The following is a 72,089-nucleotide window of genomic DNA, read 5'->3' as shown; positions in this document are numbered from 1 at the left end:
CAACAGCTGTGCACGCCTTCACTAAAAAAGAACACAGTTTATTTTGCATCATTAAAAAATAACTGAACACAGCGAGCGATTATTGTGGAGCCGCAGAAATAAACTGGGAGTTCAGAGAGAGGACTGCCAGTCTGACTGACAGCCACCTTTTCCTGAACGAGTCTAATCCGTAACACACAGCACAGTTTCTATAGCACAGAAATATTCCATGATTTCTGCTCATGATTTGGACTCCATGTAATTCAATTCAGTTTTATTTGTATAATGATTTCTACAGAGGCACAGTCACAAATATGCCTTACAATCCATCTATCCATCCATCACCTAACTCGCTTATTCCTGGTCAGGGTCGCGGGGGGTGCTGGAGCCTATCCCAGCATGCATCGGGTGAGAGGTGGGAATACACCCTGACAGGCTGCATATCCATCAAGCCTTAGAGTTGAGTTATCCTGACCTGCATTATATGACCATCATCCACACTGTATCATTTTATCCTAAAAAACTGATGATGTCCTTTGAACAAACAGGACAGAGGATCATGTGACGTTAGTCTGTGGTTATGCATGTGATCAGGCTGATAATGCGCCACTTCGAATACAGTTTGGTAGCGAATTCTCGGCTGCTGCATCAGAAAATTACCGGCCACTGGCTAAAGTGTGCTAGCACCAATTAGATTAACAGAAACCGCCCTCACAAGCTTTATATGTACTAGAGCTGGGGGAAAGACTACTATATTACCAAGCTAATTCAGCTCTTTGTCCACATAGGACCAGTAAAGGACAAGGAACTACAGTTTAATAGCCAATAATGCAATAAAGTGTCTTGCCATATAACAGAAGTCTGTATTCTATGGTACTTATAATTGAGGTCACACAATTTCAGAACAGGTATTGTAAAGACACTATCCCCATTTCCTTGAAAAAAAAAGCTAATTGTGGAAAGGAATATATTTTTTGGAGAGTTTCTTAAGTCCCAAAAGTGATTTGGTTTCCCTTTAATAGTCTGACATGTCCATTCTTGCCTCCTTGCCCACTCCAACGGACAAACAAGCTACGTTCCCATAACAACCAGGTAGAGAAACGAGCCCAGGCGGACATGAGGCGATGCGAGTGTACTCACACACAACGAATCACAACATTTACAAAATCTTTCATTTATGTTATCCTGTGTGTAAGGTATGACACATGTAAACGCACATACACACAAACACGCACGCAAGCACACACAGAATGAATACTGCAGTGGTACTCACATACCAAATTTGTCCGAACTCTAGAATTAGATAAGGTTCTCCTATGGAATCACAGGGTTCCTATGGGAACAATTTTTTTTTGAGAGTGTAGATACAGAGCAGAAATATTAATATTAATATCAATGCAACAGTTCAGGATTCTTAAAATGTAAGATCTGCACTTGGCTCAGTTCAGTTATTCATCACTATGATGTCACTTCCTGCTCCCATTTTGAAATGATGGGGGATGGGGTTTCTCATTGCTTGGAACCATTTCATTTGGACACAATTAATTAACAAATGATCGGTTAACCAAATTTTCCATTTTATGCAAATTATTTTAGCACAATTCATGATGCTAGAGCCAAAAAATAATTACCGGCCCTGAAAATAATTGCACTGTACACAGAGGTTTAAAGGCTATCGGCTCCTGGTAAGACCTGGACTGGCTCAGACTGTTATAGGACTGGAGATGCACGTTAGCCCTCGACCATATCCACCTGCACCGTCGCCCGTAGTTACAGCCCCGTTTGTAGGTCAATGCCTTGTCAGTCATTGCCATGGCGATCTCTGGCTCCAGTTGTGACAGCTCAATCTGAAAAGAGAGAGAAAAAAGAGCAGTTAGCACAGGTCACGACACCCGATTGGCTGACACACACAACTGAAAATTAATTGGCCTGGGAAGCACCAGGTTTTTTTGCAAGACCAAGTTGGAGGCTGTTGGCCAATGTGCATGACTGATATCAACAATACGGCTGAATCAGGCAAGATATCCAGGACAGCAGAGCCGCTCTGTGTGTATTTTGGCATAATACTGTAATGTTATTTGCAATTAAATGTAGACCAGCTTGATTTCCTCAACACCCCGACAAAGTGCGATTTGTTATTTCGTAGCCACCATGTCCAACTTCACCTCACTGCCTCTTTAGATACAATGACAATGTGTTAATATGTAAATATCTATACACCCAAAATATCCAAGTGTGATAAAAACACACTTGGAAGGGGACAACGTTTTTCCTACAAAAATTCTCCTATTTTTCAAATACAGTTATATCAAATTTCAAAGAACATGATGTAACCGCAGGTGATCACATATTAGGCAAGTGTGCAATACAGAAATGTACAGAACTACCTCCCAAGGTACTGCTAGATAAATGGCACTCATGAAACTGGCTAGCACACAGAAATGTCACAAGGCTGGCTTGCCTACTATATATAATACAGTAAAATGTTAATGTACACTGTTGGGGTCAGACCTACACAGCCAGGCATACAGGCATGGTGATGCATTAAAAAGTCATGAACCCAGTCCCATACACTATCCAATGTACAGTCTGCCTAGCCTCACATAGAGAAGGTAAAATCTCCACAACAGCAACATCAACCACTACAAAATGAATGCCATCTCAAAAAAAAAATTTTTGTTGCAAATAATACCACCATTACTGCAAATGATAACAACCAACAACACTGAACTTCGCTTGAAGTTTTTGTCTGAGCTGTACAGTGTTGGTCTGATATAAAATATATAAAAAGTCACTTCAGTAGTTCATATAGTATTCAAACCAAACATGACAACCCCACTCAGAATACTGCACTAAAAATGTAGATCGATTTGTCAACAAAAATGTGTTGCCCATTTCTGGTGCACCTCACCACCATGATTAGCCTTGTATTTTTATACATAGTTATATATAGATATTGTTGTTTTGTATTGTATTAGATATTGTATTGTTGTACTCGGGGTATTCTAGCTGGCAACCATTGTATGCTATTTTGTAAGTTGATGTATTCTTCAAGGGTTCCGATTGTATTTATATGGTTACACTAGGACTCGGAACCGTACTGTCCTCTCAGGTCCTCTTCACACTAGTTCCTGTGTTTGATCTGCACTTCATTGTACGTTGCTCTGGATAAGAGCGTCTGCTAAATGCTTTGCAATGTAATGTAATGTGCACAGAAAACTAGTGCACGATGAGAACCTTGGAGAAGTGTCTACACTTTAGCCGGCGACATTATCAAACACACCAGCCGCTAAGGCCAGTCATTTCCACCGTTCCAATACACCCCAATAAATGACACACAAAATGAAAGGCCTCCGAAGAGCTAAACTGTCAGAGTAGTGTTCCTGCTGACCCCGAATGATCTTCGCTCTGCTGGCGACGGGTACAAAACGGGCGAGCCGTCTTGTTTGTGGGCAAAAAAAATGTTTCAAACTAAAAGTTGTTGTGATTTGGCAGCGTAGCTCTTTCTCTCCCGCATACACACCAAACTGAAAATAAACCCAGTCTTACTGGTAAACTTCCAATTTCAAATTACATCTCCTAATATTTTAACCAGAAGCAGATGGCAATGGCTTCGGCGGCAGAATCTTAATCAGGAGTCCTGGGGAGTGTGAAACAGGGAGATGGGATTTGGGACAGAAATTGGGGAAGGGTGGGGGGTGGGGGGGAGGTCTGGGTGTGGTGTTGGGGGGAGGGGGGGTACAATTAATGCACCTTTTTCAGAGTTTTTTGTGTGCGTGCTGGAAACCCTCTCTGAAGTGCGGAGGGAGCAGAGAGTGAAAAGAAGCCCTGGTGCATGATGGGAGGTTGCGTGTTGCGCGATTCCTGGCAGCGCATATGTCTGTAGTTCTGTCGCCATATGGCCGTATGGGCTATTTACACTTGTAATTAAATCTTAAACATCTTTCATGCGCACTAAAAGGCATCGCTGGCTGTCTCTGCCGTTTCCATTGGCACGGCGAAGAGAGACAGAATTAGCAGGATGGAAGAGAGAAAAGGGGGAAGAGAGGAGGAGGGGGGAGGAGGTGGAGGCGTTGTGGAAATGAACAGAGAGGAGAAAAGACGAGTGAGAAAGTATGGGGGCTTTGAAAGGCTGACACCTTCCCGGGGAAAGGAAGGTGCAGCACAGCACAGGTAAGGCGGAAGATCAGAGTGAAACAAGGAATGTGTGTGTGTGTGTGTGTGTGTGGGATGGGGGGGCTGTGGGTGTGTGCGTGAGTGTGAGTATGTCAGTGGGGTGAGGGCGTGTGTGTGTGTTTGGGGGGGGGGGTGCGGTGTGTGTGAGTATATGTGTGTGTGTGTGTGTGGGGGGGGGGGTATGATGGGCGTCTTGGCCTTGAGGTGCAGGTTAATGTGGTTTTTCCCCAGGATGTTGTGATGTGGTGGTGTGGGGAGTGCTGATGTGTCCGGGGGTGCAAGGGGAGGGGGGTGGGGGGCTGTTGATGGCTGGGCGGGGGGCTGGATCACCTGACCCGGTCATTCCAGAAATGTAAACCAGGCCTGGGGCAACAACTGCAGGTGTGTATGTGACTGTGTGTGTATGTGTGAGTGTACACCTCTGTATGAGTGTTTGTGTGTGGGCGTGTGTGGGTGTGTGTGTGTGTTTGTGTGTTCCATCAGAATGGGAAAAAAATGTGATCTTGACAGTGGAATGATTGTTGGTGGCAGACAGGGTGGTTTGAGTATCTCAGAAACTGCAGATCTCCTGGGATTTTCATACAAACTAGTCTCTAGAGTTTGCAAAGAATAGTGCAAAAAAAAATAATCAAGTGTGCAGCAGTTCTGCAGACAGAAACGCCTTGTTAATGAGAGAGGTCAGAGGAGACTGGTCAAAGCTGACAGGAAGGTGACAGTAACACAAATAACTACACATTACAACCGTGGTATGCAGAAGAGGATCTCTGAACACACAACACATCATAACTCTAAGTGGATAGGCTACCGCAGTAGAAGCCTAAAAAATAATATGCACATATGATATATTCCGTACAATGCCTTGGTAATTATAAAGTATGATCACATTCAACATGACCTGTATTTGTGCTCATAATATGGGCTATGATCCCTCAAATAACACAGAAATGAAAATACTCGCTGGCTGTGGTGAAGCTGTGAAGGTTTAAACAGAGCGTTCCCTAATTAGCTTCGCCGTCTCCCGGTCCAGCTGCAGCGAACGGCAGGACGGAAATACGAGCGGAGACGCACACACACCTGCGTCTCCGCACACACACGCGTGTGTAGGCTGTTCCCCTGCGTGTGGCGGTGGAGGGGTGGGGTGTGAATGAGACCGGAACGCGGCTCCAAAGCGCAGCGCAGAGACAGAGACGGAGACTGTCTGCACCGCGCGGGGTTTTTCTGCGTCCCTCACCTCGGCCCTTTGCTCCTCTTGGCCTTGACTTACACGTTCTCGCAGGGGTCAGGGGGCGGGGGCTCCAACCTGAACCTGAAATGCTTCACTGACACCCTGAGAGTTCGCTTAATACAGCTTAAACCTGATGCATACACACACGCTGATACACACAGAGACAACAGCTCAGAGGCTTAAAGCAGTCTAAACCTGCCATATGCACAGGAATACACACACACACACACACACACACACACACACGTGACAGCTCAGACACAAAACAAGACAGATAAAAATAAAGAGTAAAGCAGTTAAAACAGGAAGTTTGGTCGCTGAAAGAGGCGTACCAGGCCGTACAGAACGACACGATCTTGGGGGTTTTGCAAACGCATTTCCGGTTGGTTTTTTCCGTGTGTAGGTAAATATACATGCGGGGGCCAGGGGAGCGGGAGGGGGGCTCATTCCAAACAGAATGTGCAGAGACATGTCTGTGAAAGGGGCTGGCGTGTCCGGGGGTGGGGGTGGGACAGCTGGCACAGCTGGGCCGGTCGGGGTGGGGGGATTGTGTCATCGTCACTGTGCCCTGGGAACTTAGAGGAGAGGCATCGTCCTTTCATAGGCCTCACACAGCGCAGAGAGATAGCAGGCTATCCGCCTGCACACAATAACAACCTCCACACCCATGCTCTCAACAGATCTCCAAGCAACAGGACAGCAAATCAGTAAGGGTGTGGATGGATGTCCGCACTGATGGCGTATTTGAATAAAACGTGACACAGACAATCACTTCAACAAGAGCAGGAATCCCAGCATTGTTCCTGGAGTGGTGGTATGTTTTGTGCCCCCTCACACACCAGACGTACATTCATGAAGGCTAACATTAGCTAACGTTCACCAAGAAACTCTTTCTGTTCGCCACGAATGTTAGCTAAAGTTAGCTAACAGTTAAATGGCTGCTAATGGGGAAAATGCTCAGAGCACAAAAGTTGTTTGGCTGTTATAATACACTTTAATCGATGTAATATTTGTTCTAACCTTTAAAAATGAATCACAGGTAAATCAGCTAGCTGGAATCGTTAGACCTAAGAAATCCATTTGTATTAAAAAGGCGTTTGTGGTGAGCTAAACGGAATGTTCATTTCAAATCGTTCAACAGTAACTGTTTGCTGCAAACATTCGCTGTCTTAAACGCACGTCAGGCTGTGCAGCAACAGCACCAACCTGGGTGAAAGTCTACCAGATAAACACACAGACACACACTTTAAGACATATAAACAAACACTTTAATACACACAAACATGCAGACACACAGTCTCACACATGCAACTGACAGGCATCAGCACATGGCATCACAAGCAAGGAAACCTCACTTACGTTACCAAGGCAACCTAGGAGTCAAACCCGTACAGCTACAGCGGTAAAAAGCATGTCACGTTTCTTACACTATTCTACACTATCCTATACTACACTAAACAATACAGATACAACAAACAACAGTATTCTATACACAATTATACAGTATACTGTACTGTAAACTATACGATTTTATTCTCCATTAGAATATAGTAACTATTTTATAGTGCACTAAAATATTCAACACAATTCTACACTTTAATATACTATACTACACTATAAGACACCAGACCTGGGTCAAATACGTAACCGTTTTGGATTCAAATACTTTTCTACACTTGAGCTGAGCTATACAACACAATTCTATACCAAACTGCACCATAGTAAACTATGCTATTCTACAGTACTGTGAAAACATACAAACTGCTCACAGTATGAGCTGCAGGGGTGAAAGTTTCAGGCTACTTCCCTCTGCTTCACAACGATCTGTTTTTAAACCGCACGGAAATATATATTTATTAAACTTTTTTCCGCACCTCGGTCCTCGGACATAATTAACATCCTGCTGGTCCTCCACCCTCCCCCGTCTGGTTTTTGAGCTAATCCCCTCTTCACGGAGCGGGCCTGCGACACTCAGTGGGACACCCCACGAGGCGAGGCGAGCCCGTCACCCCCCCCTAATGACGGGGAGCGCTGGCTTAATGACGAGCTCATTAACACGTGTGGCTGCAGACCCCTTAATTGGAAGAGGCACTGAAAGGCTGCAGTAATAATAATAATAACAGAGGAGACGTGTCAGAGAGGGCCGCTCGCAAAATGGCCGCCCGCGTTAGGAAGGCCATACGTTAGACGTGTTTCTTGCGGGTTACGACATTGGGAGTTCAGGTGACCTCTACACTTGCGAGGTCAGACAGTGAAAACCGATCAGATGATAGTACAGGCTGGGCAGCTTGTAGCCTCGTGGCCGAGTTGGACGGTTGGGGGTTTGAGCCCCAGTGTGGCAACAATAAGATCTGCACAGCTGTTGGGCCCTCGAGCAAGGCCCTTAACCCCACATTGCTCAAGGGCGGATTGTCCCCTGCTTAGTCTAATCAACTGTAAGTCACTTTGGATAAAAGCATCAGCGAATTAACAAATTATTATTATTACATGGGCTCCCGACCAGATCAGAAAAACATCATACCTCGAAGCACTTCAATGGAAACTGAAACACAGAATCAGCTTACAAGACCTCTCAGATTTGACTCATTCAAGCTGATCGTACCGGCTTTTTTTGACATATCAAACAGACACCTGCGAATGGCCTCCTGTCTAATGACCACTGTGTTATGGAGGCTCTGTGTAATGGCCACTCTGTTATTGAGGCTCTGTGTAATGGCCACTCTGTTATTGAGGCTCTGTGTAATGGCCACTCTGTTATGGAGGCTCTGTGTAATGGCCACTCTGTTATTGAGGCTCTGTGTAATGGCCACTCTGTTATGGAGGTTCTGTGTTATGGAGGCTCTGTGTAATGGAGGTTCTGTGTTATGGAGGCTCTGTGTAATGGAAGTTCTGTGTTATGGAGGCTCTGTGTAATGGCCACTCTGTTATTGAGGCTCTGTGTAATGGCCACTCTGTTATTGAGGCTCTGTGTAATGGCCACTCTGTTATGGAGGCTCTGTGTAATGGAGGCTATGTGTTATGGAGGTTCTGTGTAATGGAGGTTCTGTGTTATGGAGGCTCTGTGTAATGGAGGTTCTGTGTAATGGCCACTCTGTTATTGAGGCTCTGTGTAATGGCCACTCTGTTATTGAGGCTCTGTGTAATGGCCACTCTGTTATGGAGGCTCTGTGTAATGGAGGCTCTGTGTTATGGAGGCTCTGTGTAATGGAGGTTCTGTGTTATGGAGGCTCTGTGTAATGGAGGTTCTGTGTTATGGAGGTTCTGTGTTATGGAGGCTCTGTGTTATGGAGGCTCTGTGTAATGGAGGTTCTATGTTATGGAGGTTCTGTGTTATGGAGGCTCTGTGTAATGGAGGTTCTGTGTTATGGAGGTTCTGTGTTATGGAGGCTCTGTGTAATGGAGGCTCTGTGTAATGGAGGTTCTGTGTTATGGAGGTTCTGTGTAATGGAGGTTCTGTGTTATGGAGGCTCTGTGTTATGGAGGCTCTGTGTAATGGAGGTTCTGTGTTATGGAGGCTCTGTGTAATGGAGGTTCTGTGTTATGGAGGTCCTGTGTTATGGAGGTTCTGTGTTATGGAGGTTCTGTGTTATGGAGGTTCTGTGTTATGGAGGCTCTGTGTTATGGAGGTTCTGTGTTATGGTGGTTCTGTGTTATGGAGGTTCTGTGTTATGGAGGCTCTTTGTAATGGAGGTTCTGTGTTATGGAGGCTCTGTGTTATGGAGGCTCTGTGTAATGGAGGTTCTGTGTTATGGAGGCTCTGTGTAATGGAGGTTCTGTGTTATGGAGGCTCTGTGTTATGGAGGCTCTGTGTAATGGAGGTTCTGTGTTATGGAGGCTCTGTGTAATGGAGGTTCTGTGTTATGGAGGCTCTGTGTTATGGAGGCTCTGTGTAATGGAGGCTCTGAGCAATGGAGGCTCTCTACAATAGCCGTTCAGTGTAATGGCAGCTTTGTGTATTGGAGGCTCACGTAATCACGGCTCTGTGTAATGCGACCATATGTAATGGCAGCTGTGTGTAACAGCTGTTCTATGTAATGGCGGCCCTGTGTAATGGAGGCTCTGTGTAATGGCAGCTTTTTGTAATGGAGGCTGTGTGTAATGGCGTCTCTGTGTAATGGCCACTCTATGTAACAGTGGCTCTGTGTAATGGCCGCTGTGTGTAATGACGGCTCTGTAATAGCCGCTCTGTGTAATGGTGGCCTTGTGTAATGGTGGCACTGTGTAATGGTGGCTCCATGTAATGTGACTATATAATGGCGGCTCTGTGTAATGGCAGCTCTGTGAAATAGCATACGTTTCTGTGCTGTCAGTTAGTACTTGGCAACTCCTCCTTGGGCAACTATAACAGCTTGTAAACGCATTCTGTAGCCAGCAAAGAGTCTTTCAATTCTCGCTTTTAAAATTTTTCCCCATTCTTCCTGGCAGAAATATTTTTTTTTAGTTCAGAAATATTTTTCGGCCTCCTTGCATGTACGCCATGTTTGAGATCTCAATAATATTCAGTCTGGGGACTGTGGTGGCCATTCCAAAACCTTCATCCATCTTTCCTGGAGGTATGTCATGGTTGATTTTGAGGTATGCTTTGGATCATTGTCTTGCTGGAATACACAATATTTCTTCAAATTGAATGTCTGGACTGACCTGACTGAACATTAACCTCTAGAATTTCTTGATATTTGGTGGAATCCATTCTTCCTTCCACTCGCACAATATTTCCTGTGCCCCCAGCTGCCACACAACCCCAAAGCATAATAGATCCACGTCCATGCTTCACAGTTGGCAAGGTGTTCTTCTCTACAAAGGCTTCACACTTTTTTCTCTAAACATACCTTCTTTGGTGGTGCCGAAAAGTTTGGCAGTCCAAAGCACATTGTTCCAAAAGGCTTCAGACTTCTCAATGTTCACTTCTGCAAACTTAAGACGCTTAATTTTGTGTTGAGGGTATTCATTCTGGCAACTCTGCTATGTCTTTGTTGTTTAAAGCACGTTGTATTGCTGTCTTGCGAACAGCTAGACCTGTGTTTGCTACTCTTTTTTGCAGCTCTTTCGCAGTGATGTGTGAGTTCTTCTGAACATTTCTCACCAGGTCTCAGGCTATTCTATCTGAAATCTGTTGTGGTCTTCCAGACCTTGCTGTGACTTTAACTGTTCCATTTATCTTCCATTTTCTAATAATGTTTCTGAGAGTGGAAATATGTAGTTTGAAACATTGAACCATCTTCATTCTGAAATCCTTGGACAACTGTTTAGAGGAACCCATGTTTGTTAACACCAGACAGAACAGGCACTGTAGTTGGATACTTTAGGCATGGAGTTACTTCAGAACAAAACGTTCAGCCCTCAAATGACTCACAGAAGCCCTAATGAGTAAATCACCTGGGTCCCTGGGCCTTAGTAATTATCTTTCTAAAAAGTCACAAAGAATAATTCAAAAGGATTCCCAAACGTTTGCACAGGGCCCTTTTCCTTTTTATAAACAGTAAAATATTAAAATAGAAAGCAATCTTGCTTTAAAATTTGCAGAAAGGTCTCATGTTTAACTCAGTACCATTTAGAATTCAGGTTTGCTTTTGATCACATACAGATTCATTGTAACAGACATTTTCACAGGGTGGTAGAGAGAGAGAGCGTCCACTGCGGCAGCTCAAATGCACAGCAGTGGGGCCTGAAACAGCCGTCAGCAGAGTCTAATATATGCTAATGATCACACACAGCAACACTTACACAATCTATTATACATTTCATATTTCATATCTCAGCCCTCTCTCTCATACAGAATACCGCAGTGTACATCACACAGTGCCATTTCCACAGTGTAATATACATTCACCTCTTATATTTCAGCCCTTGGGTTAAAAACAGAGCTTGCAGTAACAGCTCTCACTAATTAACCTGTACACCTGTGCCGATGTTACAGAGCCATCAACAGTACAGGCACCAGTGTTTTAGCCTCATCTTGGCTAGATCTCTGCTTATTTTTCTCCTCTTTAGCCCTTACCCTGCTCCTGACCCAGAAATTGATTTGAGGTCCACCATCTTTAAGGACATTCCAACTCTTTAAATGTTCCTATAAGGAGCTAGAAGAAGTGGAAGTTAGGAACTCCCAATCTTTCCGGAGAGCAAGGAAACATGAGCGCATCCTTTGCGGAAGTGTGTCACGTATAAAGCGTGACGCATGAATGATTGACCGGCGGGTCCTCCAAGATGGGGTTCCACTATGCAGACTGGTCTTTTCTTTCTGGGTTAAGCTCGGAGGCAGCAACAGAACATCTTCTAAAACAAGGCTTCTTCCGTCTCACTGGTAGGGACACTACCCATGCTTAGGGCTCAAGAAGGTGAAATTGTGCTTCAGCATTTAAAACAACATTACAGAGGAGAGGAGCTCTAGCTTCCCCCAACACCACTCTCTGAAGATGGACGCTTGCACAGATGTTACAACTCCAACCAAACTGATATATGAATACCTACAAATAGTATTTGTTTTGGATTCAAATACTTTTACTGACTAAGCTTGCCTGATATAAAATACAAATTATAAGAAAAAACACTATATTTAATTCCAAGTCAATTGTAGGAGAGCAATACACATCAAAGAGAAAACACTGTTAAGGCAGTCCAAACACATCCACTAAAAGCCCATAACCAGTCACCAGCTAGAATAGGTGGTAGCCTAGAATAATTTAGCCATCATATTACTTGATGTTACAAGGGCATGAGACACAAATAGCAATGTTTTGTGTGATTGGCCTGAATATAGAAAAGTCAACTTAGCTAAGAATTGTGCGACCAAACAAAGACACAACTTTAGTTTTAAATGGTGAATGGTAAATGCTTCAAACTAACTAGTTACAACGTAATCTTTAGCGTGGACTTTACACCCTACACCCTACACCCTTTACACCGATCAAACTTATGTTATACTGCTGGTGTCCTCACTGAGCCCCCTACAGCCGAAATGGCGGATAACTGGCTCTGTCTTGGCAGCTGCTGCTACCGTTGACAGCTGCTTTGGGTCTGATCTTCAGGTGAAGCCTGAGAACGGAGTGGGCGGGGGCGACTTTTCGGTAGATGGGGGGGCTGTCATTGCCCATTTTCAGCTCAGCACTTTAATCCATCAAAAGGAGGGGTAATGCTATGACAAGTTTCCCCACCCTCTCCTGTCCCGCTCTATTGACAGCCGGTGAGAGGGAACGGAACTCTACCTGGCCCGGTAACCGCGGCAACCAGCATGCCTCACCTGAGCTGCCGGTCACATTCTCGGACCTCGGCCCTCTCGCTCTGGAGAACCTCCGAAACCCAGCGGCAGTGGCTGCCAAGCCTTATAAAAGCCACCAGCATTCCCTGCAAAACCACACTTACCGCCATGACACCCAGCGCAGCACCTCTGTATAAACACACACTTAATTACCTCACCGGCATATATCATCAGCCCCGGCTGGCACACGGGGGTGGGAGTCTGCCCAAACATGTCCGTCTTCTCTGGGGGGGGGGGGGGGTTACTGGCTGCCTGAAAACAGACAGACCTTTAAGAGCTAAAATAGTACTTTTCTTTTGGATTCAAATATTTTTCTGTGCTCTGTTGATCTTGCCTGGTGCATTTGAGCCTGCAAGGAAGAGCAGATGGGCAGGGCTTACACTTTTCAGATCATTTAATTTGTTCATATACTCCATGCAAGCTTAGTCGAATTCAAAAAGGTATTTCAATGCAAAACAAAAACTATTTGTACCCCAGCAGCCTGCTGCAGCAGTATAAGCTAAGTTTTATCACAAGTTAAGGTGTAAAGTTCACACAAAATGTTGCGTTGCAACTAGTTTGTGTGAAACTAAAGTTGTATCCAAAAATTGTTGCATACAATGACATTTCTATGTTCAGACCAATTACGCACGTTTAAAAACATCGTCTCATGCCCTTCTAATGTCAAGTGTCAGGTAATATGCTGGCTAAATTATTCTCTCTCAACGGCTGCCTACGGCCTGTAGGCTACCACCGGTAGGCTACCAGCACCACCTATTCTAGCTAGTGACTCGTTATGAGCTTTTAGTGGATGTACTTGGACTGCCTTAATGGTGTTTTTCTTTGAAATGTATTGCTCTCCAATTATTTAAATATTGTAAATATAAGTATAAGTATTTTTATTATAACCTCTTATAATTCACAGTGATTTATTCCTGCATTTTGTTTGCCAAAAACAAAAGCATAAGTGCATCTCATCATACAAATGAAAGGAACCATCTATCGCAGAGAATGCGCTGCTAGTTTATACCGCGCTGAATTTCTCCTCCCCAAGGGGTTCCCCAGTCTTTCAAATCAATGCGCTATGTCAACAGTCGTTTTAGGAATGACTAGTAGGAAGTAGGTGTAAATTTGAAGTTGTATCTGAACTCTAAATTGGAACTAAATCAGTTGGTGCAACCGGTTTCAATGAAGTTAATTTACGCTCAAACTAGCCTGTGTTGAACTTACGTTATACTGGGGCAACAGGCTGTAGTTCTGAAAACAGCACCTCTTCTTTTCCTGAGGAATGTTTTCAGGGCAGCATGACTGGAACCTGGAAGGTTGGTGGTTCAAGCCCTGGTGTAGTCAAAATAAGATTGGTGCAACTGTTGGGCCCTTGAGCGAGGCCCTTAGCACCACATTTCACCAGGGGAGATTGTCCCCTTCTTAGTATAATGAACTGTAAGTCGCTTTGGATAAAAGTGTCACCTAAAATAACTGTAATGTAATGTTTTCTGGCTGGAGAATGATAGACCTCTGTGTTTGGGGCTCACGGCTGTATCACACCCCCACATTTACAGAAACCTGCAAGGCACGCAATCTTATCCTGAGTGACTGACACCACCGTGCAAACAGCACAGACAGACAGACACACGCACAGACACACACAAAAAAACTGACATGAATGAAACAATGCCAGACCAGTTGGCAGTGACCAAGCTATACAAGCCATTCATGTGAATAATGTTCAAGCTGTTGAAGTGGTTGAGGCCCTCAAGACCACATGCATGGGTCAAATATTGTGACAGCCAGCTACATTATTCCATGTATTAGGGGACAGTCCAACCATCTCAGTCGCTTCTCCTTCAAGTACAATGGTAAACTCATCAACAGTCTGAAAGCATCAATTGACAAGTGGCTTACCATGTCTGAAGAAACCATATTATACCAAAAGGCCTCAGTATCATATTAGACCCACACTTCCAGTTAGTATGGTGTATTACCACTGAGAAGGCCGCACTCACCACCAAGTTCATCAACTTGCAGTCAAGTTCCCCAGCAAAGAAGACTAGATTGGACATGCCATTTTATTTTATGCAGCAGCTAAGCTCCTGTAAGCGACCAGGAGGGGATGCCACTGAAAGGGAGATTGAGGAACATCTCAAAACCCCACGTATGCACCCAACAGCTGATCCTCTGCAGTTCTGGAAAACCCACATTACTACACTTTCCCAGCTAGAAGCAGACTACATTCACGTCCCAGCATGCTCTAGAGCTGTAAAATGTGTGTTTAACATCGGTTGATGCATCTTAAGACCGGATCGTTAGTCACTTTCTGATGAAGTGTTTGATACTCGATCTAAATGTTTGATGTTTTTTTTACTAATGTTAGAAAGCACCCCCCAACTAAGTAGGGACCCCAGTGAAATATGTGTTTTGCCATTGGCGACCAGCATGTTGATCACCTCGGTCAGCTCAGTGTTTCCCATCATGATGACGTTACAGACGTTAGTACGTTAGCACTGGTTGCAGAGACTGTGGGCTAAAACTAGACTCATCCCAGATAAAGCCAGAACAAGACTAAGACAGAAAAATGCTGATCAATGATCAAGCCAAAATGAGACCAAGAACATAAACACTTCTCAGCAGAAAACTCAAAATGAGACAAAGAACATAAACACAAATCACTTATAAAGTCAAAATGACAAAAAGACATAAAACGCTAATCACTGATAATGTCAGAAGATGAGACCATAAATGTAATTGTCGATAAAGTTAAATTAGACCAAAATGTGAACACTAAAAAGCAAATGAGACTAATTGAAAAAGACAGCAGTATTGTGACTCAAGATCAAACCTGGGTACCGGCAAAGGCTTTTCAATTTTACAAAACATCGTTCAGCAAAAGGCATAAAACGCAGGCCTGGGGAGGAGGGTGAGTTCATTTGGTTCATAAATTGCTCATTATTTTTCCCTAGAAGGAACTGATAACCCATCCAATTAATTTCAATACAAGGAGGAACTGTTGCACAGAACAATTCAGGAATGAAACATTCACGGTTCACACTTTGGGAAATGACTCGAACTGACCGCTGTCAATCAAACGCACTCAAGGAAGCACAAGGAAGCACAAGGAAGGCGGAAAACAGGAAGTAAAGTTCAGCATTTCCTGTAATCCCAGAACTCTTGTGCCGGACTGAATCGATACCCCGACGTGATAATGCATTCACAAGCAATTAGTGACTTTCCTCTGCTGGAAATAATGGGGTCATAATTTGAGATAAGGACGTACTTAAAATTCTGATTGAACCTCAGCCCTGGCACTGATGGAACAATTACAAACAAATGAAGCTCCAGCAGAATCACCCGACGTCAAAACAAGGCACAGCTGAAGTGTACCCACCAACACCTCTGCTCCACGCCCGTCAATTAAGGTGCTTTAATTATGTTTCTAATATGCGGAAAAGAAAACACAAACACAAACGCACTAAATAAAGAAGAACATCCAAACAAACCGAGAAACAGGGTCTCGACATGGGAAAGCACTTTAGCGGTAATTACGCAGTTCGTTTGCAGAGTCTCTGACCCAAAGATGAGCCAATTACGTGGCGAACGCTAAGGGATGGCTGGAACCTGTTGATTTAATTACAGGAGGAGGCAAACAATTTAATTAGAGCCGCACAGCCAGCGGAGCAGGCCTGGGGGGCCATTACCGGCCCCCTGAGTATGGGGGTGGAGGGGGGGGATGCCACGCCCTGCTCTGCACATACACACCCCTACCATACACACCTTCTGGAAGAGGTACGCGGGACCCAAACAGAAAGGAGAATGTCAATATGGACGAGCACATGGCAACGCATAGAAACTCTCACACACACACATGCACGCACACACACACACACCTTGTTATAGACCCCCCTGTTGTGACTAACTGTACACTGCTTTCTCGGGCAGTTCTCTCTAGTAAACATGTTTTCATCGCAGTGAGAATTTACCAGTTTTTTTTTTACCTGGTTCCAAGGGACTGAGGGGGGACTGAGGGTCCTCCTAAAAAACTGGGCCCACACACTGCAAACTCTCAACCCGCCCCAGACAGTATTTGGGTAACTGCAGGCCCCCGAGACGAGAGGCACATTTGCAAAAAGAAGATAAAAAGTGAATCTTGGGTGAGAGGAGAAGTGTAAATGTGGATGGCAGAAGGAGGACATTATGGAGGAATTACGGCATTAATAAGCGCGGTGTATTTCCTCGCGCATCATTTAGCCCGCAAGTACGTCCGCACTGGCACGCCGTAAAGGTCACCGCGGCGACGGGCCGGCTAATAGGCGGCTCGGCTGCAGAACCCGCCGTGTCCAGGTTTAATTTGTGCCTTTGTGGGGGGGTCAGGGGAGGGGGGGCAGCTGTGAAAGCAGCCCACACTATATTGTCATGAGTCTTAATTTGCCCTCAGCCCTCCTGGGGGGGGGGGGGGGGGGCAGTAGGTGATCATGTCCCAATTAGACGCCTCGATTTTAAACAACTCCAAACATGACCCACCCCCCACCCCCAACACCTGCCTACAAGTCCTCAACCTCCCCCCCCCCTCTCATTACTTCTGTGGGCAGGGGGTGGTGGTTTAATTACCACCACCCGCCCCCGCCACCCCCCCACACGGCCCTCGGGCACTAGCCAATCTGCTGCCGTCAGCTTCCTGGTTTCCCGGACGACCCCAGTGGGGCAGCTAATTGGCTCTCGGGGAGAGCACTGTGATCGCACCCCCTGTGGGAGGGGCTCCCCGGAGACACGCCCCTAGGGGGAGGGGGAGGGGGGTAACTCAGGTCCCTATTTTTAGGGAGGTGCAGTGTGATCAGAGGTAGTAACCCCAATGCCTTGTGCAGTGAGTATCAATAAACTGCTTAGAGAGCATGATAACCTACTGGCTGGATTTATGAATGACTCTCTGCGCCACTTCACTCCAGAGCAGATATGAGACACCCTGCTTGTCACCTCAAATATAAAAATGAGTATTAACAAGAGGAATTATTATGAGTTCAAGGAACAGTAGACTACACTCAGCCAGCTTCAGTAAGCCACTGAAAACGCAACGCATTCTTTTCATTATGCGGCATTATTTTTGGTGTTGTCTGTGTACCAGTTTCTTTCTTCGTTGAACCTCCTGTTCATCAATATGTTCATTTGTACATTTTGTATTCTGGCACCAACAATCATGCCACAGTCTAAATCACAGAGATCACATTTTTTCCCCATTCTGAAGATGGATGTGAACATTAACTAAGGTCCTAACCCATATTTGCATGATTTTAAGCATTGCATGAAGTAGGTGTACAGGTTCAGGTTTCTAATAAAGTGCTCAATGATTGTATTTTAACCCCTTAAAGGTACAATGGGTAATTTCAGACTTCTAACGATCAAGAGAGGAATAGCAGCAACAAATACCCTCAAACCACAAGACCGTTTCCCCTCCCCCCCCCCCCCCCCCCCCCGAATTTGAACCAATTTTCAACCAATGAGCTTGAATTATTGTACAGCTATGTCGGTCTGTCAGCTGTGTATTTTGAAACCCAAAAATCATTCTGCATTGTTATTTCTAAGCTAGACATCTGGAGACTTCAAAAGGACACATGAAAGCTAAATTATATTACTGGTCTTATGACTTGTAAAATCCTGCATTTTGCTTTTCAAAGTACATAACACTTTTTATCCTGATTAGTGTTTGCTCTTCACCCCACCTGTCACCTTCCCCCTAACTCTCCCTCTGCTTGTGCTTTCCTCAGACAGTAACAGGCTGAGAAGATTGTAAGAAATACGTACAATAGTCACAACAATGACATATTGTATACTAGTATATCGATTGAGGTCCATTGATTGAAGTTTTTGTCCAAAAAGCAACCTCCATCAATAAGTCAAACATGCTCCACAACTGCACATGCTATTTATTGTTCAAAAGCAGGTTTGTTCCTTATTGATAAGCATACTCAGTAATAATACATTATTTTGGGAATATATTTAGCTGCTCACTGATATAAAATGGGGCCACGTCAATGAAAATGCCCTCTGTATTGGAGCCAAAGGCGTTTTTATGGTCTTCCTCAGAAATATTAATTCTTGTGAGGCTAGAGAGATCTCTGGAGTCCTCTATTGAAACGTAGGCTTCGCAAAATAAAATCTTTGTTGACAACAATGATAATTCCTCCACAGAAATTCAGAGTAAACAATGGACATTCTATGTTCTACATTTCTCCAAATTAACACGTTTTAAAGGTACAATAGGTACAACAGGTAGACTCCTGGCAGTCAAGAGAGGAATTGCAGCAAAAAAATACCCTCAAACAACAACATGCACTGTTTTGGGAAGTTGACGTGACAAGTGACAGAGCCTGCTGTCTTTTTGTAGTGTACTAGTAAGAAAATGTTTGCCAAACAGGTGACTTTATGAAATCTTGACTTTAGTGTGCTGCACAAAACTAGTTATGTTTTGTCTTTTTGAAGTTTTCACTTTAGCTAACCAACTAGCTTATGAGCAAGCAACTTATTTGGCTATAGAACTAGCTGGCTATATAACTAAGATATGATACCACAAATGATGCAACCGCAACTTACAGTTTGAGACAAGTGTGAAGAATACATATCTAGTTAAAAAACGATATCAGTTTGTTATCGGTAGCAACAGGCTATTAGTTTTTAGAATTTACAAATATCCACCTGAGACACATGTGCAACAATGCTCGCAACGCTCACTACTATGTTCGTATTGCCTCAGGTGGGTATTTGTACATTTGTCGATGTAACTATGGCTAATTTGCTTGTTGCTACCGATAGCAAACTGGTCTTGTTTTATAACTAGGTATGTAGTCTTCGTTTGGATAATAAGCAATAATATACAGAGTTTCAGTGATAGCTTGTCGAGTGCAATTTGGCCAGCTACATGCAAACAATGAGAATAAGCCACCACGCCAGTCGCTGTGGCAATTATAACCATTTTTCAAGCAATGAGCTTGAGCTATTATACAGCTGTGCAATGTTTTGGTACAGATTGATGGCTGTCAACTGTATATTTTGAAACCAGAATTTAAGGACTATAAACACAGGCAGAGGGTGAGTAAACATGTCAGTGAGCTTTTTTCAACGATAGGAAGGGATTTACAATGGTCTTGAACAATTTTTTAATACAAAAATCTTACCTACTGAAGGCGGGGTCCCCCCGTGCTTGTTTTGCCACCCACGTTACAAAATAAGGAACTGTTGTCACTAAAGCAATGGCATCTTAAAATAGTTTATACAGACAGACCGTGAGTTTTAACACTTTCAAATGGTATATCCTGTTTCCATAGTGATTACAAACTGAACCGTGAACCATTTGATTTTAGCTTGTCTTTGATAAATTATAACTGCACTGTTTCAAATTCAGCCGACATTAGGCGAGCAGAGACACACAGTCTGAGTGTCAGCTACAGGAAACAGCCCCGATGAGACAATCCCGATGTTACTCTACCTCTCAGGCTGAGGGTGTTTCTGGAAAACACACAGAGGCAATTATCAACAAATCACAACAACCACTTCACTTCCTGCTGGAGATTAATTCTTTCGGAGCTCACAAACCCATCATCGCAGCACCCCTGTTATTTCACAGAGAGCAGGTTGACCTTTTCCTTCGTTTGTGCGACAGCGTCTCTCGCGTTCAGAAATAGAAACCGCCTTCAAACTGCCGTGAGGCCTCAGTTGCTGAACTGAAGCTTCGCTCCATCTTATTAACGGCAGGCCGACAGGAAGGCCAGTAAAACACAGTGACACAACACCCACCAAACAACACACAGCCACAACACAACACACTTTCCTCACAACACACAGCCACCACACAAAACACAGCTTCCACACAACACACTTTCCACACAACACACACCCACCAAACAACACACAGCCACCACACAACACACTTTCCACACAACACACAGCCACCACACAAAACACAGCTTCCACACAACACACTCACCACACAACACTTTCCACACAACACACAGCCACCACACAACACACTTTCCACACAACACACAGCCACCACACAACACACTTTCCACACAACACACAGCCACCACACAACACACAGCTTCCACACAACACACTCACCACACAACACACAGCCACCACACAACACCTTCCACACAACACACAGCCACCACACAACACACAACTTCCACAACGCACACTCACCACACAACACACAGCCACCACACAACACACTTTCCACACAACACACAGCCACCACACAACACACTTTCCACACAACACACAGCCACCACACAACACACTTTCCACACAACACACAGCCACCACACAACACACAGCTTCCACACAACACACTCACCACACAACACACAGCCACCACACAACACACTTTCCACACAACACACACCCACCACACAACACACAACTTCCACAACACACACTCACCACACAACACACAGCCACCACACAACACTTTCCACACAACACACACCCACCACACAACACACAGCTTCCACACAACACACTCACCACAGAACACATACCATCCACACAACACACTTTCCACACAACACACACCTTCCACACTATACACACCTTCCACACAGCACATACTCACCACACAACACACTTTCCCCATAATACACACCTTCCACACAATACACACCTTCCACACAACACACACCTTCCACACAATACACACCTTCCACACAATACACACCTTCCACACAACACACACCTTCCATACAACACACACCTTCCACACAACACACACACCACACAACACCTTCCACACAACACACACCTTCCATACAACACACACCTTCCACACAACACACACACCACACAACACTTTCCACACAACACACACCCACCACACAACACACAGCTTCCACACAACACACTCACCACAGAACACATACCATCCACACAACACACTTTCCACGCAACACACTTTCCACACAATACACACCTTCCACACTACACACACCTTCCATACTACACAAACCTTCCACACAACACATACTTTCCACACAATACACACCTTCCACAGAACACACACACCACACAATACACACCTTCCACATATGCATACCACAGTTTTGCGGAGGGTCACAGGCTCAATCATTTTCAGAGATGGATTACAAAATCCCCTGCTTAATTCAAATCCATTCTTAGTCCAGTGAACCTCCTGTAACCATCTCAAACTGTCAAAACACATAGATGAACTTCAGTCCAGTCAGTGAAAAAAACATCACCATGAAGCAGCACTCAAATATCCCAGGAGGAAGCTGGGATTTGTTGAGTACACAAGTCAAATGTACAGTACTTTAAAAAATATATGTATTTGGAACCATACTTTTCAGGAACGATGATTTTATAAATATTGCAAGCCAGTTAATGCTAAAAACCAGACACTGACAATTTCTTTCACAACAATGCTACTTAAGTTATCTGCAAGCCAAATATGCTTTGTGGGTTATACTTACTTAAAACATGTAATTACATACATTTAAAGGGCATCGATAGAATGACAGACTTACTATTGGTTTTCCAAATGGGACATGACCTGGGAACAGAAAAAGGGAAACTTACTGAGAGGAGTGATAACCAGACTGCTATTTGAAAACATTTACAGCATCCTAAACCATGAAAAAACTGAAAAGAGCCTGTTTCGCAAAGCAGGATTAGTTTAATAATCAGGTTTTACTCAGTGCAGTTATCCAGCTAACTCAGTAATCATGCTTTGTGGGGTTTACTCAGTGCATTTATCCAGCTAACTCAGTAACCACTCTGGACAAACACAAGCTTATGTATATATTTCTGGCACAGTGTCCACAAAAATCGTCCATTTGGCAGGTATAAAGGGGATGACACATTCATCTGGAAGATGAGACTTTGCTGTAATTTATCTGTATCTCCTCTGTATGAATGATCATCCAAAAGGAATGTAAGATGCATTGTGGGCTGTCTGGAAATTAGTGTCCTTGTGTCTCAACAGCAGTGGCCCTGTGTATGTCCATCTCAAAGACTTATATTTATATGTAAAATCGTAATTCTATGAATTGTGAAGTGTACCTGGTGAACACTTTTTTATCCTGACTTTTTTCAGAAGACCTTATTTTAAAAGTATTTTAAACCTGGATTTGAGAAAGCAGGAAACCAAGTCATTAAAAAAAAGGTTTCCTAGCCTAGAAGATTAATGAGACTTAACCTCAAAATAACAGACCACTTCTGTCCCTCCAATCAGGTTTATCTTCCTGGGGGGCCAGATTCTTTATTAAAATGTATTATAATTTTATTATTTATTATAGAAACTTTCTCTTCTCAATGAGCAAAGCTCCGGGGGCTCATTTTTATCGCCTGTGTTTGGCCAGTAGAAACTACCTTCCTAGCAGAAGACGTTCATGGAAAAAAAAAGATTCTTCTTGTTATAACTCTTAACGAACTGGTTATACATGCTAGAGCCTGGGTATCCGTGACAGGGCACGGTGGGCTTCCAACGGCCTGTTTTGACACCGGGGAGGAAAATGTTGAGCCTTTGAACCCAACATCTCGTCTTCCCTGTGTCACAGGGCCTTAATCAGCCCCCAGCTGTGAAAGACCTTTCGTTCGGCGAGCTGTGAACCCCCCCCCCCCCCCCGCCCTGCTGGCTGCCCCTCACAGCGCACCTGACAGGCGAAAGGGTGCGAGGATCTTCTCGCCGGTGTCGGGGTGTGCGATGCCTGCGGAGAGACACGTAATGAGCGCAACAATGAGGGGTCGGTGTGTGTGTGTGTGTGTGTGGGGGGGGAAGAGGGAGGAAGAGGGGGTGGCGGGTTCACACCCCCCACCCTGGCAGGCACGAGAGGCCATCTCAGGAACAATATTATGAGCGCTGGGTAATTAGGCTCTGAGTAAAGTGGTAAAGTGCAAATCTTAAGGTGTGGAGATTTCAGCACACTCATGGCAGTACACACAGGTAATGGGGCTTGAGAGGAGTGTGTGTGTTCCAACTCGATAAGTGTGTGAGTGTGTGTGTGTGTGTGTGTGTGTGTGTGTTTGTGTGTCAGAGAGACACAGGTCTCAGGTCTAAACCCCAGAACAGCACAGGTCTAAACCCCAGTAGAGCTCAGGTCTAAAGCCCAGAACAGATCAGGCCTAATCCCCAGGAGAGCACAGATCTACACCCCAGGAGAGTTCAGGTCTAAGCCCCAGGAGAGCTCAGGTCTAAACCCCAGGAGAGCTCAGTTCTAAACCCCAGGAGAGTTCACGTCTCAACCCCAGAACAGCTCAGGTCTAAACCCTATTGAATCAAACATCTCATCTAAGTCTGGGTAACTCAGAAAAACAGAATATTTCCCAAAACGTTGGTAAAATATTCAGTTTTAAGACTTAAGGCTACTTGCGTTTCGATATAGGAATTGTTGAGTTTCCATAATTCTCTCTGCGTGAAAGACATTTGGTCTCAACCTTGTTTTACATTTCGGAAATACTTTATGTCTGGAGTGTCTACCTTTGGGTAAACTGCAGCCAACCCCAGTCTTCCTCCACCCAAATGTTATTGTTAGTGTGATCTCCATGGCAACACAACATGCACATCACTGTTGCTGAACTCTCCTCCTCTCTCCTGTGACCTCTGACCTGTCAGTCACCCGAGTTCTGCCTCCCTGAGCCTGGAATGCAGTCATCTGCCGCCCCTTTCTCTAACCAATCAGAACACTCAAATCAGCCTCAAACTAAAACACAACATGCACACCTATAGAAGACTGGATAAGTTGTGTGTGTGCGTGCATGTGTGTGTGTATGTAACTGTGTGTGTGAGGGTGTCCATACCTGTGCATTAGGCACTACAGGTGGACAGTTCCCGCAGTTTGACACACTGGTTCAGACGGCTCTACAGAGAGAAACATGAGCTTTAGAGGACAACCAAACACCCCAAACCACATACACCCCAAACCACACTGTCACCATTAGGGTGTTTTTATATTGTTTTGTGTTTGCAGTGACAGGGTAATAAATGGGTTATAAGTTTGTGAATTGGGGGACCTGCTTACAGGCATCAGACTGTGCATCAGACTGGGGTCCCGGGCGCACCCCCGGGGTGGGTTGGTTTTGGGGCGGCTTCAGGGCCCAGGAGGGAACAGGGTTTGGATCTGCACTGGTTCTGGTGGGTCCGTGGGGCTGTGGTTTGGTTTATTTGGGGGGGGGTTAATTGCCCGTCCCAGCAAGGGGGGATGCTATGAACACAGGGGGGTGAGGAGCGGGGCGTCCGGTGCTCATTAACACACAGGCCTGGGGGGCAAAATCACAAAACCAGCGCACCTCTCGTCCCCCCTCACCCCAGGAGTCTCTGCTGTAATTAACCACAGTGGAAGAATTATTGGGGGTTAAGATGGAGGAGGAACCCCAGAGCAGAAGGAAACAGGATGCTCTCTGGGATCACTGTGGATTTAATTTCTCCAGGAGTCTTTGCTCCACCTACTACTGATTCATGGGAAATTATGTTTTTGTGTTTACTCACCCTTTCATTCTATTTTCATTTTTGTTACTATGCTCCATGTCCTACTTTAGAGCCTGCCACACATTTTAGACACCAGCTGCCACACCATGCATCTGGATGTAGGGTCTGTCCCCTTAAACTGCAATATAACAGTTAAATAGTCCGCTCTCAACCAAACATTTCCTTGCAAGCAGCCCAAAACTGACGTACTTTCAAGATGGCTAGCTTTCGCCAACACATTAAAACTTTTTTCTGTTCGCCACGAACATTGCCTAACGTCAGCAAACAGGTAGTGCAGGGCTGTTAATGGGGAAAACGGCGTGAGAACAATAGTTCACAATTATTTGACTGTTACAATACACTTTAAAAGAGTAACATGGTGGTTGGTCACACTTTGGTTTTTATATGGATTTTGCAGAAGAGGGCACTGGAGAAACAAGATGAAAGTATTAAATATGTCCATTCTTTAGTTTTGGACAAGTAAGTGTTTTTATTTTCAACCAGTTGTGAACGTTTTCCTTGTAGTGTGTCACACGAGGATAACCACTCCCCTAATCCCTCCCCTGCCCCCCCGTGACCTATAGTTTGTGCTGCTGGCCTCCAGGCAAGACAATGTAAATATTTGACTAATGTTAGGTTCTCTTAAATTAGAGTGCCTTTTAGGGACTATATATATAATATATATTCACTAAATATATATTCACTAACTTTAGCTAGCTAGCTAGTTTGCTCTCATAAGGTGACGTTATCGATAACGTTAGCTAGCTAGTTTGTTTGTTTTCATAAGGACTTATTGTCATGCTCTGATCTTAACTTTTTTAGCTAGCTAGCAAAAATTCACTGGATAAGTCAGCGTCCTTACCTTAGCTTTTGAGAGTTGATATACTAAGTTAGCTAGCTTGTGAAAATTCTGTCTCCCAAGATGAGAGTGTAACATGGAGATAGCTATGGTAACAAACAACAATGTGTGGGGAAAGTGGGAGCATGATTGGTTAATCATAGCTAATTGACAGTTCCCATTACCATGCCCAGACAGTTTCGGTGAACATTTATAGGTTAGAAAAATAAGTCGCTCTGGATAAGAGCGTCTGCTAAATGCCATGCAATGTAAAAAATGTTTTTTATAAAATACATTTACATTACTGAATAAAAAAATTATGCACATTTGTTTTGTTGTTGCCTAAAGACAACTGGTAAGTGTCACATTCAACCGCCAGGTTACTCCTTTAATCAATGTAATATTTGTTCTTACATTTAACAATAAATCACAGGCAAGCAAGAAATAAGCCTACTGGCATTGTTAGACCCAGGTCGCATCAATTTGTATTAAAAAGGTATTGGAGGCTAACTAATGAACTGCTCATTTAAAATTGTTCAACAGTTTGCTGCAAACATTGTTCGCTGCAAACGTTTGGTGTCCCGCTCAAACTGGCAACCTCCAGACACACAGCAGCTGGAAGCCAGAAGCCGAAAATTGGGCTCGAAACTTCCTCTCGGACTTGCTTTCTCCGAACACGGGCGAGGGGGGCAGCAGCTGTTGTTCTAGCCAATTAGAATGCGGCGAGAGGCGGCAGGTGTTCTGCGATCCAGGTGGTGCCCCGTTCTTATTAACATCCGTTACCAAGTGCTTCTGCGTCATTTATTAGTCATGAAACTCCTATTAAAGCAATTAAGACAGAAGTGGGGAAGAGGAATATGTGCCGATTTGCTCCCTCAATTACACCTGTAATTGCACATAATTCACTGACTGCTGGAAGGGTGGTGGGGGATTTTATTTATTTCTTTCTTGGGTGGCAATGCCAGGAAGTCTTCAGCTGATTTTGACTTAATTTAAGCTGATGTTTCTGTGAGGGGGGCTATAAAATAGCAGAAGACAACAACTCTTCTATTAGTCAAGTTTAACAGCTGGCTGCCATAAGCAGGGGATAAAGGAAAGTGTAGCTTACTTTGAAATTAAATACTTTCAAAGTGCACAAGAAAGTTCAATAGCATTGATGCAAAAAGCTAGCATCTTTAAATTAAACCTTTGCCCTAGTTTGTGACTATGATAAAAGTATACGTATAATACATTCACTGAGCACTTTATTAGGAACACCTGGACACCTACTCATTTATGCGATTATCTTAATCAGATCCGTTTTTTCCGTTACACCGGAAAATCCAATCGTTTTTTCCGTTGCACCGGAAAAAATAAAATAAAATTTGTTCGGATCACTTGTAAGCTTACTTTTAATCCATTCTACTATATAATTCCTCACATTCCAGCTAACCAGTGACAAGTTTTAACTAAGTGTAAAGTCCAAACCATTGAGCTACGAGGCACTTTACAATAAAATCTGAAAATAAATGTTGTGGCACCATGATTACTTATATATCCTAACTGGTTATATCCTAACTCTTTTGGACGTAAAGTCTTCAAATTATATGGTCATGGTAGAGGAACGTGCTTAAAGTCACGAGATATGCCGCACACGCATGTTTGTAATGAAGGCTATTACCCGGTCGAATCGAGATTTCCCCATCTGAAACTGAGAATATGCTGTTGATTCCGCCATAACACTAGATTCCTGAGTGCTTTCCCTTGCCGTATTACGTTTACTAGTGAAATATGGCTAATTTCAAATGAACAAAGTACTCTTCAAACATAACGGACGGCACAACTACTTTACCAATTAATTGATGTGATATCGACGGGAGACATAGTTTGTTTTCACATGCATTACCTTGCCGCATGACTACACTTCCCTCCTAAACTTTAGTCTGGGAATGTAATGCATTGTGGGATATGTAGTATTATACCAGGCTTCTGCCCTTCTGCCACACGTTTTAGTTATGGTATGTACGAGTGCCGTGAGGATTATGTAATGTTGTTGTGATTTGTATTTTTCCCCTCCATGAGAAATCTGGAACCAACAGGAGTTATAAAAATCCACCTCTCTGTCACTCTCTGTGACTGTGCGGTGCAGCCATAAGTTAGTCATAGGATAATTATAGGCTAAATGAAATATCATTTTTCTGCCAAAGATAGGAATTTCAAATTAGATTAAATTCCATTCTCTTCCACTGTGTAGTTCTTTCAGAATGTAGGCCTATGCTTTTCAGAATTAAAACATATAATCACAATGACAACATTTAAGCCATGTTATATTTGTATTGTCTTTATTAGCAAAGTAGAAACACTTTCAAATTGCATACCTGAAGCAGTTGCACTAAAGATACAACCCAGGCACTATAATGCTTGTTGTGGCACCTGAGACTGAGGCAGAGAGGATGCATAAGGTTGTGCGCATATAGGCCTACGTGTTCGCTTCCCTGGCACAGATCTGCCCCAAAAACTATGTTTGGACTTCGGAGAGAAAGGGAAAAGACTGCCTTACGGAAGCATTAGCACTCTCCAGGAAAATACCCCGGCAGGCAGATGCACTTATATTCCAATGTTCCAAATTAAGAAGTTATGGGGGTGGGGAGGGGTAGATGGGGGGGGGGGGGGGGTGGAGATTCAGCTCACAGACAGAATCCAGCTGAGTGTGATCCTGGCTGATTGACCTCCCGCAGAAATGGGCACCATCTCAGATGAGGGGTGTGAACATCAACCAGTGTAATTCCACATATGGAAGAAGAATGTAAAAAAATATATAAAAAAATTACTTGGGGGTGGCAGGGCTGGGGTCTTAGCTTTGAAAATAGCAGACGAGACACAAAATATCAGTGGGAATACCTCACTTCCTAGGTCTGAAATTCACATAAACAAATGACAAACAGCCTTCCACACAAAGAGAAAAACAGGAAACAAAAAACAAACTAAAATAAAATAAGGGCAGTTGTGCTGAATTGTGCTGAGCACAAAAACGACAAAAGGGATTGCAACGCACTCGTTCACACCAGCATCCTAGTCGCATCACTGACTGAGGAGGGAAAAGCTAAAGGGGGTTGAAGATGCTGGTCTCCTCACCAGGGCATTTTCTCTTCACCATTCGCAGGGCATTTTCTGTGCTGCATATTTGTCTTAATGCAATCACTTTGAGGTTAACAGAGCCCTCTATTGGTCATTAACTATAATGCAGACGCCAAAAAAATTATACTGGCAGTTCTAAAGAGCTTTCCCGCTCTCTATCGATTTAGTAGCTGAACTATCCAAGAAATAAGAAATACATATTTTTGTAAATAAAATTTAAAAAATATGACTAAAAAGTATTTCCCCGCCTTAATGGCAGGTTTTCAAAGTATTTCCCCATGCAGAAAAGCATTTGCTCACTCATTTTAGAGGCATGCGGTCCAGTTGGGAAACAGTCCTTTATTTAACATGTCAGTGCCAAATGCAAACATCTCAGTGGGAAACAATGCATCATGCTGATATTGCCATACAAAAGCTTAAAATAATAACATTTGGCCTGAACGCACGGGATGGAAACAGAATAAAGGTAGGCTATAATATTGCGCCAGTACAGTGGATTTAATAACAGAAAAAAAAAACAATCCAACAGTTTTATGTGCAAACCAACCGAATATCAGATCATTCGAAATTTCCCACCAATACCAAATGTGTTCCCTGTCTGAAGTGATCTCGGTCGCTCCACAAATCCGTCATGTGTAGTTTCACTGCTCGAAACAGGTGGTACGAGAGGTCGTCTTCCGTGCTCAAATACAAAACAGACTTGGAGAACGACCGTGTCTTAAGTGGAAGACGATATCTAAACTATGCAGGAACGTGCGAAAGTGCCTTTCTATCCAAGTTAATGCGTTTGGGGCATTATGTTTTTCAAAATGATTCGACTTGGCCATTATCAATTCGAAGACATGACCACTGTTGTATTTGATTTAAAGGCTAGGGACATTTGTAAACTTTCTTGTGAAAAGAAACCAAAGTGCACGGCAAATCTGAAAAGCGGTGATATTACATTGCAGCGGCGTCTTAGGCCAATTACCTTGCGGAGCAGTTATGACATGTAGCTTCAATACCAGAAATAATCGTTTTCATCGCTTCTTGCATGTGAGAATAAATATACATTACCTCAAAGACCACTTGAGTTTAACAATGTCCCTTTAGACACGAGGCTACTTGCCTTCAAGTTGCAAATACTAGGCCTAATAATTTTAACAGAAATAATGGCACTCCAACCAAAATATTCTTACAGTAGGGCATATAAAATGCCTTTAAAATAAAAGATATGCCAAAAATTCAATCAAGACTTTAAACCCAGAAAATTCCTATGTGCATTACAATTAATTGTTTGAGCCTTTATTGCAAAATGACTAACATAATACATGGTCAATAGGCCTAAAGCATCAACAAAGATTAATAGCAAACATACAAATAAAGAACAAGAAAATAAATGTGTTATTAAATATATAAAACTGTAACAGAATCACATTAACAATTGTAAACGTTCCCCTCTTTCACAAACCCTATGCATATTCCCGGGGCCACAAAAGATAAATATACAAGATTCTAATAATAATAATAATAATAATAATAATAATAATAATAATAATGGGAAGAGGAAAATTAGGAGGAGGAGAATAATAAGAATGAGAAGATGATGATCAACAAGGTTCAGATCAGTTGTGGATGAAATTTAATCATATTACATTTCCTGTGGGAATCACATTCAGTTGAACACAAATTAAAGTCACTGTAAAACCAGAGAAAGACCGCAATGAAAAACGCAATACGACAGCATGTTCAAAAAAATGACTATAGGTGTGTACCAGTGCCAGAATTAAGAGCAGGCTTTAAAGTGCAGCCTACTGTGATATTGGCCTATGTCAGAGGATTTCAGAGAGGGTCCTGTAGGCTATCACAGCGACAACATGGTAACTTCTGTGTGTTTTAAGCAGTGGCATTATCTAATAACTTACATTTTTGCCCTGTTTTAGCCCATGAAGATTTCACAATGTGCGCAGAGATAGTCTCACTTTGTGGAAGTGTGAAAGGGAGGTAGACAATTCACAAAGGAAAGAAAACTTGACTACACAATTTATACTAATCCATTGAAGCTTCCAATGGAGTGCCCTCCTGAATTGTGAAGGAACTTTCACCAGAAATCACAAATCTACAATGTTCTTTTGTTGTCAGTGCAATAATACTAAACTGGGATTAGTAACTTGGCAACAGACTGCCCTGCCTGGTTGACATCGTTTTATAACCATCACCCTCTCATTCCCAGTTCATTCTTACATTTAAAATACTTTGTATACAATGCAAAATACTTTATAACGTAGCTTTCGTCACCATTAATTTAGTTTGAAAGCATGACTTCAATATAAGTCATAGTTTCAAAGAGAGGAAGTAAGGTGAACCAATACGCAAAAAAGGTGACCAGCGACCACGACAGAAATACAATAAGGCAGCATTCGGCATTTCTGGCATACAGCATATGGTGTGGATATATAGCCCCTTCCATTGCGCACACATGAAAGCGTTCAAGCGATGTGTGTAACTCAGCTGAAGCGGAAGAGGCGTGGAAGAACACATAGCCGGAGGGATAGAGTGCCAGTTCCTTCCTATGGGGCGCACGTGCTTTTTGCTATAAGCGGTGTTATTAGTGAACGCTAAATACCGCAACAGGCAAAGGCCTGTGTCTGGAAGAGCAGCGACTGTTGATACATTTTTCTGGGTTGATCGATATTCAGCTACAATGCCTGGATAAGCCACACGGATTTCACACTCTATTGCTTATAAATAGATTGTTAGGCTGCTGAACTATCAGACATTCAGGCATGCCTTAATAAAATGTAAAAAAAAAAATCCTTCAAAAGAACAAAAAAAAAGTAAGAGAGGGATGGGGGCATGGAGAAACCCGACTTGCCTTGTGATTGGCCAGAACCTAAGAACACTTTCTAGGATTTTTGCATTAGTTTGAGTGGATTCAGTTCTCAGATTTTTTACTGGTTCATTTGGCTTGCAGCTGGAGAGTTTGCAGCTGCGCTTGTTGTCCGTCCGCTTGCAAGATCTGGTGGCAGCAGTGAGTCTCATTGGTGAGGAGCGGGTGGCGCCTAATCAATCATCCCACCGAGAGGCTATAGAGGGGCGGGGCTATACTGCCTTGCCCATGTCCTATCATGTCCTACCTGGAGACACCTGAAGCCCCACCCCCAACTTCACCTTCACCTTCACCTCCACACCTACAAAACCCAACCCCCTTGACAAAGTTGTGTTTCAAGGCAGTAAGCATGCGAACTCAAAAACACCACCGTTTGCTGGCTGGCAATTTTTTTTCCAGTGCTGTAACTACATCGACGGAGCTGTGTAGCAGTGAGGAAACTACGAGGAGCTTGGAGGGGGGACGGGGACAGGGGGGGAGGCGGAGCTTTATTACAAAGCCCCCGCCCCGTTCCTGTTCCTCCCCTGTTCCGGCCAATCACTTGAGCTTGGAGCGCACTTGCAGCAGCGTGGGGGTCTGCTCCATGATGCGCACCAGCAGTGTGTCGATGTAGTCCTCCAGATCCCGCGTCTGATACTTCATCTTCTTCAGCTCCACCTCCCGTTTCTCCAGCAACGCCCCCTGCCTCTCAAACTCCGCCCCCTGCCTCTCCAGCTCCGCCTCCCGCTGCAGCAGCAGGGCCACTAGCTCGTTGTGGCTCAGGTGGTAATAGGGGGCGACGCCCTCTGACAAAGCCTGTTAGGGAGGGGGGGGGGGTAGATAAATTGTTAAAAATATGATCCCTTACTTTATTTTTTCTCAGCTTTTCTTTTTTTTTTCCTCTTTTATGGACTCCTAGCTCCACCCTTGCTCCTTCAAATGTCAGTTGGAAGCCACATCAGTTATAGATGTGGCAGATGGGGAGATCCACAGTCTGATCTATACATCAGGCTTTCCGGAAAAAATATTTTTTGCTGAAAGGAAAGATTGGAAGTTCCTTATTTCTACTACTAGCTCCTAGAAGGAACATTTAACAGGTTGGAACGGCCTTAAAGGTGGCGGACCTCGATGGAATTTCTCGGTCAAGACCGAGAGGTTTCACAAAAAGCAACAAAGTTGGAAAGAAATAAAAAGCCAGCCATTGTTTTTGCATTCGGCTGACATTTTTACTGGAGGTAGTTTGTCAGACTGTAGATTAACCATCTGATGTGGGTAGCTAAAGTATGGCCAAACACACTGTTTACTTTCAATATTTAAAGCAGTGATACTCAATCCTGCTCCACAGGGTCTGCTGGCTTCTGTTGTTACCCAGCACTTCAGCAGCACTAAAATTTGTATGTTAAAGCAGTTTACACAACTAACTCAGGTCACATGGTTTCTTGGGTCTGAGTCGATTGCTGATCTAAAGGTGAACACAAAAACCAGCAGACCCTGCGGCTCTCCGTGACCTGGGTTGAGGACCACTGATTTAAAGAATACATACAAAACTACGGCTGTACCCAATCATCTCACACAGTCACAGTACTCCACCTCTCCTACATGAAGTATGCTCCTTCCCCCATGAGCTTGTGTGCCCGATAACACCACACAGAACTCCAAAAATGAGGTTACTATGACAACACTGGATGGTAGAATATGTGGGGGGAGCGGGGTGGGGATTATCACTGAAATGCTGCTGAAAGAGGGCCTTCGAGTGTACCTTGTTCCTGTCAGCCTCAGGCTCGCCTTGCTGCGCTGCCCGCCCTGGGTGAATGGTGGACTTGAGTTTCTCCAGCCCGCTCACCAGGACAGAGCGGCCTTCCGACTTCTTCTCCTCCTGGGGGGCTGCGGAGGTCAGCGGCTTGACAGGATGTGGACTGTGGAAGGAGAAATATATGGGGGTAGGGGGGGTGAGAGGGGAGGCAGTCGCACACAAGTTTGGGAAAAAGTTATTACCATGGTCTTGAGAGTGTTCTAGAATACATTTTCCAAAATGTAATCCTTGGTTTGATTCACCGTCCTTGGAAAAACGCTACACCATCACACCACGTTTGGGTATGAGCGCTGGGACTAGAATGTTCGGGTCCTGTGGGCCCCCCGCTCCCTTTCATTTCAATTAGAAACTGTCAGACATATGGGGACACCACACAAGGCGATTGTCCAGATACAAGCCCAACTCAACCCAGAGGTAAACAGAAGGCAATTAATTCAAAATTCCACCAGGACATTATTTGAGGTGTCATCAATACCGTTATAATGGAACACTTCCAGGCATGGAGTTACCCAGACATAATGTAAATAGCAAATATAACTACAGCTTTTTTTGTCTATGATGACATAACAAGCACATCTTTTACATGTAGACAGAGAAAAGGGGCTGTAACTCTGTAATTCTATGGCATTAAAGTCTCAGGTGGGGGAGCCTGGCAGGAGAACCAGCCCTATCCTCACGGAATAGACGGAAGTGTTGACAGGCCCAACCCAGAATGGCGGGTCCTGCTGTGGGAGGGGGGGTTGGGGGGTAGTTAGGGAGGGTAGGAAAATAAGGACCCGTCAGCGCAGGGATCACTGCTGTTAATTGGACTGGGCTGCCCGCCGCCCTCTGGTTCCTCAGTCACACTAAACAAGCACGACAACGGCCTTCTGGGATACCCTGGGCCTGCTGGAGCCTGGGATGAGTGTGCGTGTGTGTGGGTAGGAAGAGGGGGGGGGGGGGGGGGGGGAAGGGGGAGGGACCTGGAATCAGGGACACCACAATTGCTTTAGTCATCGAAAACAAGATTGGAGGGGTTCACAAGCAAATTATTCTCTCAGTGTTTTCTGGTGTTACGCATTCTCTTCTGCACCACCTCTTATTAACACACTCTGAATGCAATAAACATTATTCTTAAATGGAACATGAGCATGTGTCAGATTCATAAATGAAATGAATAACTCATAACCACATCTTAAGACACTGAAAATCTACAGCTGTAAAAAAAACAGGCCCAGGGACTTTATCCCATCATCAATTGTAATCTGAAAGGAATAACTCTGATAAGTTGCAGTCTCTGCAGATGATTTCAGCGCATAGAAGACTTGAAAAGAGGGTATGGCCAATGTTACATCAGGGAGGGCAGGACACACCAAATAAAAGCTTTACAAACAGGAACAATGTCATGACCAAAGTTGTTATTTCAGTAAAACAATGGAATATGCAAATGTTAATATCATACAAAATTAAAATGGTGGACATTGCATGGAAAGCTTGAGAATAATCTATATACAGATCCTGTATACAAGAAAATACACTATTCAAATATAGCTTTTACAGGATAATTATATTAACATGACTGTGACTCACCTGTAAAACTCACCGAGCTCACAACAGAAAATTTCCCATGAGAAAATGTGATCAATTTTGGGGGGGGGGGATGCCAGTTTAAACTACAAATAGGCTTGGCAAAATGAATAAGGGGTATCCATTCATTTCAACTGCATCAACTGGCAGTTATTTGTGCATTTTAAGGCGGAGGGCAACTGTCACCTGAAATAAGACTTACTGGGAAGCCTTATTCAGGCCTTTGAGCCATGAATTAAATAATGACATGAAAGGTGGATTCTGGTCAAGAGTATTAAAATGTACTGTTTCATGATATGTACAAAGTACTTACCTGCACAGGTGTTACCCCTGCCCAATGAATTTGGAACCAAACTCATTATTTTCACTCATTGATAAAAAAAATGTACAGCATTCTTTCCTCTAATGACTAAAAATGGGCGTGGCAGCGTAGCATAATGGCAACGGAACTAGACCTGACTGACTAGAGGTAGCAGGTTCCAATGCGAGGCACAGTCAGCTGTGCCCATGACCAAAGGTACTTAACCTGAACCATTTGGACAACAGCCTATGATAAATACTTAGGTGTGATGTAATTAAAATGTAATGATGTCAGCTTACTTGGAGCCAGTTTAATCAAATACCAAACAGGAGAACAATTATTTGTCAAGAATGAATAGTTTAACCTGATTATTTGACTTCTGTATCACTCTCTCTCACCATCTATGATCAAAATATGAAATTGTCATCATTATGACATCAATGTGCAGTATATGAATCTATGCCAATTTCACTGCATAGAGGTGATTTCACTCCTCTCAGTGACTTACCCTACAAAACAAGCAGCATTTGAGTCAACTCAACCTTCTTCAAGTCTCATGTAGCTACAAAACAGATTCCCTAATACACAGAACAGAGCAAAACTTGGACAGCGACAGAATCTCAAGCAAAATATAGCTCAACAACTGTACATCTCTCACCAATGAAAGAACATATGGTTCTACACGGGGTGAACCACTAACATCTAACCAACAAAACCAAAAGAACCAAAACTACAATTCCAATCAGCACTTGGCAATGACTAAAACCCCATGGGCTGCCCCAAGAGGGAGAGTATGAACTTGCTACTCAGCCAGTGGCTCCCAAACGGAGTCCATTGTTGGATTGTGGGAAGGGTCAAGGTTGATCATGATGCTTGGGAATCTATTAACATATTGTAAATCACATTGGCATTTTGAACATATATAAATGAAGTAACTCCACCTGCCCATGCAGTTTTGACATACATTTTAATTTCAGATTTCAATATGCATCAGGCTACATTTTAAGAAGAAGTGGAACAAAATAAATACATTTACTTATTGAGTAGGTCATTGTTAGGCACAGTTTTGGAGCCTCTATGCTACGCTGCATGTTTCTGTATGGTCTCACCTGCTCTGTTGACCGGACGGGAGACCATCTGCTGACTGTGTCTCCTGGGGCAAAAGCATGAACGGTGTGTCAATCATTGCAGGAGGTTTGGAGGGAGGGGCGATGGAGGTGGTTCCTGTGGTCGGCCTCGAAGGCAGGAGGGGCAGGATTGGAGAGGGGAAGAAGGCTACCTGGGCGTTAGTCTCAGCCAACAGGGAGGGGGTGGAAGAGGCCTGGGGGTTACAATCATGCAGAAAGAGGCTGGACTTTGGGTTAACGCCGATGGAGGGGTGACTCCTCAGGGTAGAGGCCACCCCAGCGGGGAGCTCCTCCTTAGGCTCGATGGCAGACTCGATTCCCTTTGGGAGAGAGACAATGTCAAACCCGGAGAAAGGTTTGCTTGGCTGCAGAAGGTCCTCTGGCGCAAGGTCCCTGACAGAGTCCTGGGAAACCATGGAGCAGAGCTCACTTAAGGAAGGTAGACTTTGCCATGTGGGCTCAACACTTTCTGTCCATGTTTGCTGCTTGGTACCTTTAAGCAGGTCAAGGAAGCTCTCCCCAAGCTCTTCATTTAATTTCTGGGAAGGTGAACAGGACCCAGTTGAGGTGGTGGGTTGGGTTCCAGTATCCGGGAGTGGTTCCTTCTGAGTAGAGTCTTCCATCAAGATCGCTTTGTCCAGGAATGTGGAGTCAGTTAGTATGGCATTTTCCTCATCTGCAGACCATACTGCAAAGTGGGTTGTGTCCAGCTCCTTGAAAAAACTCTTACTGGTCACCCAGCTTTGGTCAGAATTCTCCTCAAGGTCAAAGGCAGAGAAGCTACTTTGAGGGACCTTCCGTGATGACAACTCATCCTCCATGAACGTGAAAGTTCTGTTTTGTTTTTCCCACTCAACCTTGGGGGCTGTTGAGAAGAGAGAATAATCAGAATGAAAAGGAGATGGGGAGGTCAGCTGCAGCTCAGGCCCAGAATTCACTTCTGGGGTTTGTAAAAGGTCAGATGGAGAGTCCTTGGGTGTACCAAGATGCAATTCAGCCTCATCTCCAGGATGAGGATATTCATTCATATGCTCCTCATTAAGAACTGAATCCTGGAAAAGCCTTGGAGGTTTGGGAGGAGGCAGCAGGCTCTCGTTGGAATTGCTGTGAGGCTCCTCCAGCTGAACAGACTCATGAGCAGCAGTCAATGAATCTGCTGTGACAAACAAAGATGGTGCAAATCCGCCTTCCTCAAGTAGAGATGTTTCACAAGCATCGTCTTTCAACTGAAGATGCTTAATTCCGGTTTTGGCTGAGAGGGCATCATGCGACTCCCAGCCGTTTCCTGGGTCTGGGTCTTCAGTCGCAGTTACAAAGTTAAGCGCTTCTGGAACAGGAGACACTGGAGGATCAGGCTCTCTGGCTTCTAGATAATCAGACAAAGTGCATCGATTAATTTCAGCAGAAGGGCTGTTTGAATCCTTCACATTCAAATCTGCATTTTCCTCACAGTTGTCTTGGTGGGCACTTTCAGAATCTGTACCCAAAGTGATCAAATCTGAATCACTGCCTTGGGTGTCGAGGGTAATGGTACCTGCTTCAAGAGTGCTATCAGATGTTGTATCTGCAAGCAAAACCATGTCAAGTTTCTGGGAAATTGTCTCTTGCGCTTTGGTTGATGCATGTGACTGCTCCTTCTCAATGGCCTCCTCTGCGCAAGTCTCCTCTCGGTCTGGTCCATCTTTCTCCAACTCGTCTTCCCGGTCTACCTGCACTGGAGATCCAGCAGGCGCTTCCACAAGTGCCATGGGAATAGACTCCACAGGGAGAAGTTCCGCAGCCTTTATGGACATGTCAGACTGAAACAGGAATCCTTCATTGGAAACAGACAAAGGGCCGTCAGCTTTGATAGGCAGATCCGCTACATCCGCAGGCGAGGAGTATTCCAGCTCCTTGGAGAACAGGCTGTCAGGTTTTTCTGAGTTCATTTCACTCATGATTACTTCAGGAACAAAAGGGGAGTGGCTAGTAGCCAGTTCGTTAGTGCTGTTATTGTTAATTTCAGTGTTATCAGCAATCGTAACCGAAAGAGAGCTAGCAGCATCAGTATTTGGGAGAAGTGAACTGGTAAAATCAAATATGTGTGCATCGGATTCATGAAGATTTTCATGTGCAGCATGAGTGGTAACTTCAGGTAAATCAACATTAGTGTTAGTGCTCATCTGTTCAGTGGCAGCATCATGCATTGGTTTAAGTGTATCAGTAGTAGTGCTCTCAGGACCCTCCAGTAGAATTTCAGAGAATTTGTGCAATGGCACAGTGGTGAAAAATGGATTTGTTTCTACAAGGGAGACTTCTGGTTCATAAGTCAAAATTTCAGACACTTCTGAAGCAACTTCCTCTGGAGATGAGGTAGTCTTATACATCGCTTCTTCTCCAAAAACAGGGGGGGCATTCCAGGTGACGTCGTTTTCTCCTCTGACCCCTTCAGGAGAACGGAAGAGTAAGGCTGAAGCAGGAGAACCGTTTTCCTGTTCGGCTGGAATTCCCACGCCGTCTCGACCTACATCACTCCCCAAGGTCTCTCCGTAGTCTTTGCTGAAAGGTGAGGTAATCGGCTGTCCTGCACTGGTACTTTGGGGGATCAGGGAGGACATATTCACAAACTGAGGGGAGGAAACTGAGTAATCCAGAGGTTTTTCTGGATCCCACTCTGAGAAAAGACTGATGCCTGTTTTGTCTTCCTGAGAATGTATAGGTGCATGTCCACTAAGTTCCTCCTTGCTATGCTCCCAAGACATCACGTCAATCTGAGGTGGAAACAGATCTGTGTTCAAGCCCGGCTCCTGTGTCCAGTCAAACCTTTGGCTTTGATGACCCTGGAAGACGGGGATCTTGGTTGGCCTTCGCAGAAGTGTCGGTGTGACCATTTCAGTCCCTATTTTGTCCGACCCCTCTGACAATTGCTCTTTGGTGAGTTCCAGAGGAAGGATCATTGTGTGGGCAGGCGGGGCTGACCCATTCTGCGAACCCAACCTGCTGGCAGCAAATGCCTCGAAAGACTCATCCCATTCGCTGGGATTTTCTGACACGGTGGACGTGAAGAAAGGGTTGGGGGACACCCTTGCCCCTGTGCCCAGCACTCCAAGTTGAGACCTCTCTCTTGCCACACCCACAGCAAGGCCAGGCTCTGCCTCCAGACAGTCTTGGGCAGGACTCGGATCGGACCAGGAGGAAGAAACTGTTGGAGGCCAAATAGGGGAACTGGAGAGACAGGGAGCAGGCGGGGCTGATTTTAGGGTATGATCGCCAAGGAGATCTACAAAGAAGGGGTTACACTGCAGTCGGGTGAAAAAGGGGTTTGAAGGAGAAATGGTTGGGGTGTCTGGAGGGGGCGTGAAAGGGTTAGCATGGTGTGCTAGGCCTGGTGAGCCCAGCCCTGTGGCAGAAGCAGGAGAAGTACAAGAGTGGTTATCTGGGAAGGGAGTTAAGGGGTGAGAGGGGACTGCATCTGAGCTGGTTTCTACCTTAGAAGATACTTCCAAGCTGTGAAGGAAAGGCACAAAGGGTCCTTGTGGTTAGTGGTGTGCCAAAAGAAACCAGCACCTCAGACAGGGATTCATTTTTTCAGCAGCTTTTAAACAAATAAAAGGGTAAATTTTGATTTTTGCTCCCAAAAATGGAGGCATCCTTACATCGATCACACAGCTCCATTTCAAATATTTGTATACTTTATGTGGAGTAATTCCATGGTAAAAATAATAAGCACATTGTTTGTTTAGCACCATATAATGAAAAAACACCCAAAATGCTTTACACAAACAGAGAACACCTAAAGTAAATATAAACTATTCTGTCACAGAAAAGTACTTTAGAAGTATCATTACTCAGAAGCCTACTGAGAATATCAGTAGGCTTCTGAGTAATGAGCTATCTTTAGCAACTGTGGTACAAGACGATGCTCAAAGCCTGAATAACCCCTCTGGTTCTGCTGAAAAAGTGTCCCCCTGGAAAACAGACACTGGTTCTACCACCATAAAAAAAACCTGCGTAAACACCCCTACTCTAAAGAGAAGCCTTCCATCATCTTAAGTTGTGTATTTACCTTCAGGGAGACAGAAATCCAGAATTAATACTGGTATATGTCTCCCTACAAGAAACAAACTTCCAGTCTTACAAAATATCTGGCTGCACAGTAAATACAAACTCAAAAAATGTTCTTGATGTGGGTAAAACAAACAATGTATGCAGTTATGAGACGAATGTCTGTATAGAGACATTTACATGTGAATGGTTTTTTTATGGACCTTGTGTGGTTGAAAACATTAACTGGCAGCACTTGGAAATGACATTTAAAGATTCACTGCCGCAAAATTAAGAACTTGAATCAAGGATACAATGCATTTCAACTAAAAACATTACTGCGGTTTATATTTTTATATGTATTCTGTGTACATTATGATGTATGATTATGTTAAGCATTTTGAATCTATGGAAAGACGTGCATGAATCTGAATCTTGTTTCTGCATTGTATATTTCCCCTTACTTTAACCTTGATATTGCCCCTTTCATCGTATACTGTATTTCCACTTAATTGTGTCTACTTCGCTGACACCTTTTCCTACATTTCAGAGAACGTTTTGAGCACCCTGTATGAAAAACACTATATTAATGTACTATTTATTTATTTATTTTTCTTTATTTATTATTTCAAATAAGCATATTGTTGTTACACTTCTCTGCGGGCAAGGGTTTAATATTCATGGAAAGGGGTGGGAGGGATCAGAAAATGGCTGGAGCTACTACAGCAGTGGAGTTTCCCCTGGGTTCCTACAGGGGACGCTGTAGCGATGTCTACAAGTGCACTATCAGAACACTATAGAGGGGGACTAAAGTCGATAGTTAAGAGCTGAATCAGGTAGAACTTCTGTGATCAATAAGACCACATTCGACACCCTGGCACCACAATAAAGAAAGAAAAGCCCAAACCCTGCGATTAACTTTCTCAGGCAGTGTGCGTTTCAGTTTTCCGTCAAACCATCCATCTCCGGTTCAGCGCTTTTATTAACAGCTGTAGGCGTGTAGACAGGAACAGATTAAAGCTGCTCTCGCACACTCCCGCGTTTAAAGATAAGGCAGTCAGTGTGAGAGAGCAGAGTGTTCTAATTATGTCAAAATCGGTTAAATTAATTCCAACGTGCGATAAACTTCGTCTGATTACTAAAACTGATAATCGTTTGCTTTCCTCGGGTGTGTCTGGTAAAACGGGTCTCTGAGGAAGCTCGGCGCTATTTCTGTAACTGAACGCGCAGTACTCGCTCGCCTTCGCGGAAAACGAAGTCCTGCCACGCCACCTCAGAGACCGTTTTAGTTTGACATTTTTTTCCAAAGTATTTTTTGGTAATACTGCGGGTGCTAATGTTGTTTTTTGTGACTTGTTGTAAGACTGCCTGAGAAAGTTGAGATGTGCCAACACCCAAGAAAGCCAAATAAAGCTAGCCATTGGTGTGTGATCAGAATGCACTCTATTTCCTTCTTTCGTGTCTTATCGCCCTGAGCACACCACAATAGCAGCTTCCCCTGTGCCTTAAGATAACAAGTATATTTGAGGAGGCTATACCGCTCAGTCGACGTCTTACTTTACATACCTAGAAAAGAGAAAATACAGAGACAAGATGCATTCACTTAATACTGTACAAAAAATAAGCGATTCATATGGACAACAGTGTCTCATTTTGAGCCAAAATTCAAATGGTTGATTCTGACGAATACAAAATATGTTTTTTTTTAAAAGAAAAAAAACTGCACCGTCATTCAAACTAAGTACTGCAGCCAAACAACACAAAATCCATTTGAGAGAAAATGTGTCACTCTCTCTGTTGAATGAGACCTGACGTTTGGACTTGGTAAACAGGGTAAACAGGGTATACTCCTCAGGTGAATTATAAAATGAAAGTACAGTGAGCACCATAAATCATTGGACAGTGACACATTTTTTGTTATTTTGGTTCTGTACTCTAGCACTGTGAGTTTGAAAGTATACAATGACAATGATGTTGAAGTGCAGACTGTCAACTTTAATTTGAGGGTATGATCATTTATATTAGATGAACAGTTCATATAACCTTTTTCACAAATGAAACAGATGTGTGAAGCCAATACAACAAATACTTGCAGCACCTTAAAATGGGGGGACCATGTACAGAGGGTGCTGTCTATATGGTTTCTATATGGTTCATCCATTATGGATGATAATACCCTCAAATTAAAGCTGACAGTCTGCACATCAGCATCATTGTATCTTTTCAAACGGCCATTGTATCTTGTCACCATCTAATGAATTACGGTGCTCACTATATATTTGCAGGTACATGACAAGAAGAATATTTTAAAAAGATGAATATTTACTGCTTTACATAGTTTACCCGTATGCCATATGGATGGCTAGTGAGAACCAAGAAAATCCACCAAACATGGTTAACAGAAAGTATGTAAGTATTGTATCAAAAACTAAAAACATGTTTGAATACACAATTGAACTTGAATGTAAGAAATGTAGAACAGGAGTAGCCTGGTTGGTGTGGCTTTAACATGCATTCTGCAGGGGTAGGACCCTATCTGCAATGCAGATGTTTGGCGTAACAGGACACAGATCAGTAATTGAGCCACGCAGGAATCATTCCAGATTCCCATCAACTGAAATATCAGACGCTGCCACTGCCGGCAAGTAGCCTTGAGTTTTTTCTCTCAGATTTATCATCTAGCTGGCTGCACCCATTACCCTGTTCTACAAATGCAGGGTTTATTTCACTGCGAAATTATCACAGTATAGTCAAGAGAGAGTTGTGAGCCTTGAATAGACTGTGTAAGGGTCAATTAATCACCAAGTACTTTCCCCAATTGGTTAAGTCAAGCCATCAAGCCACTCAACAGATTTTGACCAGCAGACTACTTTGACAAGTTCACTCTGGAAATGGGGTCAGATACCATCAGGATTCATAAAAACATTAATATTCAAATATGATTATTATTCTAATTAGCCACTCTCCCAAAAATGTATATGGAAAATCATCCAAGAGAAACTGACTGAATGACACGATAGTCTAACAGTAAGGCAGACATTGTTTACCTACAAAAGTAAACAAAGGCAAATCACTATTCCTAAGCTGACATTTGTTTACTAGCCAGCCAGTTAACAAGCAGCAATTATCTAGCTGTCACTAACTAGCATGCTAGTAAATGTTGGAATCTTAAAATTATGGGCAGCTGTCACAAGGGGTTGTCCATTCACAGGTATGGTGCATGGGTGACCACCCATGGCTTGACACCATTTGTTGATCATACTTTGCAGTTTCCTCAAAATGTCTGGTGTCAGGTAGCTATATTTCTGGACCATAGAAATCTAATTCACAAGGTCTAACAAATCCAACTACATAGAGGTTCACAGTCCACCTGTTTCTGCCCAAACGTACCTTCTCAGTAATGTACACTCAGTGATCACTTTATTAGATAGACCTGTACACCAGCTTGTTAATACAAATATTTAATTAAAATGCATAAAAGCATGCAGACATGGTCAAGATGTTCAGCTGTTTTTCAGACCAAATGTCAGAATGGAGAAGAAATTAGATTTAAGTGATTTTGACTGTGGAATGATTGCTGGTGCCAGACAGGGTGGTTTGACTATCTCAGAAACTGCTGATCTCCTGTGATTTTCACGCACAACTGTCTCTAGACTTTGCAGAGAATGGTGCAAAAAACTAAAAAACATCCAATGAACAGCAGTTCTGCTGGGCAAAAACGTGTTGTTAATCAGAGAGGTCAGAGGAGAAGGGCCTGACAGTTCAAAGCTGACAGGAAGGTGACAGTAACAGAAATAACCACGCATTACAACAGTGATATGCAGGACAGCATCTCTGAACACATGACACATCAAACCTCTAAATGGATAGGCTACAGCAGCAGAAGTCTAAAAAGGCTAATAAATACCTAATAAAGTGCTCCCTGAGTGTATATGATCACTGAATGCAATCATTGATGAGCAACATAAAAGCCTTAAAATAAAAGTACTGTAGATACCACCCAGAATGGCTAAGAAGGTCCTTTGAGTTCCTAAACTGGAGAAATTAGCTTGACTTAAAAAAGAAAGCATGCTTGTCAATACCTGTATCGGATGATTGAATGATCCCATTCTTTGACCACACTCGCATTACAGCCATAACTGCCCAACAAACAAAACACCAAAGTCCTTCATTTCAGGTCTTGGTGAACAGGAACTGAAATGTGAACTGGATCATCCCATTTCTATGCTTTGGGTTTTGATCCTTCCCATGTCGGCCATCTTACGTCACACTGAGCTACTTCTGCAGAGAGAACGAGCTCCCAGTACCATAGCATATCCCACAACCCCCTGTGAAAGAAAACTGGAGCTAACCAGGACAGAGACACCTTAGTTAAAGAGGCATTTCTGGCACGGCTGAGTAGTGAGCCGGCAGTTAAGGCCAGTTTGTAGTTGGGTGATGTATGATCAGCCGATGGATATCAGTACATTGTCACCAATGTTCCATTACTGTTTGACTTTGGTTTTGAACACTGTCACTCGCATTGCCGAAGCGGAGTCATTGCATGCTCAAGACATGGAAGCTAGTTGATGATACTTTGTTGAAGGTAAATATTGTTGAGAACGTTCTTTAATAAGGTTGTCATGACAATTGAGGTAGAGATGAGGTCAAAGTTCAATGCAATCTATGTCTCAGTGAAGGGGAACATCAATGATAGCAATGATATAAAATTGTCCATCGTAGTCGTAGTATAAATTAAAAGTCCTTGCAACCGACCATCAGATGTGATGGTCACCGGTGGCAATGATCATACAAAGGGCAAACTATGAACTGACAGGGTGAAAAAGTCGGTCGGAATGGGCCCAAACTCACCTCGGCTTGTTGTGGGAATCCTTGGAGCCAAACCAGCCTTTGTGTTTCTCCTCATTTGGGGGCAGGGCCTGGCTCTGCTCCGCCCCTTTCCCGACCGCGTCGCCACGCCCATGCGAGAACAGGTTCCTCTTCTGCTTCTTCCCCTCGACTAGGGCCGGTTCTGCCATCTCCGTGGTAATCACGGGCAGGTCGGCCAGTGCTGGCACAGGTTCCAAAATGGCCGCCCTCTCCTCCCTCCCGGCCTTGTCGAAGGACCAGCGGCGGCCCTCAGCCCCAGGGGGGGGCCTCACGGGGTCATCGGCCCGGCGGGGGAGGTTCTGGAGCGAGCGGGACAGGGGGGAGCACTTCTGCAGCAGCCCCAGGGTGTGGGTGTTGGCGGGGTTGGTGTAGACGTGGCTGCCATTGACGCAGAGGGAGGACTGGGACAGCACACCGCTCTGGGCCTTCAGAGACTGCACCGCACGCGGCTGAGCAGGGGGAGGAGCGTCGTCGCTGATGTGACCCACCTCGTCGCTGAACGCCCGCTTGTGCGTCGTGAGCTTGGGCGACGGGTGGGTGGTGTGGTCTGCAGCGAACAGAGGGAGAGAGAGAGAGTGAGTCTGTGTGTGTGTGCGTGTGTGTGTGTGTGTGTGCACATGTGCGTGCGAGTGGGTGTGCGAGCACGTGTGTGTGTGTGCACGCGTGTGTGCGCGTGTGTGTGAGTCTGAGCGCGAGTGTATGTGTGCGAGTGCGTCTGGGTGCGAGTGTGTGTGTGTGAGTCTGTTCTGTGTGTGTGAATGTGTATGTTTGAGCGCCTTTGAGTCTGTGTCAGTGTATTTGTGTATGTATGTGATCGCGCAATATAGGATTTTTGCTTTGATGTTTATAACCATAAAAATAGCAAAACCAAAGTCTAAATATAATAAAAGTATAAAATATATATATTTTTTAGCAATCAGCAGTAAAATAACAGCTCAAGGCTCCAAATCCCACCTAATCACGAAAACCTTAACATGTAGCCTCAGAACCTTAAAAAACACTTGAAAATGAAATTGTTTGCGAAAGAATATGTATGCGAACATAAAGTTAGCCAGCCTTTGCGGTAAGCTCCTAAATGTTCACACCCCCTGTGAAATTCTGAAACAAGGGCCTATCACGGCTGAAAGCAGGAGCCTATCACGGCTGACAGCAGGAGCCTACAAGGCTGAAAACAGGAGCCTACAAGGCCGAAAGCAGAAGCCTACAAGGCTTAAAACAGGAGCGTATCGCGGCAGAAAGCAGGAGCCTATCGCAGCCTCTCACCTGGGCTGTTGTCAGCGGTCAGGTTGCTGGTCTCGCTGGGCGAGTTGGAGAGGTCGGACACCACCACGCTGATGCCGGCGGTGGGGCTGAGGCTGCCCCCTCGGGAGGACGACTCGCTGCTCTCCGAGCCGAGCGACGTGCTGGAGCGCGTGTCCGACGACTTCCGCAGCTTCCCGCGCAGGAAGAAGTTCCGCATCTTACTGCGCCGCCCTTCGCCCCCCTCGTCGTCCTCATACTCCTCCTCCCCGCCCCCGTCGCTGGGCAACCGGGCCCTCCGCCGCGGCTGGGTCCCGAACGCGCTGGGAACGACGGCAGAGGCTGACTCCGCGTCCTCGCGCTTCCTGCCCTTCATGCGGTCCTTCAGACGGCCGAACGCGGAGATGGGCTTGTCCTTGGCAGAGAGGTCGTACATGCTGGCAGTCAGGTTGTTCCGTGTGAACTGCACAGTCACCTGCACCTCCCCACGCTCCTTCTCCTTCTTCCCTGACTTGGAGTTCAGCTTGTACCACCTGCAGCCGCAGAGAGGGGGCGACACAGAGCACAGTCACATTACAGTACAGTTATTACGGTATTTATTTATAGGTGGGTGCTACACATTGATGGTGGTCGAGGCAAGTTTCCCCTACATCACTGTAAACACTTTGAGTGTCAAGAAAAGTATTACATAGATAGATCATTATGTTTATCTATTTATCCATTTAACTATTTATTTTATCCAAAGCAACTTACAGTTGACTAAGCAGAAGCCAAGCTATATTCAGTATAAGTATAAAAAGAAAACAAGGAAAAAGAAAACATTATTTTTGTCCAGCTTGCACTGGGTCACAGCAACCGAACAGTGCGTGGCGTTTTCATTCTTCACCAGATTTAGTATGATATCAATGTCCTCAGAGGGGACTGCGCCATTTCAGGCACACATGTCATACTATAATAATAATAATAATAATAATAATAATAATAATAATAATAATAATGTATTATTTAGCTGACGCTTATATCCAAAGCGACTTATGGTTGATTAGATTTAGCAGGGGACAATTCCCCCTGGAGCAATGTGGGGTTAAGGGCCTTGCTCAAGGGCCCAACAGCCGCACTGATCTTATTGTGGTTACACTGGGGCTTGCACCACCAACCTTCCAGTCATGTACCTTAGCCACTAGGCTGCCCTGTCATACACACTGAAAAAGCACACTACTGTGTTAGAGCACATCCAAGGTCAAATACACAGATTAGGGCGAAACTGCTGCACTACAAGCCAGTTTGTTTGAACAGTCTATTCCACCCGCAGGAAATGAACTTTCCCACAAAAATCTCATGAACCTTAAGAAGCACTTTCTGCAGGCTAGCCAAACTGTGGGGCTGATAGATGAGGCGGTTTCCTCAGGTAATATGTTTGTAGGGTGTGGCTGACCCCACCACCCAAATGTTTGGCAATCTGATCTTCGATTTTACACCTGCTACTCGCTGGGGCTCCAGGCGGAAAAGCATGTTTTTCTACATTCCAAACTCATCATATTCCTGAATAGGCGCTTGTGCCTCGCTGGAAATGAAATAACGTAAAACAACCATGGTGTTCCAGGGAAATGCGAGGAATGCCTCTGTTTGTCTGCGAGTTATGGACACGCCTTCATGGACTAAAAATAGAGAAGATTGGCACACGGCTACAGGCCAGAGAAACTCTGCAGGGCAGGACCCAGAGTAGCAAGTTTTTCTTGTTGTTCTCCTGGAAGCAAAACTGACGTTGTGTTGTCATATTTTTACTGCATTTGTGGTCATATTCTTACTGCAATGGTAAACGTTTTTACATAAAAAAAAAAAACCCTGGACTTCTCTAATCCGAATGGTAGTTCTTACAGTGATGTTTCTGATCAAGTCCCGCTAAAATTCTGCCAGGAGGCAAGATCCAAGATGATGGAAATCTATATTGTTTCCTGTGCTGCAGGAAATGGCCAGATTGCATCAACAATTCAAACTTCAAAGCAAAAATGCAGAACATCTTCAAGGCTCAAGATTAAAGTTAAGAGTACACAGTAAAATGTTCAGTGCTAAACTTATATTATGTAGGATTTTCACCTTGAAAATATTATAAAACAAACATGCTCAGTCATTACTATGACACACTGGCAACCCGTGTCTGTGTTCACTTCTGCCCGAATACCTTGCTTGACTACTTGTATTTGTTATTCTAAAAACTGCTCAGGCCTCTTCTGGGCATGGGCCTTGTTCTTACTCCCTTGGAGACTGATCTTGGAGGTGTAGGCGGCAGAATTGGAGCATAGATTAAATTTTTTTTTGCAAACACAGGAGCGAAGCAAGGAAAGAAATCCTACAGTCTGCTTTATATGAACTCTTACAACCTACATATGGTGCCAATTGGACTCACATGTACCCTGTTAGAGCTGTATTAACACTGGAGATTTCACTGTTCAGTGTGTGAAAGATACTCAATTTGATTTAGTACCTTTCAGCACATTCAGAAATAAAAGCACATGATCAGTTATTGGTTTTAGTTTTAAGACAATGGCCCTTCTTCCTAGATCGGGCGTTTAATGTATTGTATCATTATAATATTATTCTTATAAAGTTTATTTTCATAAAACTATAGGATTTAATTGTGAAACTCCTCATTGTTCACATTTGGTCTCTTGGTCGAGATTGGTCTGGTAAGGAAATTTGCTAGGAAGTTGTAATTGAAAGTTATGATTAACAGTTCATTAGTTCATCAGTTTCACTTTAACATCACTGTAACCTTTGTAACCAGATGGGTAGCATCAGCGTTACAGGACAGCGTGCCCTACTTTCATCCCCGTCTTAAGCTCCGCCCTCTACTTGTGACAAACACCTTGCCGAAACCACAGACTGCAAACACCCACTAGACACAAAGCTCTAGTTTTTCTCTAAATCTAATCTATTGTCACTTCTTTTTCACCGGTCTCTATCTTTAGCCCCTTGTAACTTAATCCAGGACTTCTGAATTTGTATTTGTCTTGGTACTGTAGTTCCTGAAGTTGTAGATGGAACGATATGGTAGTTACAGACTTGGCCTATCTACCTTGTGTACTGAACTTATGTTCATGGCTTTACAACCAATCCCATATGAATTGCACTTTATCTGACCTGTTTGATTATTTGTTCTATGACTTTGATATGCATGGTTTTGTATGTCGCTTTGGATAAAAGCATCTGCTAAATAAAATGTGATGTATGTACAAAGCAGAACTAATTTGCTAAATGCTCCCCCCCATCAATTTGGAACTGAATTCATGATTCAGCACATTGCATTATTGTCATTTAGCTGAGGCTTTTACCCAAAGAAATGTACAGTTGATTAGACTAAGCAGGGGCCAATCCCAACTGGATGTGCGATTAAGGGCCTTGCTCAAGTTGCACTGATCTTATAGTGGCTACAACGGGGCATGAACCATCAACCTTCTGGGTCCCAGTCATGTACCTTAACCACAAGACTATAGGCTGCCCCATTGCATGCAGAGATGGGGGGCAACTTAGCCAATGATGAAATTTCCACAAGAGTCTCATAAGAGAGAAGCAGCACATAACACCAGTAACATGTTGCTACTTTAATTAAAACCTCATAAGTGGTAACACTTCCCTCAGTAATTCAGCCACCAGTCAGGCTATATAAATCTATTATTTGACAATAGATAATTACTACATCCCATGGGACAACGCAGCCGAATAAAATGAGTGGTATTCACCCTGGTGATTAAGTGCACCTAACTATGACGGAAATGACGTGTAGTTCTGAACTGAAATGATTGATGAGCAACATCCCAGTGGAAAGAGTTATGTAAGGAAATCACAGGCCTGGAATTGAGAAAGTAAGACATTTCCACTTCAGTTCAATAAAAAAAATGTTGTTATGCAAAGCACTACCCCAATATAGGACATGCCTTTTAGCCCTGTCTTTTCACAATGCAAAACAACACACACAACAGCCATGCAGAAGTCAAATATTTAACTCGTGGAAAGTCATAAGCAAGAACCCACAAAAGCCAGCTGCTGGTTTCACAGGCCTATAGTGCTATAATGCTCCAGTTTCTCATGTGATTAGAGTGTTCTCAGCTGAACATTGTAATGCTGATGTAACAATCACTGCTGAGTTCTAGAACACGGACTTAGAGAGAGGAGAAAAAAAACAAAAACTACTTTTCAAAGGGTTAAATAGATTGCGTTTTCAGGTCATTTTAACATTGTAACCCAGGTCCTTTCACACTGCCATTTTGACCTACAGGTCTGGATTTGCATGCAAGCACCGTTTCCTGTACATAGTCGTAGGACAGGAAGGCCATCCAGTGCCCACAGACAACCCACAGTGTGTTTAATGTTCTGAAGTAACGCCAAATACTGTACATTCCTTTACTCTGCGTCTGCCTGCCATCCATGGGACCAAACGCTGAAAAAACAGGGCCACCAAGAGGCCCCTGTCTGCCTGTATCTTTACATGGCCTGTAAAAACAAGTAAGGGGCCACTTTTCAGGATTTAATTTGTTAAAGCAGGACTCTGGTTCTGGAGGGCTAAACTGCATGCTGGTTTTTGTTCTAACCAGTTACCATAGTTTTAGTTTTCTGACAGCACTATAAAAAGAAAAAAGAAAAACGGTAGGAGTTGAGGATGCATACGCTGTTTGTCGAGAGAGGGAGAAAGAGAGAAAGGGTGAGAGGGAGAGGGAAGGAGAGAGGGTGAGAGGGAATGAGGAAAAGAGGGTGAGAGGGTAAGAAGGAAGGAAAGAGGTTGAGAGGGAGAGAGAGAGAGGGAGAAAACAACAACTGTAACTGTGAACACAAACCAATCAGAAGCGATGGGTGTGGGCAGTGAAAAGTGGTAGTCACACCCACTCCCTGTTCTCACCAATGAGAAGCGAGCTTCACCCTATAGACCAACTGCAATTTGGCAGCACTGTAAATCCTAGAGTGTAGGGTATGTAAAATGTAAATGAATGCTTAATTACATTGGCAAGTTTCTCTTTTCAACATGTGGGCCAACTTAAAAATCACGACTGAAAAGAAAGTCACAACATACATCTTCAAAGTGATTTACATAAATGTGCTTGCCAATTAGGCAGCTGAAAAAGTCTTTGGGTGACACTGCTAAAAGCACCATCTGTGAACAGTCTGATAATATTTCACCCGGGGCAAAATCTCTGGTCATGACAGCTTTTCTATCAATATGTTGGCAGTTTTTGAAAAAGCAACTGAGAGTTTAACTCAACGTAGGTCAATCTCCTTCCAACATGACATATTTATCTTTCACTTTTCATGCATAGGACTGCAATGGTTATTCTAGGAATTAAAATTAAGTGATTGGAAGCCTACCAATTAAACTGATAAGGAAATTTAAATAGCAGTGAGATGTGCATCTTTGAAAAGACTTTTGAAAACACATACACAAAACTAATATAAAAAAAGCTAAAGGAGAATTTTTTCACCATAATTGCATTTTGTATAGTGTTATTCTTCATCCTAATTGTCAAAAGAATCCAACACCAAATACCAATTATTTTTCAGATTAATATTGATAAAAATAGAAAGATAATCACATACTCGGTTATGCTCCCAAGTAATTCATTAAATTATAATAATGGAGTGTGTGACCATCTTTCTCCTTTTACGATTGCTCTCCATTAGTCAGTATCTAGCTACATTTTGGGGTATGTCAAATTGAGATTTTTGAGTAAGCGTACTCTCTAAATATCTAAAAAAAAAAAAAAAACAACTTTCATGTGTAAATTGACAACGAGACACTGGCAAGTGTGTTGACAGTTTTACAGAGAACTGCATGATTCTATAAACCTGTGTGCATGCTGCTAGTGTCTCTCTGAGAGGAGGAATTTTATCCTGAATGACATGGCAAAAAAAGCACACACACACACACACACACACACACACACACACACACACACACACACACACACACACACAGACAGACAGACAGAGCCGCACAGTCTGAATTTCTATCTCCCTCGCCCTCTCCCTCAATGCAGTACAGATTTTACCAAGCATGCCTTGCGAGCATAGCTCCATTCCAGCTCGATTGATGGAGGCAGCCAAAACAGTCTCAGCAAGATCACGATGCAGGGATTTGAGCGCTTTGTTATCTAGCTCACTTCTACGTTTGCCGTTCGGAGGAAGAATAAATAACGTGCACTGCAGTCAATTCCCTACAGCGCAAAGACCTGCACAGCAGAAGCTAATCGTGTTCATCGATAACGATCCAAATTCAAACAGCCGAAGATCCCAACCCAAGAAAATGCTGGCGTGTCTAATCCGTACAGATCATGTAAACTGTACTTAGTGTACCAAACAGCACACAGACAATCATCTGCAGAGAAACAAGCAAAGAGCAAGTTTCTACACTGAGGTCTGTACGTCTTACTGCACTGACCATTCACTTTTCACTAACTATCATTTATAATTGCAAAATGCACAAAAACCGTAAGACATGCACGTTAAAGCATGTTCTGCTCAGTACAACTAGGTCAGTTACATTCATACATTAAAATGAATATGTTTACTAAAATGATTCACATAGTACACTATATATTCTTATATAGAATATGCATAACTAAGCATCTGATAAGAAAGTGGTAATGAACACATTTGTAGACAATGTAAAAATACCCCTGGATACACAGTCTAAAATGTCACACCCTAACATCACCCATTGCTTATTGCATAGGGCCCCTTGCTAAAGAGCCTGTGCTGATTTCCACAGTTTGCGTAAGCGTTCATCATTACGATCTTGTGACAGTTTCGTAATGATGTGGGGAGGCCGGCTGTTTCCAGGACACTGACTCGAGCGGAAATTTTCACGCACCCACTCTTCCTCCCAGCTATGGGTGCCACCCAAATCAGCCTGGATCACCTCATCTTAGAGCAGCCTGTCGCCAACGCCTCAGACATGTGTTCAGTCAACTTCGGCGTCAGACCCTCCCTCACTGTTCAACAGCCAGCACAAAGCCGCAAAAGACTGCTTTAATGTGTGACTGAGGTAATGTGTGTGTGTGTGTGTGTGTGTGTGTGTGTATTGGTTTGACATTCTAAACTCAGACATCTTACTCAACACCACTTTCACAGTGACTGGGCTGTGAAAGTTTTATTGTTTTATTTATTCATTATTGCCTTCTAAGGCAATGAAATGCATCCTCTGCATTTGACCCATCCTCGTAACTTTGGAGCAGTGGGCAGCCATAGTGCGGTGCCCGCGGGCCAACTCCAGTTCTGAGGCCAGTGCCTTGGTCAACGGCAATGGTAGGAGGGTACCTAGGGGCAATGTAGACTCTCCGATTAACCTAAGCATGCAAACAGTTCTCTGAACAGACACAAGGAAACGTGGGGTCCATGAGTCCAACCAGCACCGCACTCTTTCAAGAACTGAGCTGTGCAAAGCGTGAAGATTCACATCGATTCACCTGCATCTCTGTACACGTTCTGTGAAGAAGTGTACACAGTTCTGTACAAAGTTCCCTTTCCTCTGGGGATTTTATGATTTTAACCTTGCCGTTTGTTCAGGGGTTTAGTCTTTCCCAGTTTCTTGATGTCCTGTTTTCCCTGTAGAGTGATTTTGTGACATGGTCCCTGAAATTGTGCTGTACAAACTGAGCTGCCTTGAATTGAATGGACTTGAACATAACTGAATCATGCAAATAAACACCTAAAATAAAACATCAAAACTGCAGGCAACTTGTGTGTCAGATTCAGCAAGTAGAATGTATAGACCAGGACAGCATCAACACAAAATTACATTACAGTTATTTAGCTGACAGTTTTATCCAAAGTGACTTACAGTTCATTAGACTAAGCAGGGGGCGATCCTCCCTGGAACAATCTGGGGTTAAGGTCCTTGTTCACAGGGCCAAACAGCTGTGCTGATCTTATCATGGCTACACTGGGGCTTGAACCACCAGAACATCCAGGTCCCAGTCAAGCAACTTACAGGCTATAGCACCTTCGCCACTAGGCTACAGGCTGCCCTACTTTGCTCAAACAATCTGTTAATCTCAGAAGAACGACTCATTTTGACTGTGGAAACGGATTGTGGAAACTTCTGATGCATTTCCAGGGCATTCATCTGCTAATGTTTCCACTTCCACCTTGAGTAGATCTGAACGGTTCTCTTAGTAAGGTATCAAAGACCAGGACAGTGAACAGGGGAGAACGGGAACCTCGTTTGAGGTTTGAAACGTCAGCGTGAAAAACACCCGACAGAAAGCCATCAGGTGGGAAATCCCCATTTATTTCTGAAAATCAGAGGGTGGGAAGATGAAAGACGTTTGATGAGTAAGCAGACAAAGCTGATTCATTCATCTCTCTCTCTCTCTCTCTCTCTCTCTCTCTCTCTCGCAGGTAAGCAGGTCATCCCAGTCTTCTAATTTTCCAATTTCTCTCAATACTTTTACATTTTCTTCTGAGGGGTTGCGAAATGCACTTAAAATGAGATTTTCGTTTCTAGCACAGCAATTTGGCTGCAGCAGAGTCTCCCGTTATTAACCGTAGACCTCCTTGAATAAGACAAATGTCATATGTGTAAAATTTGTGATTTGCAAAAGCATTTTTTAAAATAGTATTCAGGATTCCTTGGAAAATAACAAGGGGATTGAGGGATAACCTTATTCTCTGTACTCTGGGGAACTGCCTATTGGATGCAGTGTTACATAATCAGGTCGAGTGTCTACCGACTGCTGCAGAGATGAGGCAGAAGGCTGGGTTCAGCACTGTATGCTTTTACAGTTCCTGCATTAGCACAATGCTACCAGGACCTGCATTAGCACAATGCTACCAGGACCTGCATTAGCACAATGCTACCAGGTCCTGCATTAGCACAACGCTACCAAGTCCTGCATTAGCGCAATGCTAACAGTTCCAGCCTTAGCACAATAACAACAGTCCCTGCCTTAGCACAATGCTAACAGTTCATGCATGAACAGAAGGCTAACATTAGGCTAACAGAAGGCATGCATTAGTACAAAGCAAACAGTTCCAGCATTAACATAATGGTAACATTTCCGGTATTAGCACAAAGCTAACGGTTCCTAGCACAAGCCTAACAGTTCCTGCTTTAGCACAAAGAGAAAAGTTCCTGCAATAACACAATACTAACAGTTCCTCCATTTGCACAAGGCCAAGCCCTCTGCACAAAGATAAAAACACTAGTTTGCACCATAACAGGTCAGATAGAAAGTATTTTTATAAGAAAAATAAGAACATCTTCCAACTTTCAATACATTTTAATGTATTAAATCCTATACTTTAAGGTACAATGGGTAAGATTTTTGTGTTAAAATATTGTTACAAGACCATAGTAAGTTCCTTCCTATCATTGAAAAAGGCTCACTGACATGTTGACTCATCCTATGCCTGTGTTTATAGTCCTTAAATTCGGGTTTCAAAATATACAGTTGACAACGGCCCGACACTATGTACCAAAACATTGTATAACAGTACAATAATTCAAGTTAATTGAAAATTGGTTTTAATTGCCACAGCCAATGGCGTTTCAATGTCAGCGTGTTTACAGAGAAGGAAGAGGGATAAACAGTGTTGTAGTTTGAAGGTGTTTGTTGCTGCTATTCCTCTCTTGACCGTTAGAAGTCCGAAATGACCTATTGTACCTTTCAAATTTCAACATTACAGAGATACAACCGCATTTTTAAAATCCTCTGCAGAGCAGACATCCCTCGATGCTAACACAATAATATAATAAAATAAAATTAATACAGCAAGTTCACAGCTGGTTGTGTGTGAGGTTTCAGCCCAAAGAATCAGCTGATTCCTCAGAGAGTAGGTGGTTTTGAGCAGCAAAAACTGAAAACAAACCCAAAGTTGCAGTTTTTTACAGCACAGATTGTTTATGAAGTGCAAGACAGTGATGACTGTGACTGTGACCAGACAGCCCATCCAAAGACCTCCATGGAAACTACCCTGACCCTCTAGGACCAAGCCTGAGAAAGAATATATGAATATATAAGATATACTGTACTTATCGAACCCACTGGGGTAAGTTGTCCTTTGCATTTGACCCATCCAAGTTACTTAGGAGCAGAGGGCAGCCACCGTGCAGCGTTCAGGGAGCTATGTGGGGTTAAGGGCACAACAGCTGTGCCGGTCTTATTGTAGCTACACCAGGCCTTGAACCACCAACCTTCCAAGTCCCAGTCATGTGCCTTAGCCTTAGCCAGTATGCTATAGGCCGCCCCTTAGGAACTGTTGGCTACTGGACTCTAGGATTCGACAGCAGACTGTAGACTGTAGTGTCCAGACCGGCGCAGCGCCATAACAGGACAAGTTACTGGATAAGGCCACATTTTGTGGTTAAAAAACCCCATAAAAAACTGCTCATTAAGAAGGCAATGGGCTGAATATTGTTTTGGAAATCCTGCTCTGAAACTGAGCATATGGTAGAGATTGGGGATCATGGAGAATTTCGGCCAAACTCATCTGCAAGGACCAGGCATTCCAGAGCTGTTGGAATCTGCTCATTGGCCGATGCAGAATGCCAGATGCCCTGTCCAATGGGAGCCTGTTATCTGTCTGTGATGCAGGTCTGATTAAGCAGGCAGGATATTATAGACCTTCCAGGACTCAACCAAACATTGCAGGACACACTAGAAGAGAAGAAGGGGAGAGAGGGACAGTAAAAGAGAAGAAATGAGAAATAGAAAGGATGAGAGAAAGACAGGAGACAGAATGAGAGGCAGAGAGAGATTGCTTCAAAGGTATTTGGAGTTTGCATCAAGAGTTTTTGAATTGATGAATACATATGCCAAATGATGCAAATGAAAGAAAAAAGAGAACAGAAAGGAGTTTGAGTAAACCAACAGGATTTACACTCCTTATAATCTCAGTTGAGACCACCAAACAGAAGAACAGGTCACACTGACAAAATGGCTGAAAACAGGACCAGCATTCCAATCAGCCACGTATTCACAGCACTACACACTGGAAATGGATCGAAAGGTTACAAGGGTAATCTCAACCTAAAGTCCTGCAGTGCTGAAGGACCAGCAGACATATGCACACGCACACACGCACAGCCACACCGAAAAATCAGGAATTAGCATCAGTGTACCAGGAGGTACAGTTTTCTCCTGCGACACCTCCTATTCAGATTTCGACAGAGTGGGTGGAGCTAGGAGAATGAGTGGTAGATGCCAGCTAGAAGCACTATTCTGCCACTGAGAATGCTCCATCCAAATATGGTATAAATTCTCTACCTCTCCTGCTTGAAGCTCATTGGCTACAGCAACCTGAATACAAATGAGCTCCCTGTACACATTTTACACTGGCAAAACTCACCCTGTTTTAATGTGCTTGACTGCGGAAGATCAACACAAATTAACACAAACGACATCACTATCAGCCTGCTCTGTGGCCAGGTTTAGCACATTAACCAAATTCACACAGAACAGTGGGAAACTGAACAGCAAAAAAAAATAAAAATCACACCAACCAAACTCATTCTCACCTCTAAAACAAAAAATAAATGAATAAACTTAGCTTAAAAACAAAAAGGTTTGGCTAAAAATGTGATTGCTCTCGAGTGATATCAAAAGCCACAATGGAAGATCACAACTAAACCTTTACTAAAAGAACAATTCAGCATTACATATGCCATGGTGGTCCATGGATTTTAACAATAACTTCATTCAACTCTTCCTCTTAAAAACAGGTGACAGGTTCAAAGGTACAGAAGCCCATGAACCAGGATTCAGACAGAAGACAGTGCTCACAATCAATAATTTTTTGGCCTGCACTAAGATCTGCAGATCCCAGCCCTGGAGAGCTTCAGGATTTCTTTAGGGTTTTTGCTCCATCTGAACTCCGAACTATACACCTGGAAAAATGATTTGGCTTAATGAAGGCAGGTGAGCAGGTGCTGGAGGTGTAACCAATCATACCACTCTCATACCAAAATTTTCATTCAAATACTTTTCTATGCTTTTCTGAGCTTGTCTGGTGTATTGGAACCTATAAAACACTCTCAAAAAGTGCTAACCCTGCCTCCTAGTTCTCTTGGTTGGCTCAATAGCACCAGGCAAGGTAAATGGAGTACAGAAAAGTATTTGAATCCAAATAGCCTGCTTATAACTGATAGACAGCGAGGTATTTAAAACCATGTTAAGGTTTCAGAGACACTCCTGAATGCTCTGAGCTGGTGTCCTGGTTTAGCGCTGAGCGTAAATTAGCATTATAAACTGATGAGTCAGCTAGTACATTCCCAGCATATTTAACGCATTAATTTCCATCATAATTTTAAGGTTACCTGCATTTGTGCTGTTGTGTTATTTACTTATTTATTGATTTTAAGATTCAGACTTGGCCATTACTTGACTCTTGATGGACAAAAAACAACTAAAAATAAAAATGAACAAATACCCTCTACCATGGAAATTCTATAAGAACAAAGACCACAAATGTTCACCACAGTGGAATATGGTTTAAAAGTTAGTAAATAATCTTGAAATGATTTGGGGTATGGGCGGCACGGATGGTGCAGTGGGAAGCACTGCCACCTCACAGCAAGGAGGTCCTGGGTTCGAATTCCGGTCAGCCAGGGCCTCTGTGTGGAGTTTGCAAGTTCTCCCCGTGTTCGCGTGGGTTTCCTCTGGGTACTCCGGTTTCCTTCCACAGTCCAAAGACATACAGGTTAGGCTGATTGGAGAGTCTAAATTGCCCGTGGGTATGAGTGAGTGAATGGTGTGTGTGCCCTGCGATGGACTGGCGACCTGTCCAGGGTGTATTCCTGCCTTTCACCCAATGTATGCTGGGGATAGGCTCCAGCCCCCTGCAAACCAGTTCAGGATAAGCGGGTTAAGATAATGGATGGATGGATGATTGGGGGTGTGTGCGGAGTTGGGGTGAAGTTAGCGTGTGTGTGTGTGTGTGTGTGTGTGTGTGTGTATGTGTGCACATGGGGGGGAGGGTTGTGCTGTAATGCAGGAGCAGGTATCTGTTCAGCCCCCAGGCTATGAAATCCTTTAGCGCTCAGCAGATTCAATCAGATCAATAGGCTTCCTCCCACAATGCTCTGCCTGTAACCTGAACCCCCATCCCCCCTGACCCTGACCCAGGAATCACACTGGGCAGGAACTGGAGAATAGAAGCGTCTCGGAACCCATCTTGCCAATATCTGCTTCAGGGGAAGGGGTTTACTGAGGGGGAGTTTTTAAAGAAGTAACATGGTGGTTGGTCACACTTTCTATGTTTTTATATGCAATAGGGCATTGAAGAAACACAATATTACTAATACTAATATACTAATATATTTTTTTGAGAAGTAAGGTTGTTTTAAATTCATCGCCCTGTTTTCAAACGGTTGAGAATGTGCTCTTGTTAGTGCGTCATACAAGGATAACCACTCCCCTATCCACGCAGGTTTTGCGCCGCTGGCTGACAGGCAAGACAATGCAAATATTTGACTAATGTCAGCTTCACTTTACATTGTAGTTGTGCTTATGCACATTTGTTTTATTGTTGCCTAAAGACAACTGGCAAGTGTCACATTCAACTAACCATGTTACTCCTTTAAGTCATCTCCTGGTGACAGGCTAAGATGGCAGCTGAAAACTCTCACATACTGGTAAACAGGAAGTGACATCACACAAAAGTACTTCAATGTGATGCCCCCCGTAATTATTAGAATAGGATTCACAGGGGCAGCCTCTAGCCTAGTGGTGAAGGTACCTGACTGGGACCTGGAAGGTTGGTAGTTCAAGCCCCAGCGTGGCCACAATAAGATCAGTGCAACTGTTGGGCCCTTGAGCAAGGCCTTTAACCTTGCATTGCTCCAGGGAGATTGTCAGCTGCATAGTCTAATAAACTGTAAGTACCCTTGGAAAAAGGTGTCAGCTAAATAATAACTGTAATAACAACTAGAAACTGTAATTGTATTACTTTCGAGTCTATTTCTCTCTGTCTCTAACACAGGGATGAAATGCGAAGACTGCCGTGTTCCCAGGCGAGGTGTGGTGGTCAGAGCCCGGATCGTATCTGTACACAGACTGTGAAAGAGCGCTGGGTTCAAACTCTCACCTCCATGTTAAAAATCCCTCAAAACCAAACAGCCTTTCAGAGCTGGCCCAACACGCTAACAATAACACATTCTCAATGTGCATAACACTCAGCTACCTCGGTTCATGATGAGAGCCAAACAGAACTGGGTAAAATACATCATTGTCTTAGATACAAATGCTTTTCTATGCTCTAATGAGCTTATCTGGTCTATTTGTAACTTATGAAATACTCAAAAAAGTAACAGCCCAACATTTTGTCCTCTTGGTTGTCTCAACTGCACCAGGCAAGATCAATCGAGCACAGAAAAACTATTTGAATCCCAGGTCAGGAGCCAAATAATTATTTGGAAAAACACTAATCACCAGTAAAAAAAAACCATCAGTAATCCTGCAGATTACTGATGGTTGTAACAAAAAGATATATATTTTCACCACTGTTAACCCTAACAAAAATTTGTTAGCAATTGGTTTTCTTTTTTGGGTCTTGCACTTTTTCACCGGCTTCGAAAGTGTGAGTTTAACCTTTGACCCGGGACTGGTTCAGACAGACCAGTATTAAATGGCAGCATGTTGGCTGGAGGCAGGGATGAGGGTGGGGGTTGGGGGGGGCACCAGCACCGACCTCCCTGCGAGGTACCGGCAAAAAAAACCAAGAGGAAGCAAAACAAACAGCTGTGAACACAGACATCTGTGCTAACTGCACGCCCATCCTTCATCTGTAAACACTGCAGTGGATCGATTTTCACTCTCTTACTTGGCTGTCAATTAGCCTAAACTGGTTTGAATTAGGTCCAGGTAATAGCTTTTTTAAGGATCTAAAACAATGGATATCCATAACAAAAGAAAACTATTAGGGTGGCATTCCATTTCCAACAGAATTAATTTAATTACATTATACAAACACAAACATTCACATACTGTATTATAATACTGTAGTTTTACAAGAGATGAATAAAAGGCTGTTGCAGTAAGGATCAAACAAATCGGCTAAAATCACTCGAGGCGTGGAGCTTATGTCAACAGTAGCCCGTAAGGCTGTGAAACTGTGGAATTTCACAATGAAAAGCGTCTGTAAATCTGGGATAGAAAGTCATGAACTCGTGAGAAGACAGGAAAAAAGCACAAGCGGCAAACTTTTACTTCAGGCGAACTCAGAAAAGCCATTTTCTGACTACAACCCAAAATACCCACGACTTTATAAACCCAGGCCCACTATGTATCACGATACATCCCAAATTGTTTCAAAGATTATGGAAAACAAACCCTTTTCACAGGCACTTGAGGGCACAGAAGGCGCATTGTTCATTGTTGATTTAATTCCCCCGGCAAGCGGCTTTTCGTCGTCTCTCTGCGAAGTGACCGGGTCTGAATCCCAGCTGTTTGGTCACCAGTCAGACTTTTGCCTCAGGTTTTCAGATTAGCGAGCAGCGTGGTATGGCAGGAAGAAAGCCATGTTCTCTCTGCTTAGGCGGTTATTAAATGGCCACTCGGTTTGTCAGGGGAACGAGAGGATTAGAGATTGGGACCACACAAGCTACGTGCGCACACACGCGCACACTTGCGCACACACATGCATGAATGCACAAACATGCACAAACATGCACAAACATGCACACAGATGTGCACAAACGCATTCACACACACACACACACACACACACACACACACACACACACACACACACACACACACACACACACACACACACACAGGTTTGCATGCACAGGCACAAACACACACACACGCTAACTGACAGCAGTCTTATCTCAGTTTGACCGTTTGTTATGTCCCACAGTACTGCAGAGCTGAGATGAGGGGGGGCTTTAATGTCGGGTGGAGAAAAGGTCACAGAAAGGTCAGAATCACCTCTGACATCAGGAGCAATGCACAGCATTACCTGAAACATTCATGAACCCAATATAACACATGAGTGTCATGGGTTATATCTCAGACTTCTTCACTGACTGCACACTCACCTCTACTCCCATACCCGTACATACACCCACTCCAAAATCACCCATTTTGAAGTCTCACAGATGCACTACGACAATCAAGAGTCCTAACACCCCTGCCCAACACTGCTCACTTGGACCAGGGGGAGACAGAGACAGCAATCCCCATGGTTTTTAATCTGGTATCCTGAACACCCTGGTGAAGGCAACACTTGAAATGCGCTGTGCTTTGCGGCCAGATAGAATGATAATAATAAAATCGTAAATGGTTGGCATTTATATAGCGCCTTTATCCAAAGCGCTGTACAATTGATGCTTCTCATTCACCCACTCATACAGACACTCACACCGACGGCGATTGGCTGCCATGCAAGGCGCCGACCAGCTCCTCAGGAGCATTTGGGGGTTAGGTGTCTTGCTCAGGGACACTTCGACAATAATAACTGGTTAATTAGCTGACGCTTCTATCCAAGGCAGTTGATTAGACCAAGCAGGGGACAATCCTCCCTAGAGCAATGTAGGGTTATGGGCCTTGTTCAAGGGCCCAACAGCTGTTCAGATCATAGTGTGGCTACACCGGGGCTTGAACCACGAACCTTCCGGGTCCCAGTCACATACCTTAGCCGCTAGGCTACAGGCTACCTGCCCCAGAAAGGATAGCGGGTGTTGCATTGTCCCGCAACAGTCTTATAGGGGCGCGTGAATTGTGCTTTCAGCCTGGGTACCCATCCAGGGTGAACCATGAAATCAGGGAGACACCACAGTCAGACAGAACGGGAGAGAAGTAAGAACAATCGATAGAGGCTGCGGTTTGGAAAATCAACCAAAAGCAGAGGACAGGCAGCACTTTTTAAACCAGTCTTTTTAAATATTACAAATGGACAATTGACTCCCCCCTTGGTGAGGTATTGGCACCTACCAGACTCTGAAATCCCGCTCTGTAATACTGAGTGTAAACACAGAGACGGGAGATTCAGTCAGACAGTGACAGCACCATACAGAGAGAGATATGGCTCTTATTTAGGGGGAGGGGAGGCAGAAGTGTTTTTTTTTTGGGGGGGGGGGGGGGGGGGGTGAAAGGGTGTTATGTTTTTGTTGCCACTCAAAAACAGAATTTTTTTTATGAGTTCTGTATTTCTATTTAGGAAGTAGACTTCTACTGCTGTAGCCTATCCACTTAGGGAAATGATGCGTTGTGTGTGCAGAGATGCTTTTCTGCATTACACAGTTGTAATGTGTGGTTATTTGTGTTACTGTCACCTTCCTGTCAGCTTTGACCAATCTGGCCATTCTCCTCTGACGTCTCTCATTAACAAGGCGTTTCTTTCTGCAGAACTGCCGTTCACTGGATATATATATATTTTTTGCACCATTCTTTGCAAACTTTAGAGACTAGTGTGCATGAAATTCCCAGGAGATCAGCAGTTTCTGAGATACTCAAACCACCCTGTCTGCCACCAACAATCATTCCACGGTCACTTTTCCCCTCATTCTGATGGTTGATGTGAACATTAAATGAAGCTCCTGACCCGTATCTACATGATTGTATGCATTGCACTGCTGCCACACAATTGGCTGATAAGATAATCGCATGAATAAGTAGGTGTAATAAAGTAAAAAATGTTCCTAATAAAGCGCTCGATGAGTGTATATAGACCCTTTGGAATCACACTTTGAAGTAACTTTAATTTGTTTTCATTTTTTTCTAAATCCTAAAACTTTTTGTTTATTTCCAACATTACATGAAAAAGAAATCCCAGATTTTTCATGTGGTCCCAGACTTTTGGACCGCACTGCACTTACATTACAAATTTGTGCTAACAACATTAGTTTATGCCAATTCATATTGAAATGAGAAACAAAAGATAATGTATTTGTTGCTGATTAACTAATTATAAGTTTATGCTATGGTACACATCCCATCCTATAATATACATGAATATAAATATTCATGTAGCTAAGGTTAATCTCATGCTTAATTATTATATTTGTGCATCAATTCATTCATGTTAACAACTGCATTAGTTTATGACAATTAATGTACCGTTTTCAGTGTTTGGTCAGTGTTCACAAAGAGTTCAAACAAACAGGGGATCTGTCAGATTTAAAATGACAAGCCTGACCCTACAGGGGTCAAAGGTCATGATGAAACACTACAGTTCAGCACTACAAGTGGGGCGGATTCATTCACCTTTAAAGTGCAAACAAAACTCACTTACACACTTTACTGGTCACCAGTGCAGGAAACACAGATTGAGTAATCTCCCTGTTCCCCTACACAACACCGCAGGAAACAAACCGTCATACCCTTCACAAAGGCACAGGCTTTGTCTGTGAATATGCCTGCATATTTGTCAATAAAGCCAAACACGGTCAAGGAATCTGTGGCTTTAATAAAAAAAGAATAATGTCACAAGAATAATGGAACTCTACATGCACACTAGACAACCACACAGACCCAGGAAAAATACTTAACTGAGCTTTACTGAGCTTGTGTCATGTATTGGAATGCATGAAATACTCAATAATAAATTGCAAACCCCACTTGATCCTCTTGGTTGGCTAAACTGCACCAGGAAAGCTCAATGGAGCATAGAAAAGTATCTGAACCAAAAACTATCTTGTACTTGACCCAGGTCGGCAACCATAGGCTCAAACCTCAACTTAGTGCATGTCTGTTCACAGGCCCAGGAAGAACAAGGCGTGTGCATGCGCGCGGATGTCTCTATTTGTTCACCTGTGTCCACACACAGTGGTGCAGATACAGGTCCAACAAAAAAACAAAAACCTTACATCACAGTCCGAGAAAGAACAGTACGATAAGGTTATTTAGTTGATGCTTTTATCCCAGACAACTTAGTTGATTTGACTAAGCAGGGGACAATCCCCCCCAAAGCAATGTGGGGTTACCATAAGTGCCTTGCTCAAGGGCCCAACAGCTGCGTGGATCTTATTGTGACTACAGTGGGGCTTGAACCACCAACCTTCTGGGTCCCAGTCACCACTAGACTACAGGCCGCCAATAACTGAGCATAGGGCTAAGACACAGAGAAGGCTGTTGGGTCTGGTCTTCTGAAAGTGAACGGAAACCTTAAATAGGAACAGGCCAAAGCAGACGCCTCAGTGACTCAAAAGCTGGGGCTGTGTAATTCAGACCTGGGTGGAGCGTTTCTTTTTCCTTCCCTCAAAGCCGGTCACGTCTGACACGCCAGTTGGAGGGTGCACAAATGAAAGAATTTACAGGAGGCCCATTATACCGTCACGTAAACCTCACAGTCAGACGACAATGCTAAAAATAAACACAGAAGCGGTTCATTTCAGTTAATCAATAAAGGACAAAGTTTGCCAATCACACGGTCTGTTATTGGTAATTGTCAACATGTGGACCAGAACAACACAGTCGGAGACATCGGCCAAACAATAGGCTTACAAAACGAAACTATTTGGAACATCATTAAGAAGAAAGTGATCCAATAATCCAACAGAATCCGACAGGCTGTGAGAAAAAAAGAAATGCCACGAATCTGGTTAAACATGTTATTATTTGAGTTATTTAGCTGTTGCTTTTTATCCAAGGCAACTTACAGTTGATTTGACTAGGCAGGGGACAATCCTCCCTGGAGCAATGAGGGGTCATCTTGAATGAAGCATTCATAGATAGAGTGAGTGCACAGATAGTATATATAGCTATGCACAGCCAGGCGGATATATTCAGAGTGACCATAACCTCCCTGAAGGGAATGTTCCCCGTTATAAATAATTACACGAATATTAAAACAGTTTGGAAATCGTCTTTATTCAAGTAGCCATTATTTAGTCTTTGTTCCATTGTGCACAAACAGTGCAGGACTTGGTCTGACCGAATACAGACACAGATCTCTCTTAAGCTCTACCTTTCTGCCATTATAGTTTTGATATCATGAACATAATTATTAAACTGAGTGCCATGACTACACTATGCCATATGTTCAGTTAGAACGTTGCCGTCATCCATTTTGGTGCAACAAGCTGAATCTTTGGAGATTTAAGGAGAATGTACTTCCTATCAAAGTAAACATGAATACATACTGTACTTATGATGAAGAAAAGACAACTATTATTATTAGATCATTTAAACTTGTAATGTTTATAGGCATTCAAATTCTGATTTAAATTAAAGTAAAACAAAAATCTTGGGAAATGGAGTTAGTATGTTTTGCGCAAAACATAATTTTTTTTCAATCACCATGACAGGTTTAAAAGTAAGATCTGCCTCCCATTTTCCATTTCATAAACTGCATTTCCCATAATCCCCTGCAAATCCTCCAAACTGCAGAAAAGAACACTTCATATATGCCGTTTCAGTGAACACAGCAAACTCATAGTCTTTACCGCCATGTTGACTTTGGCATTGAAATGCATCACAGTGCTTGTTGGAAATGTGGACCCCTCCCGGAAACTTCACACCACAGTGGCATGGAGAAAACGCTGTTTTCGATGCACTGAGGAGAACCTGGGGGAATCATTCGTATTCAAACACTGCTTATATATCACACCTCCTTCTCATAACAGATTCCAGGTAGAGAAGACGGTCTGGGTTTCCCTGAGTACTCTAGCACACCTGCGACAGGACTCACCTGTACTGTGGCCAACAGGCGCACAAGTGCAAACATTCCGATTAAAAAAATTAACCGACTGGCAGTGAACTAATCAACCATATCTGCAGTATTGTTCCAGAGCAGGGGTGCTCAACATCTTCTGGTCCACAGACTCCCCCACCCAGACTCAAAGGCATCCAGGGGACTCCGAACCTAAATTATAATGGGTTACACATATATTTTTAAAGGTTTTACATTTTGAAATATTTTTCAAATATATCTGGAAGACCCCCTGTTGAAAACCTAGGTTCTAGATTTAGGCACACAAGACCTAAACAGCATTTAATTAATCCGCTTCGGCAAAAACTGTTGAATCTTTACCTTAAGCTGGAGTGCAGATCTTTTAAAATTGTTTTGTTCTACAGACCTGAACCTGGTTTCAACTGGAAGGGTTGAAATAAGAGTGCAGTTCAATTCTACTCCAACAGTTGAAACAAAGGTATAGAAATAATTTGGAGAACCAGAGTTTTGACCTTAATTGAAGCAAGGGGTGGACAGAGCTCCCCTTCCCATTCAACAGCTAGAGCAGAGCTGCCCAATCCTCTAACTGGAGATCTACGGTCCTGTAAGTTTTCACTCCTAGCTTTTCAATCCTAACAAAGCACACCTCAGCGAGAGAACTGGTTGAGCTGCTAATTAGTAGAATTAGGTGTGCCAAATTAGGGTTGAATTGAGAACCTACAGGATGGGAGATCAGCAGGAACAGGGTTGGGCAGACCTATAATTCAGTTTGAAAATACTGCCTGATAAACAGCTGAGCTATCGCTATGGAAACGCTCGGGTAACTAGGCAAGTCCAATGGGAAATTCCACACCTGCTCTCCGAAAGGCAAAGATCGATAAGCTTTTAACGTGTCGCGTTTCTAAGGTTGTTTGTTGGAAAGTACCTTGGAAAATTTGCAAGAAAATGCAAACCTGAAAATACTTCCCATGCCGAAAGGAGGGTTTTCAAACGCTTTTTTGAAAAATGTCAGCCACAGTATATAGTAATGGCTGTCTCCATAACAGTCCCCCAACACAAACACACTATTCCCAGCAGAGTTGTTATCCATTTTCTCCAGTACCATTAGTAATCCTCAACTGTACCAATCTCTAGTTCCGCACATACTGCACATCACCTACACAGAGTATTGGTATGGAGTAATAAAAAAAAAAAACTCCATAGCAATTGCATTTAAGGCATTTATCAGCTGCTCTTAACTCACACAGACAGCATTCTCTTTTGCATGCAAAGGCTTTATAGATCTGCATATTTACTGAAGAAATTCAGGTTACGTACTAAGATTAGTGGCTAAGGTACAAGACTGGGACCTGCAAGGTTGGTGGTTCTAGAAAAAGAATCTGCATTCCCGTCTTTCCTGACCGATCTGGGCAGCGTCCTCTGTGGAGAAGAATGTGCGGACTTGCTTGGTGTTCCGCTAAACGGCATGTGACGAGATATAAATCTGAACCACAGCCCGCACTGCAGCACAGCAGAGAGGGTGAGGCAGGACAGAGTATCGTGTGTGCGTGTGTCCTTATAAGTGTGTATGAGTGTGACAGGTTAGGATAGACTTTGCAATATAATATTGCAAGCAGTTCAACCTGAAATGGCCAACTAATATGCCTATACACAGAAGTAGGAATACATGCATGCATGTTATCTAAGAAAGTCTCCATGCACGGTATCTAAGGGCCCAACATTGGCCCCTGAGGGACTCCACATTGGCAGCATGGGATGGTCAGCATGGAGAAGAGAGATGTGTGTGTACCCACGGGTGTGTGTACATCTGTAAGTACACACGTCAGTGTGTCGGTGTGAATGAGTGTATGTGTGTATACATGTATGTATGAGTGTACATGTGTAAGTATGTAGGCTACATGTGAGTATAGTGTGTATAAGTGTGTTCATGTGTAAGTTCATGCGAGTGTGTCTGCGTGTTTGTAGGAGTGTGTGTACATGTGTGTGTGTGTCTGTGAGTGCATACGTTTAAATAGGTGCATGCATGTGTGTGTGTGTACATGCCTGAGATGAGCATAACAATTAGGCACCACTGGTTTGCATACAACAAGCTATTGGGTTGTCCTGACATGAATGTTGTTGAATGTCAAGTCTCACCATTAAAACCACAAATGCCACAAAAGGAAGCTGCCATCTATAGCCAACTGCAAGAACACCTTCAGCAGCCTTCCCTCCTGGCCTAAAAAGGAGACTCCCTCTCTAAACTGCTTGAACTCTTGTTACAAAGACCATGTTGCCTGCAAAATGCCAGACCAACAATTACCAACGCATTGTTAAATACTTGAAAGTCTTGTAGGCGGTGCGCTGTGCAGTGGGAAATGAATCGTTCCCTGGCTACTTTAAAAGTAACGTGGGCTTCAGGTGAAATTACATTTTCTGAGACGCCCTGGCAAAAAAGCAGCTGCCAAATTTTTTATGATGTAAATTCTTTATGGTAAAGATTACAGCCGTTAGGTTCGTACATATCCCGATCCACAATTTAAAATAAAATACCACGATTAGACCCATCTACACCAATCGAGTCGGTTTATAGCTCCGATCAAGTTCAATCAATGCGGTTGATGCGGAGCAGGACATATTTGTGACCGTGGCAAGGTAGGCCTCATCCATTCATCCGCTTCGGAAAGGTCAATGTACACAGGTATCCCCCTTTCCCTCTCAACGCGGTGCAGAGGGCGTGTCTGCAAACCCGAAAAAAGATTGATCAACCCTCATTTACTGGTTTATCTCCTGCCAGTCGGCTACATAGTCTGGGAAACAAATCTAACGTGCACAACAAAAGATCGGAATGAAGTGCTTCATTTTAGTAGACTTGGGCTATAACCATCTTAGCGAGTTGGCATAAACCTGGCAGCAACCTCCACGTCTCGATCGACATATGTGATACACTACTCAGCTAAATATTCATGCAATGAAAACTAGCAAGTACTGGAGGGGTGTATATTGTATGCAGTAAAACAAAGAAAAGGTACACATACTCGTTTCTCATGCATATCCTTTCCTGGAAGACTTTGTCCAAAGCGATGATGGCTTGTCCGAGAAACACATCGAGTCCGATCAGCGCCCTGTGCATCACCGTGAGGACCAGCTCGCTACTCCCCGAGGGGTACGCGCTTTTCCCCTCCACCTCCAGCACTCCTGGAAGGAGCTCGAATGAGCATTCCTCCTTCCATTCCGGAGCAGTCGTCTTCTCCACCACACACGTAGTGAATTTCTCCTTCCCGACTTGAATGATGGTGTAAACATCGCTGGTGCCGTGCTTGCCTTTCGCCCGCAAGCCCCTGCCCCGGAGCACCGTCACCTGAACGTGTGTAGGCACCCATCGCTGGTCATCGTCAGAATTTTTCAAAGACATTTCCAAACCCTCCTAGGGGTGGGAAGAAATCGGGGCACGGTGCGGGGTGGGGGAGCGGAAAAATTATACGACACCCACCGCGTCCTCCGGAAAAAAAGCAGCAAGCACTCAAGCTTCCGACCCTAGCCTGCCGCTTGACAGCAAAACATTATCTTACGTTCGCCCTCCTCCGAAAAGTTTGCTACGCGCCTCCGCTTCTGCAGTCCTGTATCTGCGTGTGTCGGGGCTCATCGACACTTCGCTTTGCCCAGGCAGGTCCCCCACCGCAGAATCGCTACAGAATCCGCTGAATGGCTGGGGTAAGGCGAAGCAGTCGCCGACGTCACACTTTATCCTCCCCGCAGGACGAGGAAGTAACTACTGCCGGGCGGAATCCGCTTGGTTAGCCTGCCCTGAAAGTTCTAAAGTGTTTTATTGTTATTTATTTCCTATGTCTCGTCTCGAATCAACCCTTTGTCTTTTCGTAAGAGCGTAAGTCTAGCCCTCGTTTGACTACTTTACCTTGTTGCCACGACGCCCCCTGTGAAAAATAAGACGTCCCCAGAAGTAGCCTGCTGCAATAGCGTGGAGAACGGCTACCCCGGATGACATAATATTGCAGATGCTCAAAGTGTTGGGTTTGATCTGCTCACATGAATAACACAGACACTTATTTGAAGAGAATGTTTTTATTATGAAACGGCAATATCAAAACTGGTAATATTCCTTTATATTTTGATCGCTGTCGTTTTGGCTCGTGAGATGCCTGCAGGAAAGTTCACTGAGCATTTCGCCCCATTGCACGTGTGGCGAACGCTTAATAAAAGTGAATGGGCGTCATAAGTTGGTCAACCTCACAGGCATGCGAGGGTGTGGTTCAGTATGGAACTAGTTGAGTGCCGCTGGTATTTTCACACCCTGAAATAATTATGACCCAGTTTAGCCTACGCGAGGCAAATAGATTTCAATGATGATTCAGTGAATTGTGTATTAGCCTAACAATAAAATACAATATTGACGTCGGTCATCATGTCTCTTTCTGTGTCTTTTGTAGCCTCCTGTAGCTAAATACATGGTGATTTACACTAGAAATCAAAAGCTTTTTTCCTCAGTGCATTTATAAAAGTAAAAACCTGTTCAAACGATAATAAACAGGAACATATAAACACAGTGAGTATGTATATAAATGTTCAGTTTTGCCACCTCTAGTGAAATTATGTGGAATTATGTGTTTTATGAAACATAATCTTCTGACAAAATCAAGTTGCATTTGCTACAGTAACACAGCTAT

At 43.7% G+C, this 72,089-nt stretch overlaps 1 protein-coding gene across 3 annotated transcripts; it reads right to left on the bottom strand.

Moving 5' to 3' along the window:
• Positions 1–29,338: 29,338 nt before the first annotated feature.
• rab11fip5a (RAB11 family interacting protein 5a (class I)) lies at positions 29,339–71,429 on the bottom strand. 3 transcript variants are annotated; one of them, XM_061246157.1, is made up of 6 exons: positions 70,443–71,429; positions 46,846–47,354; positions 45,565–46,129; positions 36,673–40,176; positions 33,643–33,799; positions 29,339–32,699 (listed from the first exon to the last, which is right to left on the bottom strand). In XM_061246157.1, exons 1-6 carry the CDS (start codon positions 70,817–70,819, stop codon positions 32,442–32,444), a joined length of 5,370 nt encoding a protein of 1,789 aa, XP_061102141.1. In that variant the 5' UTR covers positions 70,820–71,429; the 3' UTR covers positions 29,339–32,441. The 3 variants fall into 3 exon arrangements, with proteins under 3 accessions (XP_061102141.1, XP_061102143.1, XP_061102144.1); XM_061246159.1 differs by having other exon boundaries at positions 36,673–39,894; XM_061246160.1 differs by lacking the exon at positions 36,673–40,176.
• Between the last annotated feature and the right edge of the window lie 660 nt (positions 71,430–72,089).

Source organism: Conger conger, chromosome 6 (genome assembly GCF_963514075.1).
Source record: "Conger conger chromosome 6, fConCon1.1, whole genome shotgun sequence".
NCBI lineage: Eukaryota > Metazoa > Chordata > Actinopteri > Anguilliformes > Congridae > Conger > Conger conger.
Note: the sequence above shows the minus strand (reverse complement) of the source record. Positions and strands in the feature narration are given on the sequence as shown.

What these genes read in the sequence shown, in the direction of transcription:
- rab11fip5a (XM_061246157.1), bottom strand. Translation starts at nt 70,819, where the DNA reads ATGTCTTTGAAAAATTCTGACGATGACCAGCGATGGGTGCCTACACAC. An exon ending in AGGATATGCATGAGAAACGA is followed by an intron (nt 47,355 to 70,442) that starts GTATGTGTACCT and finishes CTGCGGCTGCAG; the next exon opens with GTGGTACAAGCTGAACTCCA. An exon ending in CTGAGGCTGACAGGAACAAG is followed by an intron (nt 32,700 to 33,642) that starts GTACACTCGAAG and finishes CCTCCCTAACAG; the next exon opens with GCTTTGTCAGAGGGCGTCGC.